The sequence below is a fragment of the Phodopus roborovskii genome, unplaced genomic scaffold (genome assembly GCF_943737965.1).
Source record: "Phodopus roborovskii unplaced genomic scaffold, PHOROB, whole genome shotgun sequence".
NCBI classification, from domain to species: domain Eukaryota; kingdom Metazoa; phylum Chordata; class Mammalia; order Rodentia; family Cricetidae; genus Phodopus; species Phodopus roborovskii.
In genome coordinates this window covers 21760024-21832112 of record NW_026126470.1, presented here as the reverse complement: position 1 = coordinate 21832112, position 72089 = coordinate 21760024, and positions in this window count along the sequence as shown.

Sequence of the window (72089 nt, the reverse complement as noted above, 5' to 3'; positions counted from 1 at the left end):
TTTTGTGAAGAAATAAGCAAACTCATTGTATAAATGGGAACACTCATCCCTCAATCCAACAAATGCATATTGTTCAGACTTCTCTGGCATTGTATTAGACATTATGAGTGCACAAAGTAATTTTTCTGGATGGATACATATAATAGTGGTATGATATTCAGAGACACTCACAGGTATAACTTTTGAATACACCGAGGAAAGTAGATTTAAGAAAAGAGTAGTTTCCATGGACTGCAAGTAGTGGTTTAATAAACTGAGAGTGGTGAATTATTGAATCTGAAGTTTCATTCACCAACCACACTTGAATACAATGCTTTCCCAGAAACTGAGCTTTTCCATGTGCCACTCCAATGGCAAACCCATATGATAGCATGGTCAGAAGAACTTCTAAAAAGCTGTAGTACAGTGACTATTACTATTGAATTACATGTGATTATAAATTTCTTGTAGATTGGGGTCATCAAACATCAATATTCAAACATATATATGTTCAGCAGAAATGAAAACAGATAATAAGTAAAACTATGCCCAAATGATTATTTCATTTCCACTAAAATTATCAATTGGTAACTTCAATAGGTGTTTTCAGACTGTAAATTTATTTGAAAATTATAAACAAACATAAAAATTTAAACCTATATAATATGTTGATCTGTATTTTAACCCCATGAGATTATCCCATGTCATGGCAGTGAATGATTCAAGAAAGATTTGGGTGGATAGTGATAAATTATGCTGAAAACTTTAAACTAATATGTGTTTACAATAAATAGTGCATTTTAAGTGCAATGAAAAATGAAATTATAGTTCAAAAACATAAATTTATTTACCCTATCATATAAAATTTAATAGAATATTTCCAAATATTCTAAATATGTTGCAGGCAATCTGTAATTGAGATAATAAAATTTTATGATAAAAATTTATTTCCATTAAACCTATATCACTACTCTCAGTAAAAATGGAAATCTGGACTTTACCGTTATTTGGGGTAATATAAATTATATGTAAAATAAACTATTTTAGAGTACAGGCTATTAGCAATGTGAACAAATTACAAAAATATGAAAATATTTTGTACTAAAACCATTACACTAAGGGAAATTGGACCCTTTAAATTTTACACAATGCTTTAAATTATTCTTTTTGATATACTGACTCTGCCTTAATAGTAAATGTTATGTAAATAATTGGTAGTCAGAATAATTAGCATTTTAAATAGTTGTTCTGTATAATATGAAATAATTTAATATAAGAATTTTCAAAGATGATATGTATAGCAGTTTCTAATTAAGCTCTAGCCTTTATAGACTTTATATTAGAAATTATATTTTAACTTATTAAGCTCATGGTTGCCATAGTAACCATATTTCAACATTTCACCTATTTTCTCACACTGAATGTTTAATTATAGTAGAATTATTTTGATGTATTTTGCATGTTATTTCATCACAAGATGAAGCTATTGTCTGAGGAAGACTACCATTGAATCTTTGAACTGTTATCCTTTTCTCCTTAAGACACAGAATATTTTGAAATTATAAATTTGTTAGAGTATTTAAAAATGAATGTGTCATATAACAAGAATGTTAAAATGTTTTTTTGTGTATTTTATAAACTTACTGAATTGAATAAAATAGCTCACTATATAGTGTTACAGTTTTAGATGTAGATACTTTGTTTTTTGTTTTTGTTTTTGTTTTTGTTTTTGTTTTTTTGTAATGAAAAATAAGGACTGTGCAACCTGTCTTACCTCACTCATAGAGAACACCAAATTTAAGGATGAAAACATATATTAGATTTCTGCTTTCAGAGATTTTATTCATTGATACTTTAGCTCCATTCATTCTAGGAAATGTGATTGAAATCTTCACTGTGAAGAGAACAAGGATTAAAAACTGGTAAAGCCACATTGGGCATTGCCCTCCAAATCAGAAGTTCTAAGTATCATGCTTTGCCAAAAGTTGGAAACGTGGTTGGCAGACTCACACAACAGAAGTCAGTTTTGGTTCCTGAGATGGGCCAAGAGGGTCGTATAAAGACATGACCAAACTGACAATCACATGACATTTCATGGGTGGTCATACTTTACTAACCTCCTCATTCTCCCATGTCAAATATTAGTTTCTCCCATATGTCCTCTCAAAAAGCCACCAGAGAGGTTGGATGAGAGCTGATTCCCTGGGAACAGATTTGCCACATAAAAATTCTGAAGCTTTCTGTCTTTTAAGTTCTCACATGTAGACTGTGTCCTTTGCCTTACAGAAGCTTCTCAGTTTCAGGAGGTCCCATTTAATAATTGTCAATCTCAGTATCTATGCTACTGGTGTTATGTTTAGGAAGTGGTCTCCTGTACCAATTCATTCAAAGGTCCCTTCAACCTTTTCTTCTATGAGGTTCAGTGCAGTTGGATTTATGTTGAAGTCTTTGATCCAATTGGATTTAAGCTTTGTGCATAGCGATAGACAATGATCTATCTGCAGTCTTCTACACCATCATCCTGTTGTGCCAGCACCATTTGTTGAGGATGCTTTCCTCCTACCATTGTATAATTTTAGCTGTTTTTTCAAAATTCAGGTGTTTATAGGTGTATAGGTTAATATCAGAATTTTTGAGACCATTCCCTTGGTTTACCTGACTATTTTTTGTGCCAATACCAAGATGTTTTCAAACTATAGCTCTATAAGAGAGCTCACAGTCAGGGGTGGTGATGCCTCCTGAAATTCCTTTATTTTACAGGGTTGTTTTGGCAATCCTAAATCTTTTGTTTTTCCATATAAAGTTGAGTATTATCCTTTCAAGTCAGTGAAGAATTTTTCTGGGATTTTGGTGGGGATTGCATTGAATCTGTAGATTGATTTAGACAAGATTGCCATTTTTACTATCTTTGTCCTACATATTCAAGAGCATGGGAGATATTTCCTTTTTCTGGTATCTTCTTTAATTTCTGTCTTTAAGGACAAAATGTTCATGGAACACTCCTCCACTGCTGATGGGAGTGCAAACTTGTACTGCCATTTTGGAAATTAATATGGCTGTTCCTCAGGAAAATTGGAATCAGTCTACCATAGAACCCAGCAATTCCACTCTTAGGCATATACCAAAATGATTCACATCCATTTAACAAAGACATCTGTTCAACTATGTTCATAGCAGTGTTATCTAGAACCTGGAAACAACCTAGATGCCTCTCAACTGAAGAACTGATAAAGAAAATGTGGTACATTTACATAATACAGCACTAGTTAGAGGATAAAAAAAAACAATGGGAGCTTGAAATTCATAGGCAATTGGATCGAACTTGAAGAAAACATCCTACATGAGGTAACCCTGTCACAAAAAGATGAACATGGTAGGTACTCACTCATCTATGGATTTTAGACATGGAGCAAAGGATCATTAACCTACAATTCACACCACCAGAGAAGCTAGGAAGCAAGGAGGACAATAAGAGAGATATACATGGCCACCCACAGAAGGAAAAGGAGCAAGATCTCTGGAGTATATGGGGTTGAGAGGCAGTGAGTGGAGAGGGAATTAGGAAAAAGAGAAGGAGAGAAGAGGAGGGGAGAGGAGAACATGATGGAGCAGGGAGATTGAGTCTGGGGAGGAAAAAGTAGATCCAGAATAGAGATGCTATAATAGAAGGAACTATTATAGCTTTGAAGAAAAATTTGACACTAGAGAAATGTCCCGAGACCTACAAGGATGACCCCAACTAATAATGTGAGCGATAGTGGAGAGGATATCTTAAATGCCCTTCCCTGATAATGAGTTTAATTACTTTATATGGCAAAGGGAACAGTCGACTATAAGATATGATTAAGGAATAGCCAACACCATACTGACATGGATTATGAGAATGGACTAAAAATATGATGACATCAGAAAACCAGAGAATGTGGAAAGAGCTGGGAAGTAATCTAATATAAAACCCTACAGGCCATTTTTATGTGAGGTTTGCAAAAATCTGTCTTTGAGTTCAGAGGCAAGTAGGTGTCTTGTCTGGAGTGTGTCTTTGTCATTTCTGCCTTCTATCTACTTGTGCTTATCTACCTGAGTAAAGTCTGTGTCCTTATCTGTGTGGCCCTTGAGTGGCAATGTTTCTCTGCAAGAGACTTCCTGGCCATTGGCCAGTCAATAAAATATGTTACATATGTTGGCAGCCCCAAATACTTGAAATTGAAAAATTTCTCATAAAATTGTAAGACCACTGATGACCATAGATTGGCAAGATTAAATAGAAAATAATGTCCTTTCAATAAATATTAACCTATGTATTCAATTCAACCTTCATCAGATTTCCAATGAAATCCCTCACAAAAATTGAAATAAATAATCTCATAATTCATTTTGGAGCAGAAAAGATTCAGGGTCTGGTTTCAGTCTAGACATGATGAAATTCTAACTCTCTTTAGCTATGAGAGAACAGATTTTAGTTCATCCATCTCTCATACTTTCTCTCTCTCTCTCTCTCTCACGTGTGCGCATGTGTGTGTGTGTGTGCAGGTTTACTTGTGAAGGTCAGATTATAACATTTGGAATATTATTCATTCTTTGTTCATAGTTAGAGAGAACAAAACTCTTCTTATCATAGCACAATGCACAGGTAGCAAGAGGTGTCAAGGGGCAAAGGTGTCTTGTACCAAGGTAGATAATTGAGTTTCATACCTATTCCTGAGAATGACATGATGAATTATCAGAATTAACTCCTAAAAGTTGTTTTCCCCCATACACATACACACAAATGCACAGGTACAAAACATACATGCAAACACACTCACACATAGACACACAGATGAGAGATGAATAATTGTAACAAAAGTCAAAGTACAAAATAGATGATAGATAAAAGAGAAGATATAACATGTTCAGATTATCACTCAACAACATCAAAATTCTATGTAAGAGAATGATGACTGATGATTATGTGCATACAGGATATTAATATCAAGTCAGATTTCCCCAGAAATGAGGCCACATGCTAATGGATCATCATAGAACCTTGAAAGGATCATTTAAAGTGAAAAGTTCTAATTTGTCATGAAAAACAGTTTCCAAGGATACTTTTCTGAACATGTAATGTGAGCTGGTATTAAATAATTAAATGGCTATCACAGTCACTGCTTATTCTGAAATCTAGACTCCAGAATTGATTCTGTAACTTTGTTTGTTGAGTAGCTCACTTCCAAATGGGACATTGGTATGAGTAATTCTCAATACTAAAGCCATTGCTCATTTAACGTTTGTTGGGTGAAAGCTGAGTTAATGATGTGTTAGGGCCACAGAAGTCCTTGCACTCAAATGGAAGCATTAAGAAAAAACCGGGATGTTAAACATACTGAGGCCTCTTCTCAATAAAGAAAAACATTAACTGATTTCCTACCCAGAAGACCCGAAGTGGATTTTATTAACAACCTGATGACCATTTAGCTTTCTGTTAAGGCAGAAATTACCCTCCTTTTACCATGCAGGCAGTCCTCACCCAAATGGAGATGTCACATGTTCTTTATTGCCTGCAGACCTCTATGCTATTGATCAGAGAGCACAGTAGGTTCTGTGCCTTTTAGCTATAGAATCCATTCTCATTGTAACACATACTTAGTGAAGAATCACTATGTAGTCACCCCTTGTACTGTATTATGTACCTAGATTTGGACTGATTGTTAGCTGGGCTGTGTTATAAATACCTGACAATGCATTACCTTGCATTAGGCTCCCTGAATCTGATCTAGGCTGATGAAGCATATCTACACCTGGGCTTTACCCTTATCTCTTCATATGGTTTGCTTCCTGTACAACATCATCAGGGACATCCAATATACTATATGTTGTATATCTGAAGGCATAAGATCCTGGGAAAGTTATGCTGCTATGCAGATCTAAATGTGATTATATCATATTAATTCAGTAAAAACATTAAGAGCACACATAATCCAAAAAGGTGATCATAGAAACTATACAAAACACAATGTACATATCTTAAATTTAAGTATGTGTGAATCTATAAATTATTATGTAAATCGAGTTACAGAGTAGTGAACCAAAATTTTCACATTGTGAATAGATTTATACAAGACCATCTGTACACCTGAAAGTTTAGATTGCCAAACTAGACTATTCAATGTGCATCTATATATTTAAGACACAAAACACATAGAATAAACATGTAGCCTTTTTCATTACAAAATGATTATTTATCCTAAACTTATTGATTACTTTACCCAATTTTCAAGGGCTTTCTAGAGCAACTGTAGAACCAGTATGTATTTATACTTTATTTCTGATAAATAGATTTTATATAAATACGGTCATTAAAATTTATGTTTGAGGTAGTTATCAAAGAGAAATCCATGGGAAGAATTAGTACTTTTCTTCTAGTACATAACCAAGATGGATGCCAGGTAGCAAAGCAGGAGACAAAATATCCTTTTTTGGTAAATACATTCATAAAAGAGAAACAAAATTAAATGTCAAAACTATAAAATTTGTCAGCTCTGTGGTCTAAACCTTTCTGAGTAATTAAAGTGGAGACTATAGTCACAAGAGATCTTATGTGGGTAGAGCCTTGACATTTCCTTTGTGTAAGCTAAAATGTGGCAATCTATGTTAGTTTTCTTTTGCATATTTTATACAATTTACTTTTCAGTGTTATTTTGTCAGAGGCTATTGTGTAATACGTATATTCAAAATAATATCAAATTATATAATCTTAAAATGTTTGTAAATGTTTATAATAAAGAGGAAGCTCATACAAAAAGAAAATTCACCTTATTTTCAAACCATTATTTTTACTCAGCACATTAAAACATGTACATTTATCTTTGCATTTGAAAATTCTATTTTGGGAAAGCACACATAACAATTAGGTCTTCCTGGTATAAAATTAACAGATGCTGCTTTTATAAAGTATGTAGTTGTGTTTGTTGTTGGTTGTGTAATATGGTCCTAGTCTTCTCAGGTTATTATCTATTTCATTAATCTCTGTAGCATATTAATTCATGCCTATTGAATCTGAAGAGCAATAGTAGAGAAATATCTAGAAAAAACTACTACATTTTGTTTTCTGATGGGCATCTTTTTAATGGTCATTGTTCATTGACCATTGTTCAGTCCTTGACCTGAGGCATACCTTTTTAGGGACAACACTATAAGGCAATGAATAAATAAATTTGAAGTTGTTGGAAAGGTGTGTTCAATCATGTATTGAATTATATGTTATAAATTTTATTGACTGTGTTATAGGTCAATTGATTCTGAACATATAACTATACTGTTTAAGCTGTCCTTGAACTTTCAGTATTTTACAGACATAGATTATCACTTCATAATGTAGAAAATTTTCAATTTATGAATTTAAATATTTTTTAAAATGAGTATGTGTCTTGTTGTTATTGATTATCATTTTGTGTACAGATAAAATGTGTATAGTATGTTTTTCTGAAAACATTTTTATGTTTGCTTTGGATTTGTGATAGAGGGTCATAATTTTAAAAAGATAATTAAAACAAGAATATTTTAAACTTGTGTAATTTCATCCAAGTTGAAATAATGTACTTTGGAGATAGAGTCAGTAAGGCTCAACATACAGGTAAAACTTAAAAAACTGAATCTGAAAAGCGTTCACAAGATTCATGGATTTGCTAAATAGACTCACAAGTTCTCATTCTCCAATTGCATGTACACAGTGACAAGTGAGGTCAAGTGAATCATGTGGAGAGATCTAAAGATGGAGTTTTCCAGAATCATGATCAAGTATGTGGTGAACTTCATGACCAAGAACGTGGTGGACTTTGAACCATATATACTGGTAAGTAACCCTACATTCATACTTCTGCAGTTATTGCCCAATAAACTCACTGGTTCATTATCATACACTTGGATTAAATGGTGTCTTTTGTCTGACTTTAGTGTACTCTCTGGTTATATCAATTTGGTTCATATAGAGTCATTCAGCAGGAAGGAAATCTTACCTTGTATTGGAAACATAGCCAATTATCCAGGCATAGTTATGAATCTTGAAGAGGCTCCAAATGTCACTTCACTGAACCAATGTAATCCTAAGCAATAATCTAATTTGCCCTTATAACCATAGATAAATGACTCTCCATTTTTTAACAAGGGATATTCCCTTTACAACGGAGGAAGACTATTACAGGAAATGACACCCAATCACAGCTCAGACCTTTGGAGCCCAGTCTCAAGAGATACTTCTGCAATATTCACCCACACCTAAAGCTTAAGGAACTGTGCAGAATAGAGTGAAGAAATATAGTAAAACAGTGTGTTGTGAGAATATATCTTCTAGTAATGTCAAAAGTTGCACCCATAGAGTCTCACCCAACTTAACTACCTAAAACTGATCTGAACAAGGACAATGAAAGACTTCCCAGAGTGTATGGGGATGGCAGCCTGTCAAACCCATGTTTTTTCAGCTCTATCCAAAGAACTACAAGGACCTAAGGAGTGCTATGATGATGAGAAATGGTTTTACCAGAAAAAAGCACACCAACTGGTTACTCAATACCAAATGGCCATACCTAAAGCAGATATACAAGTAACATTATAGCAACTGAGTTGGTTGCACTTGTGTATTTAGGAATATGTGTATATGTGTTAACAAGTAGTATGTTACAATTAAAGACAAAAGAGGACACAGATTCTAAAAATAGCAAGGAAGGATTTATGTGAGTGTTTGTAGGGAGGGAAGGGAAGTGGGAAGTGACATAATTCAATTACATCCCAAAATATATGTTAAATAATTAAAAAACAAATTCATTGTTCTTCCATTTTAAGCAAAAGAATGAATAAACATTCTGGTGTAACTATACACATTCACAAAGGCATGAAAAATTGGAGGTCACTTACAGGAAGGGGGATTTCACTAAGGGAAAGAATGAAAAGGGGATAGAAAATAAAAATTTGTTAAGTAAATTTATGAAACTATCAACGAGTAATAAAAACGAGTTTAAAAACTAAAGAAGATGTGTTTGTTGATATAAAAATGTGCTTTTTTGCCAATGAATTTAGATATGCTTGTTTTGACTTGATGAGGGATGTCCTTCTGCATGCTGTGAATATGTTTCTCTCATTGGTTGATTAAAAAAACTTTTAATGGATAGGCATGATGAAGCCAGGCCGGAGGTATAGGCAGGGGTATCAGACTAGAAGAATGCTGAAAAAGAGAATGTACAAAGTGAGTTGTGAGAGAGATGCCATGTAGCTGCTGAGGAAGGAAGAGACCATGGCTATCTCTGGTAAGCCAAGACCACATGGAGATACACAAATTAATAGAAATAAATTAATAATTAAGAGAAAGCTAGCAAATAAGTAGCCCGAGACACCAACCAAACAATTTAAAGTTAATATAAGCCTCTGCATGTTCATTTGGGACTGAAAAGTTGTAGGATCCGATGGAATAAAAACTTCTGTCTACATTGAATTTTACATTGTTAGTTTAAAAATCAATAATTAGCTTTTGTATATACACTTTAGAATGTCTGTTATTAATACATTATATCTTAAACCTTTCTTCATGTGAAATTTTTAGTAGGAAAATCAAGTTTCTACTAGTTAGCAATGAAAACATCGTCACGGTTTTATACCAGACTAGGATTAGTGGAGATAAAATAAATAATATTCTAGGTAGAATACAAGACTTATCATTCCTTTTGAAAATTATTTGGTCACATAAGTTATTTTACAGTTGTGACTAGTACTTAAATATACATGAGATGCCGGAAGCTCTTTAGCACAGTGGTTTCACTTCCTTTGGATATATTAAAAGAGTTTTTCTGATTGTCTTATAGTGAACTCTTTGCTGCAATGGTTATTTTTCTTTTCCAAAGACAAGTAAGGAATTAGGTGCTACAAGACGAAGAGACATTTTACTGTCTTTATATTTACTGTGAGAACTTTATGTTAATTGATTTTCTTTGCTAAGTACTATTATTCTAGGTGTACCGATCTTAGGCACACATGATCACTGGCTGTCACAGTCCATAACCATCTGCCAAGATGGCAAAATGCCTGCTCTTAAAATATGACAGTGTGCCACCTGAATACACTGGCATCATTAAATGCTGAAGACATTATTATTTTTCGTTTTTCAGTAGGAAATGATGCCACAAAAACCCTCCTATGCCTACTTGGTTGCTTTCCATCACTCCACCTGTTCTTTGCTTTCAGGCAAAAGATATTCAGGAGTGACTACTCAAGATTAATCAGCAAGGAACTTGGCTGAACAGATTATATCATTTTCCAGATTGATCTATTTTAAAAATAAATCTTATATTTTAGGAGTGCAAACTACTACATTCATGAAGAAGCTCATTACTATTTTGGGGAATTGAAATTGATATTTTCATATTAGTTTTGGCTTTTGTCACTATAGATGCTTATGTGTGTACAAAATCAATAATTCATGTAGGTGGAACATCAGAGGATAGTCTCATGCTGACGTACTCTTATTTCAGCATTCTTAGTCACAGCCAGCAGAGAACTGGGGAGTTAAAGCATTTGTTTAAATTTCGAAAATTCTACTGTCTACTGAATTTTGATGGAATCAAATTCTGACTGTATCTCGATATTCATTTGCATTTCATATTTCATTCCCTTTGTTCATATAAACATGGCTGGGAAATGCTATAATGTGATATATATATATATATATATATATATATATATTATCTAGTTTATCTATCAGTATAACAAAGGTGAAGAAAGTCTAAAATATTCTTTGTGATTGCCACATTAGTCAAATTCCAGTTTTCCAGGAAACAATTATAAAAGTTTAACGCTTGCAAATAGATGTGATCCATTGATAAAGAGAATACGAGGGCTATCTGGCACCATGGCCAGTGAAAACAGAGGTAAACTGAAGTAGTTATAAGATCCATCCTCACTGATCCCAGACATGCTATTACCTGACCTGGAACTATACAGCCTCATGATTTAGAAAAATAATTTGTGGAGTTATCAGCCACCCTGTTCATGGTATTTTTTTTAACTGAAGCCAGAAGAGACTAAGATAGGTACAAAGTTAGTTGTGGTAATTGCTAGAGCATTCTAAAGACATTTTGACAACTAATTTTTAAATTTTAAAATCATGCAGCATGTGCATTTATCTCAGTAAGACTATTGAAGAGCATTTTCTTTTATCCATATATGTTTGCAAACATATGTGTGTATATGGATCAAGTGCCTCTAAAGACCAGACAAAGGATTCAAATACCTTGGAGCTAGAAGTTCACAAGCTGGTAAACTGAGCAATCATGTATTTGGTTCTTGAAATCAAACTTGAAAAGTACTTCAAAAGAAGTACTTTTCAATTCTGAGCTCTTAGTCTCTTCATCCTTCCTTGATACAATTACTTTAAAATTTTTCTGTCTTGAACCAGGAAGGGGTCTCAGTATGTTAAACTGCTTGCTGCTAGTCTGACAGCCTGAAATGATTTCATTCAAAGACCCTATATGAGCAGGGAAGAAGGGATAAACTACCAAATAAAGGAGGACTTAACTGCACAAGGTTGTTCCTTAACCTTTACATGTATTCTAACAACACCATCCCCCAACTATAAAGTTTTAAAGGATTTATGCCTATGAGAGTTAATTCTTTCTCATATACATAGAATTTCCTTTACAATGTTTAAGAGGAATTCGTAGACCTCTTTCTTCTGGAAGTAGAAACTAAAGGTTTATTAAATGCATCTACATAGCTTATTCCAGAGGAAGTTTCCAAAGGAATACATATGCAGACATATCCCTGAATGAACAACACTAATTATCTCAAGGTAATACATAGGCAACACATGTTTAGATGGAAAAGTGTCAATGATCTTCTTATATTGAAGCATGTTATAGAAAATCTTCATGTGGATTGGGAAAGAATTCAAATTTAATAGTCAGTGGTATGTTTATTGGAAACTTCTGGCAACCTCATGCCAAATGACCTTCAATATGAAGGTGAGCATTTCGAAATATAATATCAATTTGTTACGGAATTTAACAATTACTCAAAGTGATGAAGTGAGGAAGGAAGTAAAAGAAAATAATGCAATCCATCACTTCATTACCTAAAAGACCTGTGATCCTCATGTCTCTTTTTACTGGTATATTCTGCCAGGGATTAACAAGAGATGTTAATGAAAATAAAATTTAGGCAGTAGTAAGCAGCAAATATGCCGGTACTAAATTCAGAATCAGTGATTTAAACGTGCAAACACCACTAATATCTTCACTGTTAAGTCATTACAATGCATGTGTTTTGAACACTGACAAACCATTAATAACACTATTTCTTTAAAAGTGTACAAACAAAAATATTTTGCTACTCCTCTGTTTGTAACAGAATCAAAGTGATAACCTCTTGCAGTCTTGGTGTTTTACTGAGAGAAGAAAAGACTGAAAAAATAGTGGGTATTACATTGTGAGGAGCCATATCATCACATTATTCTTTTGATCCATAATGCTATGGCATTTATTAAAATAAAAATTTAACTCTTCCCAGACTTTTCCTTTTAATTCCATTTAGCATACTCTTCCTCTTTCATTATACTGAAGACTACACAGGTGGCCCATACCAAAGTGCTGACTGTTTTGTACTATGGTGAGCTTATAAATTCTTAGCTGACCTAAAAACCAGAATGTTGTAATATTGTGAATTTTCTTTGGACATAAAGGATTCTCAACACATCTGTAGAGTGTAAGGAAAACTCTCTTAGATCTCAACTAATTTCATGCTGTAATGTCTCTTACATGAAAATATTCCATATACTGAATAGAAAAAGAATTTCATTGTTCTGATTGAGAATCATGAATTTTTTATGTTGTAGATTTACATCATTTACAAGTCAAACTGTGAAATCAAATATTATCAAGTATGACATACTTTTGTTGTTCTCATGTTTGTTTTCTATAAACAGTTGGATTCTCATGAAAAGGAAATGCTAGACCCAGTAGTCAACATGAATAGTTAATCCCCTGTCAGAATTTTGGTGGATTTTCCATCCCTGTGACAAAGACAGATAAAAGGAAAAATTAAAAAACAATGAATGTACATTAGTCAGGGTTTTCTACCGCAACAGACCTAAGATAATCTAGTCATCTGAAATGTAATCTCAGTTGAGTAATTGAATCATATTGGAAAATGGGCATATGTCTTGATTCTTAATTACTACAGAAGAGTTCATAACACTATATGTAGAATCATCCACATCCAGGCATTCCTGGATTTTATAAAATAGGTAGCTGTGTGTGCATTTTCAAGCAAGCTGGAGTCAGCCAGAAAGCAACCATTTTCTTTGAGTTTTGCTTTAAATACCTGCTTGAGTCTCTTCTTCCTCTGACAGACTATAAGCTGGACTATAAGCCAAATAAACTCCTCACTAAAGCTGTGCTTGCCCAGAGAGTTGTATCACATTGTATCACAGCCACAGGGAGAAAACTAAAGCAATTGGTTTTCATAATACTAATACATGCTGGGTGGTTCAACAATGACTATCTGTACACTGGACAGAAGAAAACTAGTGAGGATAGACGCTTCTGCAATTCCAATGTGGCACTAAAGACCTATATGACTGTGAAGGGCCACTGGCCATCAGTCCACCTTGGATGACTGCAGACAATGAGTTCTAATATTAGCAAAGGATAAGAAAAGTGGCAACAAAACAGATGCATTCAGTATCAGGGATTAATGGTAGACAAGTAAAAATAGCATCAGTGTTCCTTAGATCTCTTTAAATCTGGACTGTACTGGAAGGTGTTGTGCACTCAAGGTGGGTCTTCCCCACTCAGATAAGTTCTCTTAGAAATATCATCTCAGGCTTACCCATATTCTCCATAGCCATGCTTTTTAGCTAACACAAATTCAATCAAGTTACAAATAATCTTAACCATCACAGAAAAGCTTAAAGTGAGCTTTGTAAAATATGCAAAGAACCAATGAGAGATACTTTTTATAATAATTATTATTTTGTATTTGGTATGGAATACATTTCATAAAGCAAGAACATAATGACACCTTTACTTTTATATTAAGAATACTGGAAGATGACTCCATTAGCATTATTCTCCAGTAGATATTATGCCATGACCCACAGCCAAGAAAAAACTAGACCATACAATTTTAATATGATGATCCACTAAAACTTGAATAAGGATATGAGAACTTCAATAATCACAGAAAAGTTTCACTAGTAATTAAGATTTACTCATTTTTATTTCCTTGGATAGTCCCCTAGATAAATGTGATGAAGTTTAATCCTAATTCCAATGCAAAAAGAAGGCTATTGTAATAATTTATTGCTGCTTTATCTTAGGGAGACTTAATGGTTTATTTTACTAAAATTAACATAATAATGACTTGCTGTGATTGTTGCGCAAATTAAAATGATGGAAAAAAGAAATGCAGCTGAATTTCATGTGTCAAATTCCTAAAAGGATATGTGGCAGAATAGAAAGCCCATCTCAAGAACCAATAGGAAGCTGATGTAATGTATTCACTCACTTCTTTTAAAAAGAAATATATTTTCCATATTAACATTTTCTTAAAATGTCTTGGCTTACTTTTCAATTCATTCCAGCATTTCAATTTCCTGAGTGCCTTCCATTTGTCAGTACTTAGTAAAGAAAGAGTGGTAGTTAAAATGGTTTAAACATAACAGTAATTTTCATGACAGCATAGGATGATTTCAGAGGAAAAAAAGATAATCCAGTTAAACTTTACATGTACATTGGAATTTATAGCTTTGATTTCACAGAAATGGAAGAATTCTCTTGGATATAAGCTCTTATACACAACACATTTCAAATGAAAAATTTCATGATAGGCCCAGGTGTCATGCAATAAAGGGCAGAATGGATTATGTTCTCAAAACTTTTCTTAAGATCTTTGTTCCCACTCAGATCCTATAAAAAGAAGTGTGAAAGGCACATATTAATTTTATTTCATTATAGTTAACATATAGTCAGTGAACCCTTAGGCAATATACATTTTTTTAAAGTCATTGATCTCAAAAGGGAAATGGGATTCTTGAATATTCTTGGCTCCAACTAAATTACAATTTATTTTTTCTACACAAATTCTTCATTGGTTAATATTACTAAATGTATTCATAATAAAGTTATTATAAAATAAGAAGGAACATTTGGTCATAATATTCTCAGTTTTAGAAAGAATTTGTCCATAATAGCTTTGGTTTAGACTGACATCAGTTTTACATGTGTTATAGAAAAGAACATTGACCTTGTTACATTGTTTGTGTTCATATCATATTAAATTATTGCTTATCTGAATGAAAATAATAATGGTATGATAGCAGTAATGTTTAATAGATATTTTGAATGTGCCTTGCTTTAAAGAGTAAAATGGGGTAGACCAAACAATATTTTATAATAAGATTTTGTACATTTAAAGTCTTGCTTATTTGAATCACAGAAGATATTTATGCATAATGGAATAATTTTAAATACAAAGTAGGAAGTAATTACTTTTATCTTAATAGGCTCAGATGATTTTTCTGCTTTAACAGATAGAATAATGATATTTTAGTTCAGTAAATTGCCTTGTATTAACAATGATAACTTTTGCAAATTTAACTTCCAATTGCCGTGTTTTCCAAGGAAATCATTTTATTAATATAAAGCAAGAAATTATTAACAAACGGGCAACATTCAAACAGGTTTTAGAATTGATAATTGATTTTCTATTTATTCCTAGCCTTCTCAGGTCAAATTATAATTTTTATACTACTGAAAATTACATACATTTAAACACCAATAATTTGTTAAACAAAATACATGAGCACAGTTACAAAGAGATAATATACAATGTCAAGTTGGAATGATGTTAATTTGACATTAATTAGCACAACAAACTTAGGGTTGGTTATCATATTAATTTTTTCTGTTCATTTTAAGATATAAGTATGGTATCATGTCATTTCTTAAATTGAAGCATCACAATTTAGATCTTAAGGTTTCTTTAAAAATAGTAGATATTTCATGGTTATTTATTTATTGTTTATAGACCTAAATGACTATATATATATATATATATATATATATATATATATATATATGCATATATTCTTTTTGGGAAAGAAATTACTTAATAGATCCAACACTATTATCCACACATGTAACATTATGAATGTATGTGTGAATTCAAAAGAATTCAAAAGTCTGAATAAAGTGGCTGATGATCATAAATCTATTAGTATTCACATTTATAAATGTTATGTGGATTTGTTTGCTTCAAATAAAATATCTGAAGAATTATAAACAGATAATGTTATAGTATGGATTTGTATTCATGCATATGTGTAATATGGAGTACAAGTCTGAATTTTATGGGAATGAGCTCAAATCACTTTGTCTTATAGTTTGTAGTCACTGCCTATAACTTGGTATGGGTCTCTTCTCTGGTCTTCTTGGGTCAATATAACCAGTTTTGTCCAAAATTAAAAGTCAATATTATGTAGTTAACATTTTATAATCTGCGGTATTTTTTTAGGGCCATCTTAGAAAAATACACTGGTTGGTAGCGGAAAGAAGCAATATCACTATGATCCCCCTCTCGCCCCATTTGAGTTTGAAGCTCAAAATTGAGATAGTGGTGGGATTGATTGACACTGAAGTTACCTCTCAGTTGTGTGAGTTGTTTCCTTTCTGGGGGTTCACACGATCTTCCTTCAGTACCTGGTGCTACCCAGGAAATCAAGTTTCTCTTTCAGGTTCTTATTTTCCTTAATAAAACAAACAAAAAGAACAACCCCCCCCCACACACACAGACATCTGAGAGAGAGAGAGAGAGAGAGAGAGAGAGAGAGAGAGAGAGGAGAGAAATACAGCAAAATCAAAATTAAAAACAAACAAAACAAACTAAAAGCATACTCAAAAGGAAGCTTGATGACATGGGGTTTTGTTTGTTATATATTTGCTGTGTGTGTGTGTGTGTGTGTGTGTGTGTGTGTGTGTGTGTGTGTGTGTGTGTGTGTGTGTGATAACAAAGCAGCAAGGCAGACAGGATATAAATCCTAGAAGCTGCCAGGAGTTGGAAGATGGCAAAGAGGGAGAAAGATAAACTTGTCTTTTTGATTTAGGTTCTGAGATGTCGAGCAGGTACAGCATTGGAGTTTAGCAAACAGCTACATGGAGGGAGCAGTGGGAAACTTCATAGATGAAGAAAGTTAGGGGAAGCATGCATAGGATTTGGCTAGTGTCTGACAGGAAAAAAAAGAGAGAAGAAAGGAAAAAGACAGCTTATTTCTTTGGAATTAGAATTCTAAGAACAGGCAGGGATAGTAGTGTGGCAAGAAGGAAGCCTCCAAGGGGATGTATTGGGGGGGAGGCTCCTAAAAAGTCCTTCTTATCGGTTAATGAATGAAACCTTGTTGGCCAATAGGAAAGCAAGATAGGCTGGACTAGGAGACAAGGAGGATTCTGGGAGATGTTGTGGAGAGTCAAGATGTAGGAACTTGAGAGAAGGTATGGATGTTGAGAGACGGTAAGGATGCTTTCTACGGTAAGATAAGACGACCTGAAAACACTTAAATGAATAGAAATGTGTTAATATTTAAGACAGAGCTAACCAATAAGAAACTCTAGAGACAAGAGAGAAGTCCTAGTTCCTACTTCAAATGACTTGACAGATTTACATGACCCCACCTGGATGGCATTGCCCTACATGTGGAATTGGGGTGGGGGGATGTGAGAGGAGAGTGGTCAGGGTTCATGTGAGGGGGAAGAGGGTAAGAGGGAGGGAGGGACAGAGGAAGGGAGGAAGAAGGAACTGGCATCAAGATGTAAAATAATAATAATAATAATAATAATAATAATAATAATAATAATAATAATAATAATAATAACTGAAGGAAAGGGAGTAAAGGAAGGTATGGGTGCCTAAATTCACCTCAAATAGGTTGTGAACAAGGAATGAGGGAGCTGGCAGAATACTGGGAAATCAAAACTACAGCGTCAAGGATTTTTGAGTGGTTCTTCCCCCAGAGTAACCAAGAAGATGCTTTTGTATTTGAGTAGCATGCCAGTCAAGCTCACTGGTCAAGTGGGGAGCAGACCTGTGCCATGTGCCCGCATATACTGGTCATGAAAATGTCACTGCAATGCCATTGGTCTCTGGATCATCCTACAAGCTAGACGGCATTTAATTCACAGACTTTCAGAGTTTCTGTGCAAACAAAGAAACAAGCTCAGAGAGATGAAGCTATCTGTCAAACATTTCATAAGTAACAGTTGCAATGCCAATGTCACTGTTATAATTCTGAAGCCATGTTCTACCAGTCACCACACCTGTGGCTACCAAGAGAAATGCAGCAACTGATGCCAAGGGAATGACTCAAGGTTCCAGATCCCTGTGAATAAGGGCAAGTAAAGAGGATAGGTAGCAAGGAAGAAGCCACCTGGGGCTCAAAAACAAAATCGACAGGAGCTGGGGAGATGACTCAGCTGGTAAAGCGCATGCAGTGCAAATCGAGGATCTGAGCATCATCCTCAGAACCCCATAGCGAGCAGGCAACACTTGTTTGCCATTCAGTACTGAGGATGCTCAGGATGGAGGGGTCGCTTGGACTTGCCGTCCATCCAATCTAACCACACGAGAAGGGTTGGTGCACAGAGGCTGTGAAAGAGGCTCAATGTTAATGTCTGGTATGGGCACATGTGTGCACACGTACATACATACACATGCACATATATGTACACACATGATCACACACACACACCCCAGATAAGAAATAAAATGGCAGTAGAGTCCTCCAAATGTGAGCGAAGTTTACATGGTGGCTACTGCCTAGAACCAGAAAAAATTAAAAAAAAAAAAGGAAGAAAGAAAAGAAAGAAAGAAAGAAAGAAAGAAAGGAAAGAAGAAAGAAAGAAAGAAAGAGGCCAGGCTGGAGGGAAACAAGATGCCAGTTCAAAGCCAATCTGAGGGGTTTCTAAATCTGATAATAGTAACATTTCCTGTCAAGAACTGAGACCTGAAAATAATTTAGGACTTGGACTTTGAGTCAATTTGTCTACCTCTTGCTTTTGGCCAAAGAAACTGCTTATTTTTTAGATCTTTCACTTAAAACGACCTGGCCAGTTTCTATGCCATGTTCTTTTAACACTGTTCATGTTTTAATTACTACTTTTGTCTAATAATACCATCCATATTGGATTAGGTGTACTGTAGATGATTTCACTTCAATACATCTTCTTTAAAATATGATAATTTTCTAAGGTTTTTGGATTTGAAAACTTTAATATCTTAATTTGGAAATCAGACATCATTCAGTCAAGACAGTTCACATAATAGGGGTATGATGATGTTTTTCTTTTTTTACTGGGAATGAATTGAGATTTCATGCTGGAGAATTATGAGTATTCTTATCCTAATTATTCTTTTTGGCTGCTTGCTGATGTCACAACTGTGTGTTTTTGTGTCTTCCCTTATACTTGGTACAAGGTCACAGAGGAGGTTTAGAGATAAAGCAATGATGCAGAACAAATTAGCCCTCTGCGAAGTAACTCTGTTCTGGTGAATTTTAACTCTTAGGGTGATTTGAATGGGAACTATTCCTTATGGTGCCAGGGTCTAAACACTTGATTCCCAGTTGATGGCACTATTTGGGGGAGGTTTAGGTGACATGGTTTTCTCGAGTAAATACCTCACTGGAGATGGGCTTTGAGAGTGAGAAGCCATGCCTATCATTTGCTTTCTCAACTTTATGATTACAGTAGAGGGTGTGAGCTCTGAGCATCCTGTTACGGCTGCTCTTCCTGCCTCATGCCGTCATGCTTTCCTCACATGGTGGATGCATCCCTCCAGAACTATAAGCCCAAATGTACTCTTTAAAATATAGGACAGGTCCTCATCATCACGCTTTATCACAGCAACATAGATATCAATACCAACTAGACAGAACCTAGAGTTGGAAGAGCCTCAATGAGGGAATATCATGTTGAACTTTGGGACATATCTGAGAGGGAAAATCTTCATTGTTAATCATCTAAGAAGATCGAGTCTTCTTTGGGCAATACCGTTCTTTATGGATGAATAGTGAACAGTACAAGGATGAAGAAAGCAAGAAAGAAGCATATATCTGTGTTTTTCTCTCTGCTCTTATCTTGGATATGATAGACTAGATGAATCACATTCCTACACCTTTCACTCCCCCACCTGGAATTAAATGATAAGTCAATTCTTTACTTTTTGTGTTGCTTCTCATCACTGAGTGAATTTACCACAGAAATGGATTTGACACTGAAAGGATTTTTTTATTTGTAAACGTATTCTTTATTTAAAGAATTTTAAAACTTTGCTTTCATATACAGCATTGGTAATATACATTTTCATACCTGCTTTCCAATGTCCCCTTTTTGTAAGCCAACACTGAAACTGAAGAATACAATGAATATATCAATCTCTAAAATTAAATTTGTGTCTATGTAAACAATTTTAGATAATTATTGAGACGTTCTTCCATAATTATTATGAAGCCACTTCCATAAGTATAATGAAAAGAGAACAAAGGGGTTGATGTGTTTTAGATTCCATTCCCTTTACTTATGCTTCAAATCTGTTTATAAATCTAAAATATTTGAAAAAGAAGCACATAACTCTATATTTATATTAAACATTATCAGTTAAGTTTCACAATGAATAGAATAATTGTTTTCCTTGAATTTTCTTTCATTTAATTAAGTTTAAATTACTTTCAACTTCTTATAAATGTCATCTTAATATTTACAATTTAATGTTTGGCTTTTGTACTGATATATTTCTGTAAATTAGGTAAATAAGGCATAATTTCCCCCTTGATAGTGAAACAAGATGATATTTAGAAATCTGTTTTATATAGGCAATGTCTGGAGCCATCGAATTAATGATTAACATTTCATTTTACTATTGTACTTATTTTTCACATTGCACTTATTTTTCTTGAGGCAATACCTAACCCTAGAGTGTATGTGACTCACAAGAAAAAAAATAATAAAATATTCTAATAAAAGAAATTTCTTTCCCTGGAAACTTGCAGGGCAAGGTATTACTGCTTACTGGTATGAAATAAACTAGATTAAATAACACTGGCTACATACAAACATTGATTGTAGAAATGATACTCACTTTTAATGGTTTTAAATTGCCTTTTCTTTTCAAAGGTACAATAATTGAAAGAAACATGGGAGTTTCTGCAGCATTTCATTGAATGATTCAAAGTTTTGCTTTTGACTAAATTATTGAAGTAGAATAAAAATCCCTAAAGTAAACATATAAAAAGAGGCTAATTCATTCAAACAAAAATTTGATGAGTACAGATTTATTGTCAACAAAAATTAGTTCTTAGAGAATTTTTTCATAGTTACTCTCTAATTATTCAAGCATTTTCATTGAATTATTCTTTCATTGTCAGTTTTCTCACTCAAAATATAGGCATTTTGCTACAGTTAGATTGTTATTGGAGATTTAATCTTTAATATTTTATTTCAAAGTAGAAATCGAAAATACAAATGGTAAGTTTTATTATGGTGAAAATATACAAATATTCTAAATGGAATTTCTTACCATCAATATAAAATAATACTATTGTGAGTTAAATTGGATTTAGGAAAATAGTGGAGACATATGAATTAATGTTGTTAAAAAGGAACTGGAAATGTGTGGATGCCTAATGTTTTATTCAATAATATAAGGAAGCCTGGTGCTTGTCATAAATATTAAATGATTAGACATGGGGTGATGTAAGAATTTTGAACTGTAAGATCCTGATGTACATAAATGGATAGGAAATATGAATTCATGTATAGTTGGTCTATACACTGAGGTCATATCTAGGGAAAAAACTTTTTGCTATGGGCAACTTTGAAAAAGATAGTTTCTCCTCAAGTCCATGAAATTTAGAACTTCATAACAATTTACATATATATTATATAAATATAAACAATAACTGAAAGTAATCAACTCCATTTCAAGGCATAGACATAGAAGATGGTATGTTAAAAATTATCTATTTTCGTCCTCTTTTTCAATTTTTAATTCAATATCTTCTTTTCTTACTTCTTACATATTTTTAAATTATAATTACATTATTTCTCCTTCACTCCCACTCTAAGGCAGGAAATATACCCATCCTTTAGTTCAAATTTATGATTTCTTTTTACAATTAATTGTTATTGAAAACACACACACAAACAAACACACACACACACACACACACACACACACACACAGATTGTGAGGACTTAATTCTACAGAAAGAACTACAGGCAATTAAGGAATGCTGACTGAAGAACTAGTCCTTCCCAGGAAATAACACCCCAACTGATTATGCAGTACTAAGTGGCCAGCTCTGAAAACATATCCACTTAAACAAAGAACATATTACTGAACAGTTGCATATGCATTTGGTAGAAAGCCTTTCCATGTGACCTCATCTATGCTCATCTGAAAGTCAATAGGTCACATAAATAAATGCTGTGATTATTGTGAGGATACATAAAGACTTGGTCATTTTATCTTATGGACAACTCTACGGGATGTTTTATTCCCTAACAGAACAGCTTTCTAGTGGCTTTTTCTTTTCTTTTTTCTTAATAGCAGTTATTTTTAAGATTTATTTATTTTACATGTCGATCCCAGTTCCCCCTCCCTCCCTCCCTCCCTTCCTCCTTATCTCTCTCCCTCTTACGCTGTCTCCCCCTCACATTCAGTGTCTTTTCTACAATCAAAAGTTGGTTTCCACTCAGCCCTCACTCATGCCCTACTTTATTTCTTGAACTTTATGTGTCTTGGCAGCATACATAGCCCTAACAACCAGTGTAAACACTGATTTCAAGTATACACTGTTTTTTAGAAAATAGTCAGTGTAAACACTGAACTCAAGTATACACTGTTTTTGGAAGGTTTCATCTGTTGATGACTTGGTCATTTCTATCAAATTTTACTGTGTCTCTGTGTGTGGAGGGGTGGTTTTTCACCTCTGCAGATATATGAGGAGACCCAAGATAACCTCAGGATATCTATTCTCTTGTCATGTCTATCAGTGCAATAAAGGACTGATAAAAAGCAACTTGGGAGAGGACAGGATATATTTATTTCAGCTGACTGGTTACATTCCTTAATTGCGGTAAGTCTGGAGAGAAACTGAAGTAGTAGCTTGAAAAATACACCACCCACAGGTGGTGTTGCTTTGTGCTGGCGCTCTTGCTGATTGATGCCTAACTAAACTTCTGATACAGCACAGCACCACTTGCTCAGGCAACAGGATTGCCTATCATGCTCTAGGACCTCTCACATCAATCAACAACTGAGTCAATCATCTAAAAAAATGGTCTCAGACCAATCTGATATATGGAACACCTTAGTTGAAACGTCTTTCTCCGGTGAGTTGAGGCTGTATCAATTTAGCAGGTAAAATTAATTAGCCCATTGCTTTATTTTCTCAATCATTTTCTGACTAAAGACTGGCTTCTAGCTGCCATCACAATCTGGGTCAGTGCAGATTCGTAATCAGCCAACTCACTTTCCTTTCCTGTGTTCATATAATTAACCTTAAATGTGTGTATCATACCTAGCTTAAAAGTGGGTGCTAATGATCCAGAGTCACCCCCATCTCCCTATGCTTGCACAGTAAGCACTCTTCCTTAGATGAAAACTGTACTGATGGAAATACTTGACAAATCTCTTGATTTCAAAAGATGAAAAAAAAAAAAAAAAAAAAAAAAGATTCCACTTCTTTGAAGGGGTAATTGCAACAGCAATTTGTGATTAGATTTCCAGTTTTTTTTTTCCCCAAATGCTCAGATTACTGAGCAAAATTAACCTACTGACTAACAACCTCAATTTACACTTACGTAATGCAGTTTAGTAGATTCAAGGAAACTAACACTTGGGTATCAAGCATCTTAGACATGGGACTTGATCACCATGACTCTGGGCATCCCCAGATCTACAAATTAGCTAGGTTGGTGTAAATACAAGTAATATGAATGAAACTGAGTGCTCACAAGCTCAGTGAATTCATTAAGCTACTGTAAGAGTAGCTTGACTCAAGCTCAGAATTCATTTACCATTTCAATCCTTTTTCGTTCTTATATGAAATCATAAGCAACCATAATGAATTGAGTTGGAGTTTTTAGGAGGTTATGAAAATCAATTTTCTGTGTACCAATTAGAAGAGTAACAAATTGATCTTCATGTCCTGCTTTGAGTAATGATCTTAACGAACATCCATTAAATAGCTTCATAATAAACCATATTATAGTCAGTATATTATATATTGGTATGTATGAGGAGTAGTGAGGGTAGATCAATTGCTCTGGTATGGCTCAGTTGGTATGCAAATTTAGGCCAAGCAATCTTGAATGCAAGAACACCAATGGACATTGAGTATGTGTTAAAGTACACTGGCAATGGGATTGGGAAATGGTTAAGCTGAAAAGGTGCTTGCTGATAAAAGATTTGAAAACCTATACCCATGTAAAAATGGTGGCAAATAGTTGTGTTTGTAATCCTTGTGCTGAGGATGCAGAGACTTATGGATCCTTGGGGGTTTACCAAGCTAGCTAGATAGGTGAGTTCATGTTCAGTGAGATACTTTGCCTCTAAAGTAGGTGGAAGATTATTGAGAACAATGCCTGATGTCAGTATCTTGTTTCCATACACATGCAGATGTAAGTATATACACACACACATACACAGTCACACACACACTCACACAAATAAGAAGATGCAATAATCATTAAATTATACAATAATTTTATTTGAAATATGAACATTGTTTGAGATGAATTATTTCACAGCTATGACTAATGAATGTAAGATACCTTTACTTCTTAGCCATGTAGGATTTGTAAAATGCATACATGAGCAATGTTTTCAAGTGTCAAATCATAGATTATGAACTCACTTTTATTAAGATTATACATCTGTTGAATCTGTTGAATTTCAAGTCTTTAATCCATAAATCCTAGATGCTTTCCATGAAGAAAAAACAATTCCTTAATGATTTTGCTAGACATTTGTTTTCAATTCATTTGCTACAGAATAATTTTCTCTGGAGAAACTAGATACTTGCTGCACTGAACCTTCTAGCATATGCCAATGACATTTTTTTTCTGTTGGTATCAATGTATAAATTTCTGGTTACTTATAGAGCATCTTTGGCTGCGTTTCATCAAACTGAAGGATTATTTAGCACAAAAGGAGGATGAACTTTAATGAGTGATAATGAGATCAAATTGTCTTGTGACTACATGCCACATAAATCTCTGGCCCCATGGTTTACATCTAAAACCTCACTTTTCACACAACATTCAGCTATTTGAATTTCCTGATTTTCTAAGTACTATTTCTAAGTCTCAGAAACAATGACATTGAGGAAGTAGATGATCTATGCCCATTAAGTAAAGGATGGAATTAGAACTGAACCTTCTACTGCAAACTCCTAGATATTTACTTATGTTTTTTTTTTTTCTGCCTTCAATCACAACGAATGTACAATGTAATGCATTTGTGCTCTTTTTTCTAGGTAAGGACAGTTTTATCACATGAGAGTAGGTTTTGACAGAATGAGAATCTGTGACTCTCTGAAGGAATTTTATAATTTTCCTGTGAACAAAGAACAAGCAAAAGAATAAAAGTAGTAAGGATTTGGCTTCCTGGTACTGAATTATCACTGCTTCATCTCCTTCAGAGAGCCCACAGCCAAGAAACAAAGCAGCTATGTCTAGTTGAAAAGCTGGTGAGTATCAAAGGAAGTAAAAGATATCTGGCTATTATTGCCTCTGGTAAAATGTTGATTTTAAAACCTTTCTGTATTTAAATAATTTAATTTTTAAAAATTTATTTAACCAACAAAAATAGTAACAGAGAGGACTTCAAAAATCATATATTTTGCTTAGAAAAATTTATTTATTCATTATTTTCAGTGAAGCGATAATTTCACAGATGCAAGTAAATATAGAAATTTAAATATATTTATTTTACTCTATATAACTAAATTTCTCTGTCATAATAATAATATCAACATATACAGTTACTACAAAGAGTAGTGGGTATCTAAGCCTGATTTGAATTTTGTTTACTGTTAGGGAGCATAGGTAAGATATCATGCATTATATGGTTACTAAGCATTGCATTTTACTGCTTTAGCAATCTATCCCCCTCAATTATGATGTTGCTTAAATTTGCCAAAGCCCAAGAACACAGAATTAGGGACAGCTAATGGATCATTTGTGACAGTGCTTTATTTCCAAGCACAAGAGCCTAAATTTGATTCCTAGAATCCATATGAAAAAAAATGCAGGCACCACAGTTAACAATTATAACACATATGCTAAGAAAGTAAAAGGCAGGCAGAATCATGGTGGTTACTAGCTAGATAGCCAGTCTACGTGGTAAATGTCAATCTAATGAGAGAGCCTATATCTATATACAGGTTCCTCTGGTCTCCATTTCTACACACACATGCACAATAATCACACACACACACACACACACACACACACACACACACACACACACACACACAGAGAGAGAGAGAGAGAGAGAGAGAGAGAGAGAGAGTCCTAGTTTGCTTTCTGATATTGTACTCAAAGCTGTAAAAGCTGGCAAAAACAAGATTTTTTATTAAATGGCTCATTTTATCACTACAGTTTAGAGACCATCATGAAGAGAAGCCAGGATAGGTGCTCATTAAGAAGTTGGAGGCAGGAACAGAAACAAAGACTATGGAGGTACACTATTTATTGCCTCTCTCTCCATGATCAGATCAGCTTTCTATTTTTCTACATCCCAGAATCACCTTTCCTAGAGTGGTGCCTCCCACACGTTTCCTATAGTGGTGCCCCCTAGTCTTTTAATCATCAATTAGGGTAATTCTCACACAGACTTCTTACAGGTCAATTAGAGTCATTTTGAGAGTTGAGATTCCCTTCTTGCAGAGGACCTTAACTATGTCAAGCTGAAGGAAAAGAAAAAGATTTAACTTAGCCAGCATACACACAGGGACACATACACAAATGTGCATATGAATACACAAAGTAAACAAACATGCATATATATTAAATATAAGCCACACATGGAGATATAAAAAACACACATACAAATAAACATATATATGCATATAAACATATATACACATTTACACGTATATACACACAAATATGCCTGACACATACATACATAGAACTAAAAATATCAGTGGCAATGTCTGGGAAAAGTTTAGTAATGATGCTATTCATGGTGTTGTCACAAATCATTAGTAGTATATTATTTTTAAGATTTATCATATATAAAGCTTTACATGATAAGTCATAATGATGAATTTAATCAATAAGATCAAAATAGTTATCAAATCACTTTCTTACGATTCAAGAAAAAGGCATGCCACAAGAAATTGAATTGTATTTCTATAACTATGCATTTCATTTTCTCCAGAGTATAAACATAAGTTTTGCAAATTCTAGAAGTAAGAAAGTAATATTATTTGTATGGCTTTCAGTATTAAAATTATTTGAAACAGAGTAGTTGTTCATAGTATTGAGTAGCGAGAACAAGAACATTGATGGGTGCTTTGAAAACATTGAGCTTGAGACTGAAGGGTATATTTGAATAATTATGCCTCTGATGTCTTCTTCCAAGCTTGGCTCTATTTCTCTCTGATCTACATTAATATGATGCTATGTCACAAATGGTAGCAAAGATTTTGTAGGGATACATTCAATCCTCTTGCATAATTATACAAGATTTAGCAATACATTTTAAATGAGCTTCTACAGATGGGCTGCTTCCAATTGCTCTTAGTGGGAGAAGAATGGTGAGATAGTATGCTTTGGTTAGGGGCTATGGAGCAAGGAGATTATAACTGCACTTGCAGCACCCTGAGAGAGTGGCCAGGATCAGTGGCTGGACAAGGCACAGTGAAGCATGGAAGTGAGCGCCAGCATTAAATGGCATCACACAAAACAACCATGCCATTCCCTGTGGAATAGCCACATACTTGTTAATTAGGCTACTCATGCATCTGTTATGCTGTGGATTAATAGTTTCTACTTTCAGTCTATTGTTTAAAACCATCTATAATGCATTCTCAGGTGGAGTGTGTAATATATCCATTGACAAATGGATGTGTTATTAGCTTACAACCATATCTACTCATCAGTCCTTGTATTTCATGGAAATGCATAAATGAATCCATTGTTAATATTTTAAAAGTTTTATTACATTTTAAAAGTTTGTGTTCATACTTCTGATATATCTCTGTCTTTCTTTCCCTGCATTTATGTCTCTTTTGTCTCTCTGTGTATGCATGTACAAGTTTGTGGTGTGTGTGTGTGTGTGTGTGTGTGTGTGTGTGTGTGTGTGTGACTATGTATGAAACAAAGACAACTTGAAGAAGCAAGGTTTCTACATCTAACACTTGAGACATGGAGATTAAACCCAGGTTCTCAGTTTTGTTAGCAAGAGCCTGTGTACACTGAGCCATCTTCAACTCTTTGTCATTAGTTTATTAATATCATACTTTGTATTAAAATATTTTCATTTAATCTTCAATGCCTCTTCTGAAGAAGGTCAGACATAGTCTAATTGTATTGCTTAGTCTCTCTCTCTCTCTCTCTCTCTCTCTCTCTCTCTCTCTTTCTCTCTATCTCACACACACACACACACATATATATGTATATATTTACATGTAGCACCTCTTTGCACCCTTAATGTTGAAAGCTTTTACAATACTGGATATCTACTTGCAGGAAAAGAAATATTAAATAATAGAAATATCTTTGTGTGCACCAGGAATACATCCTGGTTCCACTGTATGAGGTCCCTTAGACTGTCAGGCCTTCTAGATGAGACCCATGTTCAGGGAGTCTGTGTCAGTCCTATGCTGGATTCCCAGCTATCAGTCTGGGGGCCCATTAGCTACTTCTTGTTCATGTCTGTTGTCTCTATGTGTTTCTGCAGCCTGGTCTTTTCCTCCCTCTCTGTATCTGATTTCCAGTTTGGCTCAGTGTTTAGCTGTGGGTGTTTGCTTCTGTTTCTATCAGGTACTAGCTGAGGGCTCCAAGATGATGGATAAGTTAGGCATCAATCTCATTATAGGGAAGGTTATTTAAGTTAGCATTTCACTGTTGCTAAAATTGTTAGTTGGGGTCAGTCTTGTAGGTCCCTGGACAATTCTTTAGGTTCAGTTTTCTCTTCAAACCTATAATGCCTCCCTCTTTTATGGCCTCTCTCTTACCCTCTTTCTCTCTCTCTTCTGTTTACTATTCTCCGTCCTGACCCCCTGACTCAATTTTCCTAGTCTCACATGCTTTCCTCTCCTCCCCTTCTCTTTCCCCTAGTTCCCTCTCCATTCACTGCCTCCCCCACTTCCCATGTGCTCTGGGGGGGATTTGTCCCTTACCTCTTCTGTGAGAGATCTTATATTAATCTCTTAGAATCCTCCTTGTATCCTAGTTCCTCTGGCAGTGTGAATTATAGGCTGGTGATCCTTTGCTCTATGTCTAAAATCCATATATGAGCGAGTACGTGTTCCTCTTTTTGTGACTGAGTTACCTCATTCAGGAAGGTTTCTTCAAGTTCCATTCACTTTCCTGCGAATTTCAAGATTCCAGTGCTTTTTTTCCACAGAGTAGTATTCCATTGTGTCAATATGCCATATCTTCTTTATCCATTCTTCAGTTGAGGGCCATCTAGGTTGCTTCCAGGTTCTTGCTATTACAAATAATGCTGCAAGAACATAGTTGACCACATACCTTTGTTTCATGGATGTGGATCGTTTGGCTTTATGTCTAAAATGGGGATTGCCGGGTCCTGTGTTAGACTGATTCCCATTTTCCCGGGGAACCGCCATATGGATCTACAAAATGGCTGTACGAGTTTGCACTCCCACCAGCAGTGGATGAGTGTTCCCCTTTCTCCAAATCCTCTCCAGCATGAGTCTTCATTGGTGTTTCTAATTTTAGCCATTCTGGCAGGAGTAAGATGGATCTCAAAGTTGTTTTGATTTGCATTTCCCTGATAGCTAAGGATGTTGAGCACTTTCTTAAGTGTCTTTCAGCCTTTTTTATTTTCTTTGCAGGCACATCCCCCATGGTGAGATACTCCCTTAACCTAGAGACAGGAGAGAAGTCCTAGTCCCTACTCCAAATGACTTGACAGATTTAGATGACCCCTCCTGGAGTGCATCACTCTTCATTTGGAGTGGAGGGAAGTGGGAGAGGAGGGTGGTCATAGTGCATGTTAGAGTTGGACAGAGGGAAAGAGGGAGGGAGAGGGAACTGGTATTGATATGTAAAATACAAATAAAAAAATTAATATAAAAAAGGATATGTTCGACATCCTCAGCCAACAGGAAAATGCAAATAAATGACTCTGAGATTCTGTCAAATTATTAAAATTCTAAAAGAAAATAGAAATATCACATATGATTTAGACAATAAAATATGAGTTTAGTTGATAGATGTGCTCTACACTAAGGAAAATTTGCATACATTTTCTGCTTATATTATAACACTTTGATAGTATGGGAGTTTCATTACATTACAAATATATCCACTCATTAGTTCTTGTACTTCATGAAAACATATTAGTTAACCTGTCATTAGTATTTTAATTATGTCTTAGTACAGACTGACGTACAGATGTGTGAGGTTGTCTAGATCAGGAGCATTTAAAGTTGTTATCCAACGGTCATTATCAGAACAAAACTGACTTGTGAAAACCTTTTGATGCTGTTGATGGGGATTACCATCAAGATAATTCAATGAGAAATTGCATGTTGTCATAGGCCCTGCAATATAAAACAGAAAACTGTTATTATGGATAAAATTGTGACTACTTAATGGTCACACTAAATAATTACAAATTCATATTATTATAAAAACAGATTCATTCTAATTGCTTAGGCATGCAATAACATTTTTGATTTCTCATTTTTAAACTGTGTAAAACATTCATTGAGAAGTTTGCTTCCTGAGAGGAGTGAAGATGTTATATCATTAATCTTACATAGAGTCAGTAGATTATTATAAGAAAACAAAGTTTTGTGGACACAATAGGGCAATTGCACATATGAAATCATGGTGCTTGTGATATAATGCAAAACATCTGCTCAGGCTCAAGAGAGATAACACTCCCAACAGGAAGGTGGCATGAAGCCTCACGCATAGTGAGGAATTGACAATTAATTGCTGCCAAATATAGTAGATTCAGTTTAGTTAGATATGTGGCCACTGTTAAGTGTAACACAATTCAGATGAAATCCAAATACTTAAACATGTAAAGGTGGCATCAGTTGGACGTGATAGGTTTACTAGCATGAGGACACAAAGATAGATTTGTAAGGTCTGGATACTGGAGGTGGGTGGGGACAGGGAGGAGCTCAAAAATTTACAAAGCATAACCTATGAAATTTTCAAGGAATTAACAAAAATGTTCTTTATCAGGTAGTATTCTCAGATTATAAGTTAGAATGTTATGAACTATTACAGTTATAAAACCGTTCATATTAGAAGGTTGTATTATATACCATAGATGATGCATCATGTGGATAATTAATATGTTTCTGAAAATAATACATTCTTCCATTCCAAACATTTTTATTGAATTGGAATTGTCTTTTTTCATGATGGCTTACGTATCACAAGTTCATAGTATAAATTAGAGTTTGCTAACCCAATGTTTTATAAATACAAGTCCTTTTGTTCATATTCCTCAATACATTTGATTATTATATGATAATTATTTCATAATGTAGATATTTAAATTATATTTCTGTTTAAATTTTACAATATTAAGTTGATTATAGATAGATTGAAGATAAACCTTTTTAATTTGTAATATATGCAATTAAATACATTTCATTTGATTTTCCATATCATTAATCAATTTCAATAGATTTAGGCAAGTAAAACTGCAAAAGTGTTACATTACACATCTCTGAAAATTACCCATATGAATAGGAATATTAATTCCCTGAAAATACACTGAGAAATTTTCCAACTGATTTTTCTTCCTAACCTTGATAATGCAAATAATTTTTCAAATATAGATGTGAACTTTTTAAACTAAGCAATAGTAGGTGGGATTATAGTAATGATTTTGTTTTTTGCAATTTGAATGTGTCTATGATATTAAATTAAGCATTTTATGAAAGTTTGTTTTCCATCTTCTTATTCAGTGTTCTGGCAGAAACACTTGGTTTTCAGTATTTATCAGTGCATAAAAATGCTGAAGTAATGTGTTTTCTACCTTATGGTTAGCAAGGAGCTGTCCTTTTTAAGTTCACAGAATATGATCTCAGGGCTAAAGGAATAATGGAAATAACATTACAACATAACAGCGAGTACTGTATGTTGTAATCTAAATAAATAAATAGCATCCACATTTTTTTACTCCCCAATTGTAACTCAAGCATGATTCATAATATCATCAAGTGATTAAGAATTTTCTTTCTGAAGAAAATTTAAATAATATACCAAAGTGTCCCAAGTGCTTTAGTTATTCTGATTATGTAAAAGTAATTGAGATGGTTTTATTGGTGAATATGACTTCATTTGCCCTAGCCTGTGTTCCTTGACAAGGAAATTGCCACCAACATAAATCATTTCTTGAAAACTGGTCCTCTGCATATGGACCTATTGAGAGGTAATGGGATCATGAAGACAATAGATTAATTAAAAGAATCAATATGTTGCTGAGTTCATCAGCTATTGGGAGGTAGGAACTCAGAATAAGAATTGGATAACTGGGCATTCTCAGGAATAATGTATCCAAAGTGCTAATCTTCTGGATCTGTCTTTTCTCCAGGTGCAATCAGATAAAAGATTTTTACTTTTTAGTCCTGTCCTGGAACTTGTGTTGTTCCATATATGTGGAAAAGTAATCATGGATTGAAATCTCTGAAACAATTATGGGAAATAAGCCTTCTTTCCCCTAAGTTATCTTAAGTGTTTTTTTTTTTTTTTTATTTCATGATGATTGAAAACTGGCCAACATCTAGTTGTGTTTTCTTATTAAACAATTATAAATAAAACCAAATATGATTATTCAATAAATAATTAAACTTAAAATTAGTGAAGAAGGGTATCACTTTGCATTTCTCATATTAAGTGACTTCTAATGTGGACAACTAAAGTGAGAAAAACCACGTCACATCTAGTTATATTTTAGAACACCAAGATGGATTGTTACTTCTTTCTGGTAGTGTACTAATAACCTTGCTATCTATGCAACACAATTTGGATTAAAGGCAACAAGAACTCATTGCTGCCAAAATAATGACGAGGAAACCACTAGTATTTGCTTCCTCACACCATGCTTCTTCACATTCCCATTCCCTTTCTTGTCTAATTTCACTTCTGCCAACATCTACTGCTGAACACTCTACATCTTGAATCAGGAAAAAAAGTTTTAAATAACTTATCCGTGTTTAACAGGATACCAGAAATGTTTGTCCCATTTAGAGTGTGTCTTCCCGACTTTTAAAATATAATCAACATAATCCCTCAGAGGAATGTCCCAGGACATTTGGTCCCAAGTTCGTAGTGTAGTTTGTAAAGGGGTTATGGAAAGAACATTTATGAGTAGAGCCTTGCTAGAGGAAATAAGTCACTGGGGTGGGTTTTGAGTATGTATAACATCACCTATTTCCTGTTTTTTTTTTTTTCTTTCAAGTGTCTGGATGAAAATGTGATCATCTGTCTTCCTGACACTAATGCCACATTCAGCTTGATTGTTGCTATACCTTAGCTGCCATGATGGAATCCATCATTCTGGAAGTGTAAGCCAAACTTATTTCTTAAATTATTTTTGTCAGATTATTTTTTATCACAGTAGCAGAAAGGTATATACTATGGTTTAGTAGTTTTGAATAGTCTTGTCACTGTTCTTTGCCCAAAATATCTAGACCTAGGAGGAAAACATTAACACCCATTATCTGTTTATATGAAAGCAGATATAATTGACATTATTCCCGGTAGAGGGATAAGGCATGTGATATACTATAATACATGAGAATCAAACTATATCAAGGATATGGAAGTTATTTTGTCCTAACAATGAAACTATAAACTTTGAAATTGCTTTTCACAAAACATGTGAAATATAATTAAAAAATAACTGATGTCCAAAGTTATTAAGTGTCCAATTAATTAAGTTTCAAGCTAGAGCAGAATTTTTAAATTAAGTCTGAACTTTAGGATTGGTAAGCCTCACTTTTCTCCATTATATTATGGAATAAGAATATTGATTGGGATTGTCCTCGAAAAATTAGAAAATATCCAGATTGTAATTGGTTTAGCATAATTTGCTTAACACTTTTTCATCTTATGATGTTAAACAAATGATATAGTAGACAATGTTTAAAAATAGATATATGTCTATGTTCATTTGTGGCTAAATGAGCACTATTGCCTGTGAATGCCAGAAGACGAATTCAGATGCACAGTTGCAGGTAGTTATTTTCCACCAAAAAGGAATGCTGGAGATGGATTTTTGGTCTTCTGGAAGAGCTACGTCCAATCTCAACTGCTCAGCCACTTTTCTTGACCTTTGAGCCTACTTTGATTTTTGAATGTTGACTTACTCCCTGGTAGCAATATTACCATTATTTATGATATGTGTATGTGTATGTACACACACACACACACACACACACACACACACACACACACATATATATATATATATATACATATATATATGTATATATATACATACTAAAATAGTATATTTTCTATTGTTTGCTATTGTGTACTATAAAACATGTTTTACAAGTGTCCATTTATATGGAACAAATATTAACTTTCAGGTGTTTGAGGAATTCAGCACACTGCTGTTTATTTTTCAAAACACAGTTAAAACCATCTCTTACTAGGTAATTGCCATTTTCTTTGAAATTTTTCACATGATTTCTTTTTTTGCTCATTTTACAATGTATGTATTTGTAATACATTTCTTACCCAAGGGATTTTAGTGCTTATCTCCTCCTCTGCATGTTAATTTTTTTATTCCAGTTTGATATTTGATTTTAGGCACCTAAAATCTATAGCAGTTGATGCGTGAAAAGGTCTATAAATATTTATTCAATGCATAGAAAAATATGTAAATCAAGATGACTTTAACATAGTCTGTTCATAATCTATGGTCATCATATTTCTCTCTTCACATACTTAGCTGTATTTATTCATAACTAAAATGATTTTATGTCAGTGTATCCCCTGAATCTATCTCTTCCCTTTGGGGAAACTTGACTGAGTGACTTCTTTTGTGTATTTTTCATATGGCCCATTGCTCTTTGTACCTGGTCCCCATAATCACATGTTATATGTATTCATTCATTTTCATGTGTTTTGTTATAAATTTCCACATGTGTCATTATAAATATTTCTCAGTTCTTTGACAAATTTAGTTTATTCATCATTTACACTGTTCTTGACTGTCCTTGTTCTTGGCCTGTGTTTGTTCTCCGTCTGTGTTGGTATCACAATTTTAAACTATTTAACAACACACAAATCCATAATAATCATTTTCTATTTGTTAAATCTTTTTCTCCCATTTTAGTATTTCATTTTAATAATGCATCTAAATGATAATGAATCACTTGTGTAAGTTGTTCCTTAAATAGTTAAGTTGCTAGAGAAAGTGAAGCTCAGCTTCTCAGAACAGTCATGTGAACTAATCCTTTCTTATCTAATTAATACTTAAAGCCTGCCTAATGCTAGCACATTGAGAGTTGGGATTTCAGCATGCCAATCTGAGGAACATAATAGTCAATCCATATCTGGTTTGAATTCTTCAATACTGAGAAAAAAAAGACTATACATCAAAATTCATTTGCGTTGTCTTTTGACATTTTTTTTTAACATGACAACTGTAATTCACCTCCATGAGAATCAGTGTGCACAGTTTCCAAATGTTGATTTGCAGTGGATTTTGCAAGGTTTTAGATTCAGCTTCTCTTTCTGAAGTAGCCTTTTCAATAGGCAGTTGTTTGTCTTCTGAAAGGCTTCTCTGAAGACTTTTATTTTTTATTTTATTGTTTTTATTGGGCAGTGACAAGAGCCTCAGCATCCTTTCTCTTACTTCTTGATGAGTGAGAATGAAGACCATATCAGTGGTTTTGGGGCAGCACAACACTAGCACTCTAAGGACCTGGAGGAGAAGGCAGTAGCACAAAATCGAATGTTGCACCATCTAACATTTCTCCAACTAAAAATGAAAGGAAATTGGAACTCAATGTGTTTGGTTTATGGAAATCTTTTACACTTTAAATTGTGTTGATTTCGTGATGTGTTTGCTTGCTTTTTAAAGCTAATTTTTATAATGTAAATTGGGTATTATATTTTTAAATCATATGTGTATTGCTATAAAATGTTTAAGCCATAGAAATTCTATTTCCTTTCCATCTTGTTCTTGAAATTAGATTTAAAGACCATAATAATCTTCCTGTGTTTATGAAAACATTCTATGAGAATATCACTATTTATATGCTACCTAAAGGAGTAAATCAATGCATATTTAGAGTTATATAGGATATTTAGAGATGAATTAGATTCATTAATTTCTTTAACTCTATGTAAAAAGTATTCAAATAGAAAAAATCACTATAGGAACAGGTACATCATGAAAATAATCTAAAATTAACAAGACAGAAACATAAAAATTCCTCTTAGCTTATACTATGATTAATCTTAAAGGTTAAACTGATAGGATTTGGAATCACCATAGAAACATATCGCTGATTGTTTCTAAGAGGGATTTCTTAGACTAGGTTGATTATGTTGGGAAGGCCCATGCTAAATGTGAGTTACACTAACTACTCCATGGATTCATGTCTGGGGCTAAATTAAAAGATGAGAGTTTGATGAGTAGCAGCATTCATGTCGTTCTCTAACCCCTAACTGTGATTTCAATGTAACCAACTCTTTCAAGATCCTGTGGCCATGACGTCATCACCAAGATAAACTGTGTCCTCTAACTATAAGCCAACCAAATCTCTTCCTCCTTTCAGCTGCTATGCCTCAGGCATTTGACCACATTGACAAGAAAACAAGTAAGAAAACTCAACATTCCTATCCCTAAATAATTTTATGATAATTCAGTTTCATTTAAAATATATTTTGAAAAAGAATCTTAGATATTTAAATATGTACTGGCAGCAAATTTTTCTCTAGAAGCTCTAGATATTTTTTGTTTTATATGTCATGTTAGTAATGACAAAATTAAGTGAATAAAAAGAAAACAGTACTATTCAGAACTGAACAAGCACTTAGGTGCTCGAAATTCTATCTTTTGCTCAAATAAAAATGTAAACATCATATCTTTTAACATGATTGCTTGAAATCAGCACTTTTCCCCCTAGAACTAGTTCTGCAGACCAGGCTGGCCTTGACGTCACAGGGATCTAACTGCCTCTGCTTCTTGTGTGCTGGGATTGAAGGCAAGTTCCACGACTGCCAGGTGAAAGTTAAGCTTTTAATCGAATGGTTAAACAAATGATAGACTGTTACACTTATTACTATTATTAATTACATTTATCCATTTTTTTTTTTTTTTTTTACATCATAGCTGCAGTCCCGTCCCCTCTTCCAAAACCAATCCAACTCTTTTTCTGTTCAGAAATGGACAGGCCTCCCATGGGTGTCAACAAAGCATGGCATGTCAAGTTGAGGTAGGTCTGTGTTCCATCCCTGGTATTAAGATTGGGCCATGCAATCCAGTATTTGAAGCCAGCCAAAGCATTAGGGACAGGCCCTGTTTCTACCCTTAGGAGCCCTAAGCTATACAACTGTCACACACATGTAGAGGGCCTAGGTTGGTCCCATGCAGGTTCAATAGCTCTTGGTCTCTGAGATCTTATGAGCCCCGGTTAATTGTTTCTCTGGGTGCCCTTGTGATGACCCTGACACTCTCCCCCCCCACCCCCAGTTTATAAAATCCTTTGTCCTTCTCTTCAACAGTAATTCCCAAACCAGGCCAAGCAATTGGCTATGGATCTCTGAATCTGTTTCTGACAGTCACTGGATGAAGGCTCTCTGATTACAATTATGGTAGTTAGCAATCTGATTACAGTAGATAGGTAGTTCAGGCTACCTATCCGCTATTGCTAGGAATCTTAGCTGGAGTCATCATTGTGGATTTGGGGGATTTACCTTGTGCCAGGTTCTACCAGACCCCAAAATGCCCCACCTCAAGATGTCTCTTTCCTTTCCCCTTCCACCCAGCCTCCACAACCCAAGTCCCCCATGTGTCCATTCCTGCTAATGCACCCAGTCTACCCAGGGTATTTCTTCTGTTTCCCCTTATCAGGAAATCCATGTGTTTCTGGCACCTGTTTGGGCCCCTCTTGTTACCTAGACTCTCTGTATGGTGGCATGGTCATCTACTCTACAGCTCATATCTACTTATGAGTGAGTATATACCATGTTAACTTTCTGGGTCTGGGTTACTTCACTCAGGATGATTTTTTTCTAGTCATCCATTGTTTTTTTTTTTTTTTTTTTCAATTTTATTGGTATCTTTATTTTTAACAGCAGAATAATATTCCATTGTGTAAATGTACCATATTTTTTTTTTCATCCATTCTTTCGTTGAGGGACATCTAGGTTGTTTCCAGATTCTGGCTATTATAAGTAACCCTGCTATGAAAATAGTTGATCAATGTCCTTCGGGTATATGACCAAGAGCAGTACAGCTGGGGCTTGAGCTAAATCAATTCCCAATTTTATGAGAAACCTCCAATTGATTTCCAACTTAAGTTAGCTCTGAACTCATATAGCTTTTGAAATGTTTAGAATGCCTAATATATATTTCTTGCTAATAGACTGCGGAGCATTTTGAAATGGGAATAAACGAATGTGGCACTATGATATTTCTTCAAGCTTATGAAGGCCAGGGAGAGATAGTTTGAAAGTCATTGACCTCCATAATCTCATAGTAAATATGGAACTATTAGGGTATTTGACCTTGTTGGAGAAAGTATGTAACTACGGGGTCCAGCTTTTAGGTATCCGATGCTCAGGGTACCACCCAGTGTTGACTTCCTGTTGCTTGCAAGATGTTAGGACTCTCAGCTACTACTTCAGCACCACATCTGCCTGCATGAGGCCATGATCTCAGAGATGATGATAGTTGACTAAAACTCTGAAACTGTAAGCTTTCACCTCAATTATATGTTTTCCTTTCTGTTTTCTGTGGTCACAGCAATAGAAACCCTAACTGAAACAGGTCCTGTGGACCAATCTGTTGCCCACCGGCAGAAGAGAGTTTCAATGTCACAATAACATGATTATGTTCTATTGGGCATGATTTCCCTTACCTTGTAACCTAAGGTGGTTATACCAGAAGCAAATCTGAAACAAAGATCCCTAGTTGTGAAAGGTTGCAGCTTTTTGTTAAGAAAAATCCCCCAGATTTCCTGAATATTTTGCCAGTAATATATTTTGCTTGTTTGTTTTTTTCTTGTCTTTAATTTTTCTTTTAGATTTAGAATTTTCTTTGACTAATGTATTCATTCATTTTAACTTAATCAACACCTGAGATTTTCTTTTCCATCTATTGTATTCTGTTGTTGAATCTTGCATTTGTAGTTCCCATTCTAATGTGTACAATTTTCATTTACTAATTTTTCTCAGTTTGTGTTTTCTTTTTTTTTAATTTCCATTTTCAGATTTTGAAAAGTTTTCTTTGTTTCTTTTAACTATTTGTTTGTGTTTCCCAGGATTTCTATATGTGATTTATCTTTCTGTCTACCTGAGGCCACACCCAAGGGGGTGTGGCCACTGTTACAAGTTTGCTGCAAGGCCACTACAGATTTATTCATTTCTTCCTTAAGGACCTCTATGATCTTCATATAGTTGGTTTTAATGAATTTATCTCATGGAATATTCACAGCTTTCTATGGTAGGGAAGTTGGGATCTAATACAGGCATATTGGCCTGGCGGTTATTTATTATGTTTTTAATGCTGGCATCTAGACATGAACATTTAGTTAGAATAATAAGAGAACTGGAGGAAATCATGGAGTTACAAATAGGAAAGGAAAGAATCAAAGTACCTTTATTTTCAGATTATATGGTAATATAAATGACCCTAAAATTCCCAAATGAAACTCCTACTGCTACTGATAAAGAAATCATGGAAATAACATATTTAATAAATAGCCTCTCTATATAAAATATCTTGTGGCACCAATTAAAGGCCTGTTTTGTTCTTTTGTTTTTTTTTTTTTGTTTGTTTGTTTTGTTTTGTTTTTCTAATAAGAGACAGAAAGGGAATGGATACAGGATAGGGGGTAGGGAGGGACTGGGAATACTAGTGAAGAAACTATAATCAGGTTATATTGTGTGAGAAAATAATCTATTTTCAATAAAAGTGAAAAATGAAAATTGCAATCAGGATATATTATATGAAAAAACTACTTTCAATTAAAAATTTGTTTCCTGTGTGTGTGTGTAAGAGAGAAACAGAGAGAAAGACAGAGAGAGAGAGAGAGAGAGAGAGAGAGAGAGAGAATTTTACTGGATAGTATCCACACAGTGTAGTTTTTACCATGAAATGGAACAAACCCAAGACACATATAGCTATTATTGAGGTACAGCTTTAAAAAAAGAAGAAAAAAATCTTATCTGCCAATATTAGGTTTGAAATGAAAATACTAAAATTCTAATGCATTTGTAAACTAGCCAACAAGTGAATTAAAACTCTTCATGCAAACAGGAAGGAAGGAAGGAAGGAAGGGAGAAAGATCTCCCATGAAACAAAGAATAGAATGACCAAATCATGAGGTGGAAATAGAGGAAGTCTCAATGAATGAAATCTCTTTCATGTTCCTGTAAAAAAAAAAACAAAATGTATGTTTATTGTAAACTTCTTGGAGATATTTGGTTAAGTTACACTTACATGTTTGTCTTGATGTGAGTGGAGACAGATAGATATATATCATGTATCACTGTTTCAGTTATGTGTAGAAGGCGTCTGGCCCGGGGTGGGTGATATTTACTCTCTCTCACCTCTGCCTTCTAGTAAGAGACAAAGAGACACAAAATCTGCTCACATAGGCATAGGTCAGTCTCTAAAAATATTTCAAGCTTGCTTGTTATATGAATCAAATCTACACAATTCTGTTTTAAAATTGTGAAACATAGGGAGGAGAAAAAATATATGGAAGGAAATTATCAAAGATAGGAAAATTAAAGAATTCGTATAGTTAAACTAAATATATTTGATTTAAAGTTATGAAACGATTATTGGATTTAGCTCTGACTTTCATTAGAAGCAATGCAACCCTGACAGAGAAGGAGAATATGCAAAGGTCCACAGAGGGAGTTTCGGGTTTCAGGAAAGAAGAGCCACAAGGAAGCATTGAGACTGAAACCATGAAAAGGAGGAGGAGAGAAAGATAAAATATCTGAAGTGTGAAGTAAGGAGCTACTGTAGCCAGAAGCTATAATGCCAAGCAGCTTCCAAGTTAGACTACTTCTGGACCTGTATTCACTGAGGAGTCAGGGGCACAAATTCATTGGAATCAGAGAAACAAAGGAAAGTTTTGATCTGGGCTGCATCTGGCCTTCATGGAGTCTTGCGCGTAGGCACCCCATACTCTGGATATAGCAGAAATTAATCTTACTCAAGATAACAATTTAACTGAAAGAGGAGAGCACACAGAATATGTATATTTAATCATGAGAAAATTAAATATAAGACACATAAGCCATCATAAATTTTATTTTAATCTTTCAAGTATTCATATGATAGTATTTATTTATTTTATTATATAATATTTTTATTTGCATTAGAAACAAGCTTGTTTTATTATATAAATCCCAGTTATTGCACCCTGCCTTGTTCCCCTCACCAACCCTCATCCCATCCCCTTTTTGCTCCCCAGGGAGGGTGAGGGTTTCCATGGGGAGTTTTCAAAGTCTGCCATATCATTTAGAGCATGTGTCTAGGCTGAGGGAGTATACATCTATGTGTAATGGCTCCCAAAGTACATTCATATACTAGGGAAAAATACTGACCAGAGGCCCCATAGATTGCCCAGTCCTCCCAACTAACACTACATTTAGGTAATCTGGGTCAGTCCCAGCTATCCAACTGGAGTCCTTGAGCTCCCCCTGTTCAGATCAGGTATTTCTGTGGGTTTCTCCAGCCTCGTCTTGAGCCTTTTTCTCATCATTCCTCCCTGTCTGCAAGTGGATTCCAAGAGTTTGGCTCAGTGTTTAGCTGTGGGTGTCTGCTTCTGCTTCCATAAGCTACTTGATGAAGGCTCTAGGATGGCATATAAGGTAGTCATCAATTTCATTATTGAGGCATTTAAAGTAGCCTCTTCACTATTACTGAGATTGTTAATTGTGGTCATCCTTGTACATTTCTGAACATTTCCCTAGTGCCAGATTTCTCTTAAAATCCATATTGGCTCCCTCTATTATGGCATCTCTTTTCTTGTTCTCTTCTATTTTTTCCCTGACTCAGTCTTCCTGCTCTGTCATGTCCACCTCTCCCCTCCTCTTCCCCCTGACTCCCTTGCCCTCCCCCCATGCTCCCAATTTGCTTGTGAGACCGTGTCCCTTTCCCCTTCTCCAGAGGACCATGTACGTCTTTCCTAAGGTCCTCCTTGTTTCGTAGTTTTTCTGCAGTTATGGATTGTAGGCCGGTGAGCCGTTGATCCTTTGCTGTATGTCTGACTATCTTAAACTTTAAGACTAAAATGAATTAGGATTTCAAAGGTGTGTGTGTGTGTGTGTGTGTGTGTGTGTGTGTGTGTGTGTGTGTGTGTGTGTGGTGTGTGTGTGTGTGTGTGTTTGTGTGTGTGGCTATAGTTGAACTAGTAGCCTAAAACAGAAGTTAGGAAACAAGCAGTGTTGATATGGGAAGTTGGTGATGTGGACAACTGGCAAGGGACACAGTTCTGTAGTGAAAAGTGATAGTGTGCATGATATAAATGGTAGAGCTAATTTTTCCCCTGAGATTCCCATAGCAATGTATTAAAACAAGAAATAATAGCTGATAGCAAACACATCTACCTGAAGAAATGAGAATTACACCATGTTGTTATGTTGCATGGAGTGACAGTAGATAAAAATTAGAAGTTTGAGGGACTGAACCCTAAGACATTGTGACATTTTAAATCCAGAGAGGGAAAGTAATCAGCCAAGGAGGCTGATAAGGGGGTAATCAGATAAATAATTGGAAAATTGGAACAGGCACATTTTTAACATGTGTGAGAAATAATTGGCAGCCTTATCAGAAAGAGATAGGAAGATGAAATGCAATGTAAATCAAGTGTCCTGCTGAATTCTATAGAGAATTCTAGAACTGAGAGATCTGTTTTAAAAGTTAAGGCAATAGGCATCAGCTTGTGTTAGAAATCTTCCCACCGCAATGGACATTTTCTGCTGACGACGTTTCTTTTTAACATTCAATATGCTCAGCAACTAGAATGTTGCTTTGTTCCTTGTAGAAAATCAACATGAGATTTCACAGCATCAGATAGGATGAAGGTGATAAATGGTCACTCTCCTGCCTTTCTGGTCTATCATAGCAGGCTGACTGGAAGTGTTAAAAACTGTTGATGTGTTAAAAGCCCTTATCCCCTTGTCAGTGAGAGTAAACACCAAAATCTGAGAGATGTGAAATTCCAGGATAGCAGAGTTCTTTCCAGTTTCCACTTTCCACCCAATATCGATGCAAAGATACGTAGGACAAGGCTATAAAATGGCTTATATACTGTATTTGGGGAGAAGTCACTTACAAGAGAAACCAATTACCATCAAGTTCGCGCTCCATAATATGGCTTATATTATCCTCAAGTTCCCGCTCCAAGGATCCATGCCCAGGCTGCTCTCTGTGACCTGGCCGGAACCAAGGGAGAGCAAGGTGGGGTCCAGTGCCCCAGACCTAGACTTGCCTGTCATGTCCGCACCTGTGACCAGAACCAAACGGGCGTGGTCAGTGCAACCGGTGCGGGTGGGGAGGATATCTCACTATAACCCCAATATCACTTCTTTCCCTCATGTAAGGTTGGATTTTCTGTAACAGAAAGTAAAGACCCCAGTTGTGTTCTCTTCTGTAAATGAATACACCATTCTGCAATAAAGGTAAATTCTAAAGTCCTCCTAGCTTTAGAGCTGGGACGTGAGACACCCATTGTCTGAATGTTGCAGCTCATTGCCTTTTCTGTCCCCATATTCACTGATGACTGAAGAATCTTCTTAGATGTTCTCTTAGCACTTTGTTACATATTAATAAACTTTTCACTTTCTGAAAGCCCTTGAGACCTCTTAATTCTTTAGCATCTATGAGCTATATTTTTACCTGACTGTAGTTTTTAATGAAATAGATGCAAGACCAATAAAAACACTAACTCAGGGACAGTGTCCAGTCAATATGTGTGAAAATTAGGAAAGAGCGATGAGTGAATGAATAATGAAAATTAGTTTCTGCTTTGTGAATTTAGATACAATTAACAACAAAAATTAAATTTGGCTTGTTTGATATTCAAATAAGGTTTAATATGTAATGCTTGGCTGGTACCATCATGCTGGACTTCCCTAAGTAGGTAATTTTTTATAATAACTTCCTCAATGAATAGGAAACATCTGAATTTTCATCAGCGAATTCATTACATGAAGACAGTCATTACTGAACAATCCCACACTTCTAACACAAAGAGCAAAATTCTGTAACAACTCTTGCTGGACATCACAGAACTCAAATTTTGCCGTTGATTATATATTTAACTTATTCGTTTTAAGTTTCTATTAGTCAATACACAAATACTAGTTCCTAGGAAATGTTAACTTATTATCAATAGTAGTGTTTTAAAAATAATTCAATTTGCAGATTAGGATTATATATATATATATATATATATATATATATATAATTTGTGTATGTTTACAAACATAAAAAATTCTTATAATATTAGCAATGTGTCAGTAAATTATATATTTTTAATTCAGGCAAAGAAAATTAGCAACTAGATTATTTTAAGAGCTTGTGTGCCATTTTTGATACAGCATTGCCTAAGTGTTTGTCTTTGAACTTTGTTCTTTTTCTTGTTTTCAATCATTTTTCATTTGTAAACAGTATTTTCTCATTTTACATACAAATCTGAGTTCCCACTCCTGCCCCTCCTCCTGCTCTCCCTACCTTCCCACAACCCATCCTCCCATCTACTCCTCAGAGAGCATAATCTATACATTTAAATGAAAGTCTACTGATCGCATCTCAGTATTGATTCTACACCTGTCTCTTCTTTCTTTGTATTTAACTTAGTTTTATTTGATGAGGTCTTGTTATATCTTCTATGCTGATCCAGATTTGCATGTAAGTGGGCCAAACTTGCCCCAATCTCATTGTTCCTGCCTCTACCCCACACTACTCTAACTGTTGACCAGCATCCGCATGCTAGCTATATGGTGTTTATTTTAAAACTTGCCCTTCTTTTTTGTTTTGATTTTCAAGACAGCTTTTCTCCATATACCGTTGGCTGTTGTGGAGTTCACTCTGATGACCAGGCTGGCCTGAAAAATTGGCCTTTCCTGAGTTCAAAAGGAAAATGGGTGATTTGAAGCTGGAAAGTAGGTCAAGATTTGAAGCTGGAAATTTTCTCAGGCTAACATATCTGGAGCGCTTGTTCCTTTTCAGAGCCTGCCCCAATGAGTCAGCTGGGTTACCTGAGTTGGGGCATGAAGATTGAGAAAAGGCAGATAAAGAAACAGAGACAGAAGCACAAGATAGATCCGGGAGGACTACTAGGTCCATGCCTTTCAGCACAGCAGACATTCCGGAGTTTAATTTAGACACTGCTTTTATATAGACTAGAACCATAGCAGAACAAAGAGTAACATAGTCCGTTCACCAGCTTCCTGAACGGTCCTTGAATCAAAGAGCAGCCAGGTTCACTATTCATCATGTAGGTCCTACTAGCAGCAAGCAGCTGCATTATTTATCTGTGTACCTATAGCTGGCATCAGTAGGTCATTAGTGAGATAATATACTCTTTTTCATGGCTCTTAAGAACACTAGAGCAAGCAAGCTTGAACTATAATTCAGAGTAGACTGCATGGGGCAACAGTACTCTTCCAAAGTATTGACAGTCTATTCTTAGCTTCCACATCAAGTGGCTATGTAACTTCTGTTTATAGGATTCAATGTTGTTTTCTGTCATCCTCAGGCATTCAAAATATATGCACACACAACCACACTCATAGACACATATACCTCCCACAAACACACACATACACATGTGTGTGTGTGCAGGCATGTCTGCATAAATGATTTATAAATGAATTGAAAAGTATACATTATAATACATTATAAATGTATTGCTATACAATACATGGATTCAAATGATATCTAATGTATATTAATTGAATTATTTTTTTTTCAAGGGTAGTCTTCCTATTTAAACTAATACAGAAGCTTATGACTTGAACAGCATGATAACAAAGCCTATGTGAAAAAAAATGCTTCTTATGCACATGGTAGAGGCAATCTCACTGTGATTTAAAAATACTGGCAAATGCATCCTTAGAAAGAAGCTAACGATGTGCTTCTCAAATGTTTTGTACATCATCATTGACACTAAAGGGTGTTAGTATGTCCTTTATCATCCATATTTTTTTCTCTTTGGCTTTGCCTGAGACATGCAGCCAAATCATATTAAACATCCAATGGAACAAACATAAATTGACTCTGAACCAGAAATTCCTTCCAGTCTTAAAATTTTAATGCTATCCAAATTCAGTAATTAATGAAAAGTCTCTCATCTGCCAAATGTAGTCTTTTGTCTCTTTTGTGTGTCCTCTTGTTCAGAAGGCTTATATTATGTAAAATGATATACAATACTGCATTGTATGTGAAAATTATGTTAAATGCAAATTTCAGTAACAATAATTAAAATATTATGATAAAAATATAGTAATTTCTAATTCTTATTCAAGAATACATAGTATCTATACCCTTTCTGCCCCTTTGTCCCAGGACTTCTAGGAGTTCTGCTATAGAATATGTTGTCTTGAGACATGCTAGTGCTTGATGATTCTGAGGGAAGTGTAGGTATCTCAGAAACTGGGAGATGGTATAGAGAAGTATGACCCTATGAAAATTGGAAGCAGGCCTTATGTAATGCAAACACTGAGAAAATTCAGGGAAATAAAAGACTCATAACATAAAGAAAGAGGTCATTAGAAATCACAAGAGAACTATGATTCAATCTGTGTAAATGAGAACCCAGTTTACATAGTTACCTTGCACAGAAGGAGGGGCCAGGATCTTAAACTAGGTAAAGGAAGTGGCAAAAGAATAAAGAGAGGCTGTCAGACAGACTTATTTTCTAGAGTACCAAACTGACCAATTATCCAATTTGGAGTTTTTTTTAAAGACCCTTTAATGGGAAAACTAATGTTTGTACAAATAGTTGGAGATCTTGGACAACTTTTTCTTCAGCTTTTCATTCTGTTCCTTTTGCTTGTGTTTTCACATATGTTGGTTTAGAGACAAGATCTGACTCTGTATTGTAGACTTTTCTGAAATGTAAGCCAATCCTTCTACATCAATCTCTGAAGATTTGGGATTACAAGTTTAAGTGGCCCAAGCCCAGATCTATTTTTTTTTTCCTGAAAATTTAGTAGAACACATCCCCAGTCTCTTAGGACTATCCCTTCTTTTTCTACACAATTCATACTTTATCAAGATCACCAATTCTCTCTTCTATCTTTGCATATCTGGTCTTGATTTTTTAAGCTATTATATTTTATTATAATAATATATTTGGCTTCTTATATAAATACTCTCTTTATGAAAACATCTTTCTTTTATTTCTCATGATAAATATATCTTGGATATGTTTTGTTAGAATATTTAATATAATTTTTGAGCATTTGTTTAGTAAGTCAAGTTGAGCCTCATTGTGGTTAGTTTGTGGCAACTTACTTTGAAGCAGTGATTACAGAATCATTTTTACTTCTTAAGACATCTGATCATCTATTGAAAAGTATACATTTGAGTTTTGTGGTAATGATATATTTTGCTATTGTTTTAGTTGTTGAAGGCTACAATGGTGCATTTGCATTGTGGCATTGTATAATAGCATTTGCATAGAATGTATATTATTGTGTGTGGCCACCAAAATCACATTTTCTTACTACTCATCTAGTATTTTCACAGGAATTTTTCAGAGCACCAAGAATTAAATATCAAATAAGAAAACAAATAAGCAATAGTAACAGCAACAAAACAAAAATGATATATAACATTTGTTTGAGATATGTTTTTATTGTACTGGTCAACCCAAGATAAAGCTTAAGCTATTTTCAGGCCAATTATGACAATAAATCTCATCTTAAATGTGTCTAGTTTTTCTGTTTCCCTATGTGCCTTAGTTCTTTGGAGTGGCCTCTATCTTCTAGTCCCTGGCTTCAAGAATTCTAAGTTCATTTAAACTTTTGTGCAGTCATGAAGATTCCCAAAGACCACCAGGGAGACAAAACCACTGAACTGCAAAAGCAAGATTTATTGTACCATCCAACAATGACAGGGACTTCGTCTAGCTAACTGACATAGCAGCCACCAGAGGAAGTGAATAATAAATAAATATATTTTTTTTTAAAAAATTAGAAACAATCTTATTTTACATATCAATCCCTTTTTCCTCTCCCTCTCACCCCTGATTCCATCCCCATCCACTCCCCAGGGAGGGTGAGGCCTTCCATGAGGTATCATCAAAATCTATCAAGGTAATTGGGGTAGGGCCTAGGCCCTCCCTGGTGTCAATAGGCTGAGTATCCCTCTATGGGAAATAGGCTCCTAAAGTTCGTTAGTGTACTATGGATACACCTGGTTAGTGTACCTGGTTCCACTGCCAGAGACCCCATAGACTGCTCAGTCCTCCTAGCTGACACCCACATTCAGGGGGCCTGGTTTTGTCTTATGTTGGTTCCCTAGCTGTCAGACTAGGGTCCATGAGTTCCAACTTGCTCACATTAGCTGTTTCTGTGAGTTTTCCCAGACTGGTCTTGACCCCATTGTTTGTCACTCCTCCCTCTCGGAAACTGGATTCCAGGAGTTAGGCTCAGTGCTTAGCTGTGAATCTCTGCTTCTGATTCCATCAGGTACTGAATGAAGGTTCTGTGACAGCATTTAACATAGTCATTGATCTCATTATGAGGGAAGGACATTTAAGGTAGCCTCTCCACTACTTTTTAGATTCCTAGTTGGGGTCATCCTTGTCGATCTCTGGGACATTTAAAGGGAAAAACTCCAGCGTCACATCAGCAGAAGGGGAAAGGTATGGGCTGGTTCTTGATTGGTTAACATTTGGGGAACAATTACGGGAGTTTCCCAGAGTCATGGCAACTGGTATGTTAAAATTTTTGATTGGATGGCTACAGATGGGAACGTTTAGTGGTTTCTATAACTTTGTTTGTTACTTGCAGGTAGCCTGCTCTCATTGGTTGGTGCTGGGAGGGAGTATTATGTGGTTTCTATGGCTTTGTCTGCCTCTTTGTGGCAGACACAGTTTCCAGGCACTAACTAGGTCTAGGAGGAAGGTTCTCTTGGAGTTTTTATGTTTAGTTTTGGCCCCTCATATCTGTTTCTTGCTGGTGGCCTGTTGCTCACAACACAGTCTCTAAGAACTAAGATTCTTGGAGACGAATGGGGAGGGTGGACTGGCCTTGTTCTGAAGGATGGAAACCCTTTTTACTTTACTTTAACTCTTTCATAAACATAATCTTTTGAAAGTCTTCTCTTTCATGAGCTTCATTTATTAGTATACAATCATCAATACCACTGTGAAAAGCAGCTTGATTGTTCATAATAGACATCAGCAGTAAGGAACACAGACCTCAACTTGTCTTCTGACTTCAGCACAGATCACCAATATCAATTTCTGTAGTGTCAGCACCAGCTTACAAATCATGAAAAGTTTCATAGAGAACAAAGATTATTTGTGGTTAGGAAGAAAACCAGTTTTAAAATGTTATAAAACCTTTTACATAGATAGATAGATAGATAGATGTGGTGACACATTTCCAAATCGCATTGCTGGTGAGTCCAATGTAAGAAGATTACAAAAGCTAAGCAGGTCAACAGTACACCCTAACTCAAAATATGTAGTAACTCATTGTTTATGCAAACATACTTAGCCATTTCATGTGATTTAATTGCAGTCTCCACTTATTATCAGAGTAGAAGATACTTGCTTTATATTTTTAACACATTCTGATTTAAGTTATTCTTTTAAGAAAAAATTTTTTTTATATTTTATTTGTTTAACTTTGAATCAATCTCTCATTTTGCATATCAATCCCAGGTCCCTTCTATGACATTTATTGATGTCCCTTTTTACTTCCCATCCAATCCTCAGGGAGAGTGAGGCCTTCCATAGAGGATCATCAAAGTCTGTAACATCATTTGGGGGAGGACCTAGGGTCTCCTCTATGTATCTGGGCTAAGAGAGTATCTCTCCATAGGGAACTGGCTCCCAAAGTCTTTGTACACTAGGGATAAATACTGGTTCCAATGTCAAAGGTCCTGTAGGCTGCCCAGACCTCCAGACTGGCACCCACATTCAGAGATCTTGGTTAGTTTCAATCCTGGTTCCCCAGCTTTACAAGTGGGGTCTATGTACTCTCACATGTTCGGGTCAGCTTTTTCTGTGGGTTTCTCCAGCACAGTCTTGACCCCTTTGCTCATCACACTTCCCACTCAACAACTGGATTTCAGGAATTCGGCTCAGTGTTTAGTTGTGGGTGTCTGCTTCTGCTTCCATTGCTACTGGCTCTAGGATGGCATTTAAGGTAGTCATCAATCTTATTATAGGAAAATTTAAAACTATTTTCCCTTAAATAAAATGTATTTCATGTACTAAAAAGTAACTAGTCTTTAGGAAATTCATATGCATTAAATTCTTATGCAGTAAACACATGTTTTTATTTAAGAACTATTTTTACAAATCAAATATTCTCTTGGTAATATATATTCTCAGGGTCTTGATTAACAAATTTGTCAATAGTTGTTTATTATTTAGTGTAACAGTTTTCCAAGTTGCAATTACATCCTAATAGTATTGTGAATTTCAAGGTGCATTGGAACTTATTTTTATCAACAATGTGGGTTCTGTTTTCCATTCTGCTTATGCAACTTTTTCCCTCCCCCAACCTTCCCAGTCTAATGCCTTGCTATGAATCAGTAGTTGTCAATGTTTATTCCTCTACCTTCTATAGAAGCCTTGTTATTATTTGGGAAGCCAATAAGAATGAAAGTGATTGGGCCCTAGTTGTAAATCAGATAATCAGAAGCCATGGGGATAAAACTGAGTAATTTGTGGTTTCAAGATCTCTTTGGGTGATTCTAAGGAACACTAATTTGAGAACTACAATTGCAAAGCATCAGAAATAAGAGGGCTTATTGTGGTTATTTAACGCAATAAGGGCTGCTTACCTAAGTACTGTAAGATAGTTAAGTGCAGGGTGTGACTCATTAGATGTCAGGGCAATCAACTGTGGATTTTAAGTATCTATTAAATCCATGCAGAATTAACAATTTCAGACTCATAAAATAAACAACGATAGAGAAATCCTCTTTGAGTTACTATCATTCTGCCTCTTCCCAGAGTCTACTATATGCATATATAATTAGGTACCTGAACTTCAACAATTTACTAAATGAAAGATCATTAGTAGAATTTCCATCAAAGATCTGTCTATAATAGATTAGAAACTCAGTTTGCCAAGATACCTATTCCAAAGTTAATTAGCAGATTTGTAAATAATGTTAAATTATGAGGTTGACTTTGGCAAATTAACATGGTAGCCACACTTCAGATATATTTGAATGCAGGATTATAATGTATTTACCAGGGAGTATTGTTGGGAATCAGCAGTCTGCTGATCCCGCCCCTGACGATGGGCGGGAAGCTCATGGCCATGTCATCTCTACATCAGGCTTTACCTGGCTGCTCAAGCTTCACCTGGCTGCCAGAGGACTCAGTTGTGCATGTGCAAGGCCCCCTTTTAAAGCCAAGCGCGCCCCCCTCTCTTGCCCCCTTTCTCTTGCCCTCTCTCTCTTGTTCTTTTCCTCTGGTCTTCTCTCCCTCTCTCTCTCTCTCTCTCTCTCTCTCTCTCTCTCTCTCTCTCTCTCTCTCTCTCTCCCCTGCTTTTGGTTGGCCACCAGCTACCGCCCTTTCTCTCCCTTCCCTCAATAAACTCCACGTGGGCGCTGAGTCTGGTGTTTGTGTTTTATAGGCATTAGTTTTTATCAAAAGAACACGTATTATCGGAAATGAATGTCACTTGTGCTGTTACTATTTCTCTCTTTCAAACATTATCCATTATTGTTACATAATAGACTTCTTCCAACTCTAGCAGTATTCTTATGATTTTTATTCTTTTATATTTTCCTTAAACTGTTAGGTAGGCATTTTCAAAGGCATTATAATGATAACATTATTATGCATTACATGTCTGCATGGCTGCACTTTACAAACTTTTAAGTCCTTTTACTAAGTAATTCATGGTAATTCAATTTTCTTAGTACTAAGTTCTGTCCTATGTTAAAAGGGAGGGAAATTAGCTGTTTTAAGTTTGACAATTAAAATTCACTGGATATAAGTATTAATATGTGTGAAAATGGCTTTCTTATTCATGTATTCCTACTTTGTTTTGAAAGCTCTCTCATATGACTGAATACATTTATACAATATCTCTCTTCCAATTTGACCATTTTTCTCTGCTTTTTATTTCTTCATTTCTTCTCATTTATTTTCCTTTTAATCTTCTGTTTACTAAGAAGTAGACAAATACCTTCCCAGCATGTGTCTTTTCAGGTGTGAAGTATTTTCAATTTACTTTACCTTTTTTTTTCCTTAATCTTTAATTACAGTAAATAAAGCTCTATTGTCTCAAGATAATATAAACATTCTATTTTTGTACTTCTAATTGTATTCTAATTTTCTCTTTTGTTCAAACAGAAACTTGCACTGAGAAAAATTTGCATTTTGTTTTCACAATGAAAGTCTCTGAATTTAATTTTAAAATTTCTTCATTCCTTAACCTAGAGACAGGTGGGAGGGCCTAGACCCTACTCCAAATGACTTGACAGATTTGATGATCCCTCATGGAAGGCCTCACCCTCTCTGTGGAGTGGGTGGGGAATGGAATGGGAGGGTGGTTTGGAGGGCATGGGAGGATGGAAAGGAGAGGGAACTTGGATTGATATGTAAAATAAGAAATAATAATAATAATAATAGATTAAAAAATTCTTCATTCTTATGTACCTTAAATAGAGATAAAATTTACATGTATATTTTTGTTCCTGTAAGTCTTTCCATGGAATACACAATCAAGTCTCTTGTTTGTCTATTTATTTAAACATTTCTGTTGATTATACATGAACATCTCCATAGCCTAAGATTATTTTCTCTTACAACTAGACTGGTATTTATGCTTGCCATGTACTTTATCTGGCTAATCAATGCTATTACTATATTATCATGTCCTGAGTGTGCTTGCTTAGTAAGTCCCTGTGCTGTATAGAAAATGGGGATCACCTGCACAATCTGACATCTGAACTCTTTGGCATTTAATCTTGGAGTTACCTTCAGTTATTCTGCCCTTGACTAGTGTGAACTCCTGACTTGTAAAAAAATAAAATAAAATAAAATATCTTCTACTTTTTTCTATATTAAATTTATTTATATGTGTTTTCAATATGAACAAATGGTAGAAACACTTTTGGTAAGTTAACTGATATTCATTACATAATACAGAGATCTCAGTTCAAGAACTGGGCAACATACAGTTGTAGAGGTTTCATTGTCAACAGGTCATTACACTCCCTGATTCTCTGTGATTAGTGAATGTGGAGTGATGCTAAATTTGCTCTTCCCTGATTCCCATCCATGTGGTATATCTGTCACAGGACAGAGTCTGAGCCTCAGATTATGAATAGGCAAGCCATCATCATCTTGCTGAGTCATCTGTGTTGCTATGTATTGTTTGATAGGACTCAGAATACCACATTTATTATTTGTTTGTTTGTTTACATGATTTCTTAAAAAATGCCAAGGTCTATCTCTGATGGGTCTCCTGTTTTTTTTTTTTTTTTTTTTTTTTTTGTTGGTTTGTTTGTTTTATAAGCTCGTTTCCAGCAGGAAATACTTTGTGCAATATGGCACTTAAAGCATCAATGATTTCTCCTTCATCTGTGGTTAAGCACTTGCCTTCTGTCCTCTCATTTGGTTCTGGTGGCATGAGTATTTCTGCATTTATTATACATCCTTATTAAATAAATCTTGTGTTACATAAAAATTTAAAAAAAAATTTGTTTTCAGTTGTGAGCACAGACTTCTTGAGGTTTTAGTTGTGAGCAGAGACTTATGAATGCAGCATAATTTTCTTTACCCTAAATTGGAGGAAACACAATGTAGTTCAAGAAATGATGAGAAAAACCAAAGCTCAGCATGTTTGTACACTTAAACATATGCACATGTACCATTTAAGTTTGGTTAATTTGCCCACATAATTCTTTTAAAATCCTGATACTCTTAGTGGCAGTCCACAAAATTAGAATTCTTTTTTAAATTAATTTTTATTTAAATTAAAAACAATCTTATTTTAAATAACAATCCAAGTTCCCTCCCCCTATAGTCTTCTTCATTCCATTCTCCATACTGTCCCCCTCCCAAGCCCCATACACTACTCCTCAAAGAGGGTGAAACCACCCAAGGAGAATTATCAAAGTCTGTCACATCATTAGGGGCAAGTACTAGGCCATTCTCCCATGTATCTAGGCTGAGAGAGTATCCCTTCATAGGGATACTCCCAAAGCCCCAATCTACAAGTCCAGAGAAGCTAGGAAACAAGGAGAACACTAAGAGAGACATACATGGACACTGGAGAAGGGGAAAGAGACAAGATCTCCTGAGTGAATTGGGAGCATGGGGGTGGAGAAGAAAGTAGGAGAAAGAGATTTGGAGAATAGGAGGGGAGGGTGGGCATGAGGGAGTAGGAAGATTAAGTCGGGGAAGAATAGTGGAGATCAAGAAAAGAGATATCCATCTCTAACACATTTTCAGTTCTGCCTTAACTACAAGTCAAGATAACTTATGAGAACCCTCTGACACTAATTCATCCACAGCAAAAACCTGGGTTTGACAGCTGGTTCTCACATGCCTAGAAAAGAGGAACATACAGGTCAGAATTCAGTTACATGTAGTTAAAAGAAGTTCTGTGTCCCTTGTGTATACATAACTTATTTATATAGCTTGATAATAAAGATGATCCAACAAGCTTGACCGGCAACGGTGTGCAATGTGTCATAAATGCATGATGATTGTACTTTTCATATCATTCTCCTTACTGTCCTGTGTATGTGGTGTGTGTTTAAAGAGCACGCATTAAAGTGGCTCCAGATTAATCCCTTAGAGCCCTTAAAAATAAAGTGATCTAAATTATAGGGCAGTTGTGTTGTCCTCATTACAAGTTAAAATTTGCTTCGAAGTAGACTGCTTATTTTCTTTCTCTAAGAAGTGTAGACTGCATAGGTCAGGCAGTCAAGCAAAATTTCCACAGCAGGATATACAAATTTGAAATCTTTCTAAAGGCAATGTTTTTGTTCCCTCTAATTAGGCAATTAATTCTACTGGCATTTATAGGCTGCATGTGGAGAGAGAAAAAGAATGAAGAAAAGTAGTAAAATCAAATATTTCAGTTTTACTTTAAAGGTCACTGAATTATATGACCTACCTTAGAAGTATTTAACTTGAAATAAAAAAGTCAGGAAACAAATGAGCTGAGTAACTCAAGTCCTGCTCTTGGCTGCTTTAGTTAAAACACAGAAGGCTCCCATTTTTAAAGACACCTTGGTTTGTTAGAATATATTCCCTGTTCATAAATGTCTGAATTAAAATGAAACTATTCTTTATTATTTTATTTACACATGCATATGTGTACATATCCACATACATATATTTACTTGTGTGTTTGTGTATTATTTTCAAGAGTTTCTTTTTGTCTTTATGGCCAGCATTAAAAATAATAAATAAATCTTTAGTTTTATGCCAAACTGGTGAATTTCTGAGGAGGATAAACGCTCATCTAGAGGTATGGATATTACAGCTTGAGATTGAAACTAATTTATCTACTAATAAGATATTAGAAGTCTTAAAATTGATTGGCTACCTGAAGGTTAAAAATTCAGATGATATTAACTCTGTATTATTGAGAGACATAATGGATTACTGTATAAACCTATTACATGAAACATAAAATAAATGCAACTCTCTATATGCTTTAAATATCATGTGGAATAGTTTTTAATTTTTAGACAAAATATTTAATTGCATTAAAGTTCCCTATTTAACACATATATTCATACTATATTATGCCAGACAAGGTAACAATACCATGATCAACACATATAATAAAACTAGAAACTAAAAACAGGGTTAGAGAAGACAAATGTAAACCTCATTCTTTACTTAGCAATGACAATTAACTGAGTTGTTTGGGTAATAATCATTACCATAACTGAAATTAGAAAAATACTATCGGTGTAGATTATTATGGAATTATTAGCAAACATCTTGCTAGTGTCTGAGTAAGATATTTATAAGTATTTCTGTTATATGTGTTTACACACAGGTTCTCTTCCAATTAAAGAGGGTAGGTGTGATATATAGAATTACCAGATACTATCATCCAGTGTACGTGTTTATACTTTCAGGATGTAGTTGGGATTGATGGACCCAAATGACCCCTAAGTGTTTACTGAATACAGTTTAATGACAACAAAGTATGGACCTGGGTCCATATCATAGCAGGCTATTTTTAATTACTTGAGATAAGTTATGTCACTCACATGAGAAAGTAAGGTAGCAGAAGGGCAGATTCTCATTCCCCCATGTCACTGAGACTTTATCTACTTGTAACCCTAGCTCATTCCAATGTTATAGAAGAAAGGGCAGTATAAGCAGGCTATTTTTAATTACTTGAGATAAGTTATGTCACTCACATGAGAAAGTAAGGTAGCAGAAGGGCAGATTCTCATTTCCCCATGTCACTGAGACTTTATCTACTTGTAACCCTAGCTCATCCCAATGTTATAGGAGAAAGGGCAGTATATATCTGTGATCCATAGAAAGATGAGTTTATAAGGAGACTGAATATGTGTGCATGCTTGTGTGTAATGAGAATACTTATCTATACAAAGAAATCATTTACCTATGTATACTAATGAAGCAGATGGAAAATGTGTTAAATAAAACAAACCAAATAAAGACAAATACCATATTTTATTGCATATTGAATCATACGTAGATTGTTTTCACAGACATACAGTATAAAGCAGTATCTCTGGCATCTGTAATGATGGAAAGTGAGGACAATATTTAGAGAGTTCTGCATTATTGTGCCGCAGACTTTTCCTGAGCTACAACACACACCCCAGATAAGGAGCTCACAAAAGATCAAATTATGGAAACCACTAAAGTCAAGTTGGTAAATCAATGGGTTTATTGGAATTGCTTACAGGAATATTGGTTAAGGGCACTTACAAGATCAGAAATGACTCAAAGACAACTACCCACCTAATCATAGATGACAGCTCACAAAAGCTGTGAACCTAGAACACATTGTACATCCTGCAGGAAGCAAAACATGTTTAAGAGTGTCCTTTCCTAATGACTCAGTTGATCTGAGGATCTTCTATGCACCCTGGCTGATTTGTTCTTCTTCTTCTTCTACATCTTCTTCTTTATCTTCTTCTTCTTCTTCATCTTCTTCTTCTTCTTCTTCTTCTTCTTCTTCTTCTTCTTCTTCTTCTTCTTCTTCTTCTTCTTCTTCTTCTTCTTCTTCTTCTTCTTCTTCTTCTTCTTCTTCTTCTTCTTCTTCTTCTTCTTCTTCTTCTTCTTCTTCTTCTTCTTCTTCTTCTTCTTCTTCTTCTTCTTCTTCTTCTTCTTCTTCTTCTTCTTCTTCTTCTTCTTCTTCCTTCTTCTTCTCCTCCTCCTCCTCACTCACCCTCCTCTTCCTCCTCCTCCTCCTCCTTCTTCTTCTTCCAAGCACATGGTACAGTCCCAGAGCCTTCTTTGCAGCTTGGTGTAATAAGATGTTCTTTTTCTTTTGGGGATCCTGCCACTAATCTCCCACAGGAATCTCACAGAGAGTCTTATTTTTACTCATGAATGTCTGGCCTTAGTTTGGCATGTATCTATCCAGATTTTCTTATATTATACTGTGTACCTTTTTGCCTGTAGGCATTTCTTATTCTCTTAGTTCTGTAAATCTTGCTCCCTGGATTGCTTGGTAGCTGGCTGGCTGGCTGGCCCCTGATGTCCTCCTCTCTCTGTACTCTTGCCCCTCCCTCCCCTTCGTTCTCCATTTTTTATACTTCTCTGTTGGCCAGCCCCACCTATCTTTACTCCTGCCTTACTTTTGGCCATACAGCTCTTTATTAGATCATCAGGTGTTTTAGACAAGCAAAAAATCACAGCTTCACTGAGTTAAACAAATGCTGCACTTACAAAAAATTAACACACAACTTAAAATAATATCCTACCACATTAATTTGTTATTAATTGTTTTGACCTTTTATGCTATGGCTATCTTATTCAACAACTGCATCTCTGCTGCTGCCAACAGGTGACTAGCCTCAATATCTGAAGCTTGAGGGAATTCATTTCCTTCTAGCACTGACTCTTTCAAAGCTACTAAGGAAAGTTATTTACATTTCTGTCCCACTAAAAAACTCAAGGTTTAAAAACTGAAGTAGAATCCTGCTTCCCAGAGAGGGTGAGTAGCAAGAAGCTCACCTCTTCATGTTTTCCAAGTTCTCCTGCTTTATCTTGCCTGCCCCCCCCCCCCCAGGCTTCTCCCTACAACTTCCCTCAGCTAGTTGCTGACCCAGCCTCCTGGCCTTGGGTGAATTTTATTTAATCAAGCACATCTTTGCACCATTAAACAAATGTTCTAGAACATAAACTAAAGCACCACATCTTACAATAATATTCTACCGCAGCTTGGCTTGTGTGAAAGTGACTGTCCACAATATTTGCTCTTTACTTTTAGGAGAGAGGAGAGGTTAGAGAATCTGGCCAGTTCTAAGGAATTCCCAAGGCTATGGGGAATTATTTTAGGTTCCATCTCATGAAGTTTCCTTTCAGTTCTCATCTCAGGAAATTGTAACTCAACACTACACTTCTTCCTTTCTCTCTGCCTCAGTTCCACAATGGTCCCTCAACGTGGGAAATGGTAAATGTAGATGTCTCTGAGTTCTTCTGTGTCTATACCTCCTCCTTCACACATGTACTGTCTCCTTGTCCTTATGTATTTCTGTTATATATATACAAATAAACATATATATATATATATATATATATATATATATATATATATATATATTAAACACATCCACTTGCTAAGACCATTCATTGTAGCCTGCATGCATATATTTTTGGGGCTGAGAAGTTAGTATTAAAAAACAAATATGGACGCTCATTCCTGGTGAAGACTAGTTCTCCTTCTCATAGCTGCTGTTAACTGCTCCTAGTTCTCCTGGTGTTTGGATTCATGAGATTTCTGATGTGTAGTTTGAGATCTACTTTGAGATGATGTTGGAGTTTTTAAGTCTTGTTTAAGTAGCTCTGTTGTTGAAATTTCAGGAGTGTAGCTTCCTACCAGGCAGTCTCACAGAAGACACCCTCTTCCCTTCCTGGTCCTTTAGTTTTTAAAATTTCTCTCTCCTCTCTTCTGAGATATATTCTATGTTTTAGTCACAGAGTTGTATTAGGGATGTACCCAAAGGGGCTACTCGTCCACAATTTGTTGTTTCTCAACTGTGACTTCTTTTAATAGTTTCTGTCTGCTGAAGAAAGAAATTTGGTAAGGGGTGAGACATACATTTATTATATAGGGATGGTATTTTCAATGCATTTAGGATTTATATTGGTGTAGGAAATTGCCAATACTGAGTTCTCCTCTAAGATCCATAGCCTCATTAGGTATGTGTAGGTGATTATCTTCAAATATCATTGTCAAATTCTGAGCCTTTGTCCATAATGTGCAGCACAGCTTCAAGAAAGGACATAACCTATGATTTATAAAGTTCTATAAATCCCTATAGACACTCTTTCCATCTCTGTTTACCTTTGTTTATATGTATCTGGATATGCAATAGTTTTTAGGCTTATGTATTAAACAGAAGGTCACTGTTAATAACTACCACTCTTTGTCAAACCTTTGGAACCTTTCGAGGTAGAACAATACTGAAGGAATTGGGTCAATAGGGGCAGGTCTTGACATTTTATAGACTGGCACCAATTCTGTTTACTTTCTGCTTCCTAAGTGCTGATACAATGCAGAGAGCCTTCTACTTCTAGTGGAATTTTCCTTCACCAAGATTTTATTCCTCAATCTGCACACCTAAGCAAGCCTCTGCTAAGTCATCCTACTTAAAAACACACCAAGAGGAACCTCATTTTTGTGTACCCATTATAAACAATAAAAAAAAGTATTGTAAACTAACATATTTCATTCAATGTTATTTAAAGGTAATGAAGTAAAAGCAACTGCCTTTCTAGCTATATAACTTTGATATTTGTAAAGATGAATTCTTTTATAAAAATTATCTTTTATAAGACCTATCCAGTCCATTATAATTAAGTGGTTTGTCTTTGTTTTTCTAGAATTTGCTTGCAGAGCAAGGTATTTCGGACCACAGCTTTGTGTTCTGAAAATGAATCTCAGTAAGTATCCTCAAGATTATCATTTCCTTTTTCTTTAAGCTCACAAACATTTATTTTCATTTTATACTTTTTACTTTGTAAATGTATTTCAAGTATATTTTGCAGGAAGCTTTTGGTAGGAAAGCAAAGGGCAGAAGTTTGGCAAGAAAGCTATATAACATAAAGCTCATAAATATTCAGCATTCCTAAATCTCTTTCCTGGCGTATTTGCTTGGCATGTCAGTACTTCCATGTGTGCCCTCCTTCTGTGTAGTAAGGAAACAGACCTTTGTTTTTAACAAACTACTGGATGTGCAATATTCTACCATATTTACTACCCTAGAATTGGTAGGGTGCAGTCAGCTTTGTTTACCTGTGTGTTTTGTGCATTTCCATATTTTGTTTAGAAAGAATCCCATGGAGTGTAGTGTAGACTCAGTTTATCTAAGTCTAGGTTAGAGCTCCAAATCCTTTTGCCTCTACTTTGCTGGCAAGAAAGACATGGCATCAGGAACCAGGAACATTGATCAGGATTCTGAAATATCACATCTTACCTGCAAACAGGAAGCAAAGTGAATTGGAGTGAATTGCAAGACTATAAGCTCTCAAAGCCCATGCCTATGACATGCCTCTACCAGCAAGATCATAACCCCTTCTGTAATGGTCCAAAAATAGCCACACCAAAGGGGAACTAAGAGTTAAAGTAGCTGAATCTATGTGGGGTATTTCTCATTTAAATCACTATACCTGGTTTTTCTTGGCTGACAATAACTCATAAAAAATAATTAAATACAAAAGGAAACTGAAGATTGAGGCATTACATATGAATGCCAGCATTACTCACATGGAGTTGATAACAATGAATTCAGCTTGGATTTCTTGGAAAACTAACATGTTTTAAAACAAAGAGACAGTACCTACTCCTGTTGTATTGTAATAGGTACTGATATTCCTTCTAATTTTTACCAGCACACCAATAATTGGTGTGACTATGTTGCTAAAATTAGAATTGTATGGTCAAAGCACACTCTTGACTGCATTCATTTCACAGGACATTCATCCTCCTTATACCACCTTCAGGAAAATGACAAATAATTTGATCCAAAATCTCAATTGATGATTTCAGCACCAGCCTCTCAGCACATGTCATTTTTAATATTTAAATTCTAGTAATATTATATATTTACATATACCACCTACATATTTGCATAGATATGCACATATTTATATGCATGCATATTATACATTTAGGGAAGTTAATAAAATACATAAGTGAAGTGACTTATAAATCATTCGTATTCTCATTCTATTATTTGTAGCAGTATGCTAATATAGGCAATCTTCCATTATGACTCATTTATGACTAAATTGATGATTAATTATCATTTGTTGAAGGACTATAATCAGTTCTGTTGTTTGTTCTAAGTAAAATAATAGTTGTAACGAGCATGAATTTTGCAAACAAGATTTAATATGAACTATTTTACCATAACAGGCATTTCTAATTATAAAATATGCTTTACATTTCAAATGTTAAATTTATGAGACTTGCAGAGAGAAGACTTGAGGATATAAAACTGGGAAAAATTACATCAATAATTTAGCATTTTCTACTTTAAAGAAGAAGATTGGTATAAAAATTAAATGATCCTATGCACCAAGTATAAAGTAGTAGAAATAAACTGCCATCTGTTCCATTTAGTGTAATTGTGAAAAATAAGCCCCATAATGAATCTCATTTTGTGATTTCATTCAGAATATCGAGCAGAAAATTTCCCTGATATTTTGCAGCTTGAGCAAGCTTCATAGAAAGCCTTTCACATTTGTTCCCTAAAATAAATAGAAAAGATTATGTAAGAAGAAAAATATATAGTGGAGATAATAGTTTATTAATACATATCATTGTCCATATCTGTAAGTTTGATATCTTTGTAAGCAGGAACATATTTGCATCATATTTATCTGGAAATGTTAAGTCAGTTAGTGTTTATTAATATTAGAAATACAAGTTTGAGAAGCAAAGATTCTCAGTTCATGCCAGAACTCTACTCTTGTAAGTATAAGTTCTCATAATGTATACATAGTTATGAGTTGGTGTACACTCATGTGTGTGTGTGTGTGTGTGTGTGTGTGTGTGTGTGTGAGATATATATATATATATATATATATATATATATATATATATGTATGTATTAATGACATAAGAGGCCAGGAATTTTAAAAAGAGTAAAACAGAAACACATAGACTGGTTTTAAGGAAAAGTTAGAAGAAATTGAAATAATTGATTTATAATTTTAAAAAAATAACAATTGATACATAAAATGCATATAAGCTATCCATAGCTTTTGTGTGTATATGTTAATGTGTGTTCACATGTGTATGTGTTTTTGTGGTGTATATGTGTGTGGGGATACATCTAGAGGACAGAGCTCAGCATCAGATATCTTTCTTATGATCTTTCCACCTTAAAATTTTATGTGGTATCTATCCTTCAATATGGATTTTATCTATTCAGCTAAATTGTTTGGACAATAAGGCACAACAATCCTTAAATTTCCTACCTTCTAGTACTTGGATAATCAGTGTTATATTAGTACACCTGGATTTTGCAAAGTTTCTGGGGATTAAACTGAGGTTCTCAGACTTTCAGTGAGCAGTTTACAGACTGAATCATTTCCTAGTTTCACTTTCTAATTATCCTTACAGGCTATTCTATGAGGTGGTACCACCTGGCATTGTTAATGAGAGCAAGTATCTGTGGCTAGATATGACCTAGGCTCTAGGGAAAACTAATACCATTACCCAGTTAAATGGACATAGCATTAAAATGAATCAGAATTTAATATTGCTATGACAGAGATCAGTGTGTCTCTCAACCATAATCAGAGGATCTTCTTTCCACTAGATGGCAGTTAGCATGGTGAACTTCATTTGACCATTATGCAGATAATTGAGAAATGGATTCTCCTGTTCTAATATTGAATGTAAATATCATACTCTGATGGGAGATGTCATTCTGTATATGTTTCTCATACTGGTTAATGAATAAAGCACTGTTGGCCAATAGGAAAGCAAGATAGGCAGGGCTAGGAGACAAGGATTCCAGGAAGGAGTAGGGAGGAATCAAGATGGAGAGTCTGGAGAGAGCAGGATGCCAGCCGGCTCTCTGGTGGTAAGATAAGACCACGTGGAAATACATAGATTAACAGATATGGGCTAATACTTAAGACAGAGCTAGCTGATAAGAAACAAGTAACTGGCCAACAGCCTTATAGAAAATACAGAATCTCAATGTGTTATTTGGGGCGGGCATAGCGGCACATGGCGGTGGGAGCAGCAGGAGGAAAAACCTTACTCCTTACAATACTCTTCCCCTAAAGATTCAGAGATCTTTGCCAAAGTTTTGGTGATTAGTAAGATTGAAGGAGCTGTAGGTACTGGACAATGTAAAGACAGCAATGTTCTTGAGATGCAACAGTTCATTTGTACACATAAACTCAATAATTGTGGCAGCATACACAAAGCTTGTACAACTCAATCAATAAAAATCATTACAGCATATATCAGGATAGGTGAGAAAGATTTTTAACATTCTTTGTTCAGAAACTGCATTTACATATGGAGAGTCATCTCTTAGTATTTACAGGTAATGAATTCGGCACAAGGATAAAAATCTCATTGTATCCCAATTACCCAAAAATACATTTCCAAATATCACATACATATCTTCCCATATATTTTATTTTATGAGTGGTGCTTCAGATAGAAACAAGGGCTTTACCCATAGTAAGTTAGGAACTACACCAACTCTGTCTTCATTCCCTCCATGCATATGAAATTATCTGTAGATTATTCACAGTAACAGATGAAGCATGAATGCTATTTGATTCCTAATCAAGGATGATGTTAGGACAATAAGGGCAGTGAAAGAAGTCTGTCAGTATTCATAGCTTTTACTTTCAACTGCTTTTCATGCAAACTTGCTTGAATCAACAGATGTAGAACTGGTAGACTAAGAAAGACAGTTATACTGACCGTCAATTGGTTATTGCTGTCTGTCTCTTTATTTGAGAAGTTTCATGAAATCTAAATTGCAATCTAATGCTTCATATGGTAGAAAGGATGTTTTTTGCTCATAAAATTAAAAAATAATTACATAACATGGAAGTTTTCTCTGCATGTTTATTTGTATACTACATGCAGGCAGTGCTCACAGAAGCCAGAAGAACATTAAGGGTTCCCAGATACTGGAGATACTGGAGTTATAGAACAATATGAACCAACATTTACATGCTGGAAATTGAACTGGGCCCTCTGGAAGAACAACACTCTTAGCTACTGAGTTACTACTTCTCAAGCCTACTCATAGGCATATGCTTAAGGTTCACATTTACATGTATGAGGTTGCCCATCAGGACCACTGATTTGACAAAAGAAGAATAGGTCAATAAAAAATTATAAAGGAATTTATATAAAAAAATAGGAGACCTATGGGTCATGAAAGCAGGTACAACAATTTTGTTTTATTTTTGTTTGTTTGTTTGTTTGGCTTCTATTGATTTATTTTTCCGTTTTTAATTTAAATTTGAAACAATGTTTTTTACATGTCAATCCAAGTTCCCTCATCCTCCTGACCTCCCCTATCACCTCCACCAAACTCCAGACAATCCCCTTTCAATCCCCTTTCTGCTCCCCAGGGAGGGTGAGGCCTTCCATAGGGAGTCTTCAAAGTCTGTCATATCATTTTAGGGGAAGGCCTAGGCCTTCCACTATGTGTTTAAACTGAGAAAGTATCCCTCCATGTGGGACAGGTCCCCAAGTCCATTTTTATACTAGGGATAAATACTGATCCATTACTAGAGGCACCATAGACTGACCAGTCCTCCTAACTAACACCCACATTCAGGGGTCTGGGTCAGCCCTTACTGGTTCCCCTGATGGGAGATGTCATTCTGTAAATATGTTTCTCATATTGGTTAACTAATAAAGCACTATTGGTCAAGCAAGATAGGCAGGACTAGGAGACAAGGAGAATTCCAGAGAAGTTAGGAAGATATTCAACATGTAGGATTGAGAAAGCAGAACTTTGGATCCTCTCTCCAGTAAGCCAAGACCACGTGGAAATACTTAGATTCATAGAAATGGGTTGATATTTAAGACAGAGATAGCCAATAAGAAATATTAATCACAGGCCAACAGCTTTACATCAAATTAAGTGTCTCTGTGTGTTATTTAGGGCTGACAGGGCTCTGGGACCAGTCTGGTGAGAAAGCATGCTCATAACATTCCCCAGTTATCATACTCGGGTGCATAATTTTGCCCTTAATCAGGTCAACTGATTCTGTGTGTTTCTCCAGCCTGATCTTGACCGCTTTGCAATCATCCCCCCCCCCTTTGTGTAACTGGATTCCAAGAGTTTGGCTAGGGTTTAGCTGTGGGTGTCTGCTTCTGATTCCAACATATAAGGTTGTTCTCAATCTCATTATTATGGAAGGGAATTAAAGGTAGCCTCTCCACTATTGCTTAGATTGTTAGTTTGGCTCATCATTGTAGATCTCTGGGAATTTCCCTATTGCAAGATTTCTCCTTAAATCTATAATGGACTCCTCTAAAAGTTTGTGCTGGAGAGGATGTGGAGAAAGGGGAACACTCTACTGCTGGTGGGAGTGCAAACTTGCACAGCCATTTTGGAAAACAGTATGGCAGTTCATCAGGAAAATGGGAATTAGTACAAGATACAGTAATTCTACTCTTTAGGCATATACTCCAAAGATGCACATACATACAACCAGGCCATCTGTTTAACTATGTTCATAGCAGCATTATTATAATGGCCAGAACCTGGAAGCAATCCAAATGCTCCTCAACTGAAGAATGGATGGAGAAAATGTGTACATTTACACAATGGAGTACTTCTCAGCAGAAAAACACAATGAATTCTTGAAATTCATAGGGAAATGTATGGCACTTGAAGAAACCATCCTGAGATAACCCAATGTCAAAAAGCCAAACATGGTATGTGCTCACTCATCTATGAATTTTAGACATAGAGCACATAATTACAAACCTATAATTCACACACAGAAAAGGTAGGACACAAGGAGGTCCCTAAGAGAGACATACATCGTCCTCCAGAGAAGGGGAAAGGGACAAGATCTCATGAGCAAATTGGAAGAATGGAGAGAGGGGAGAGGGAGTTAGGAGAAAGAGAAGGGGAGACGAGGAGGGGAGAGATGGGCATGAGGGAACAGAAAGATTGAGACAGGGAAAGAATAGAGGAGAACATAAAAAGGTGCAGCAAATTTGATCTGCCCCTTTCCCAAATAAACTTAGCATGTCTCTCATTCTGAACAGTAGGGATATCCATATTTATGTCCCTATGTGGAATTTTATCTATGACTTCCAAAACTGTTTGTTGTACAAAATGCTAGTGCTGATCACTCAACATCTCTTATTGACTATCTATTTTTAATGTCAACAGTGAAGTTTTATTTCTGAAATTACTTGGTGAGTATTCTGATTTAAGATTGATGTGTTTTGAATTATATTTGTGTTTTCACTTTCTATTTATTTATCTGTATATAAACAAGTACCATTCCCTACAGAGTCATGTAGAAACAGAAATCTTAAATATGTTGCTATAGACTGCTTTTGCTAGAAAAATTATCTGTCTACATCACTGATTCTTTGATTTCATATTACTAAAATCACTTTTTTGAGATTTTCTTTAAAAATATTCACGTGTGTGTGTGTGTGTGTGTGTGTGTGTGTGTGTGTGTGTGTAGGGGTGGGGGTGGGTTCCCTGTGTAGCTTTGGACTTTGGAGCCTGTCCTGGAACTAGCTCTTATAGACTAAGCTGGTCTGGAACTCACAGAGATCTGCCTGCCTCTGCTGCCCAAGTGCTGGGATTAAATGTGTGCACTACCACTGCCTGGTTGTTTTAATTTATTTATATTATTTTAGCCATAGAGTTTCTGTGTTTTCTACCTGTACAGGGTATTTGCGGAGATGCAATATTTTTAAAATATCTCTTACATTGTAAAGTAATGGAACTTTTGTTGAACCAAATTAATAATGCCCAAGTCAATAATGCACATTGGAGACACTGAAGATTTAAAATTGCTAGCCTTCTGTGTACTCCAGGAGTTTGTTTATGACATAAAGAGGGTAATAGGACAAACAACATTATTTACCTTCTGTTTCCCCCATAATCAACTTTTACGACCAAAGATAACACTACAACGTGTTATATGATGTATCCTTCCATGCCCCTGATCCAGGAAATGCATATACATAATTTACTGAAAGCAGCAGATACATGTGTTTAAAGCAGTTTCCTATAGTCAATACCAAAGTTTGAAAAATATTGATATTGATTAATAAACAATAATTTTTGTTGGGATTAATTGACCCCAACAAAAAAAAGTGACTTATTCTCCCTGTGAATCTGTTCACCATTTCTGTAGCATATTCTGATTCTTCCTCTTGTGATCCCTTCTATCCTGTTCAATAAATAAAGAGCATAGATTTTTCAGGGATAGGCTGCCACACCAACTGCATGCATATGGACACCACACACACACACAGACACACACATCATTGTGTTGGTGACACACAGACGCAGGAACAAATATATGAACAACACATACCTCAGCTAGGCAGATTTAGCTTCAGACAACAGATAGACAGGGAACAGAAGACACAGACAAAATGAAGGAGAGAATTCAAATGTGGCTTGGGACTTGATTCAACAATTCCAAAGAGGAGCGCTTTTATTTGTTTCCTTCATACTGCACTGATATATTATTGGTAGCTCAGGATAAACCACTAATGTGTTATAATTCAGGAAGGTATTAATTTCACGAAGATAGCTTTGATGATCAATGTTTTAGCAGAATTAGCAGCATTAGCCTTTCCCATCCCACCTCTGTAGTAGAGCCTTTATCCTTATGAAATTGAGAAATAAGAATGCTTTCTGGTAATTGCTTCTGATTTAACTAATTTATTGCCAACTCTCATTCTTTCATGATAAGAATGAAAGGATTTAGAAAAAAATAAAGCACCAAATAAGTTTACTGGTTATTTTCAGGGACATTTGAGTTTTCACACATATCAAATACTAAGCCAGTGTTTCTATATTTATTGAATTATTATCTTACTGCAACATCAAAAGCCAACTGCAATTTGTGCTGAGAGTATACACAATCTAATCATTCAGGAGGCAATAGTCCATGTCTTATTTTACCACCCATATATCTATTCTTGCTGTGAATGATTAGTAACATGGTGTCATGCTAAAGCTAATAAGAAATTAACTAAAAACAATAAAGATTTTCAGTTGACAGTGAGGCAGATGTTTCTATTTAGTTTGTTTTAATTATATAAATTTTTACACGATATTTTCATACCTCAAAATTTGACTATTTCTTCGGAAGTTATTTATACCATTATTTAAAATTGAACTATATCAAAAATTGTCACAAGTCATTGATACATTGATAATTCATGATTTATTTTGTGATGCATGCTATTATTATACTAGAGTTAATGAATATGTGTGTGTGTGTGTGTGTATTGAGTGCAATACAGACCAAACTAAGAACACTAGTAATGTATTCTAAAAAAAAATAGCCTGATTGCTTTGTTCAGTGATAAAGGTATAATATTCCTAAATCTGGATTAGTTTAGTTAGATTTTTAGCATGACATTATCATATGACAATTCTTTTTACAGTATTCAGTATGAGAAAACATTGTGGACTATGTTATTAGTGCAGGAATTATTTCCTAAACCAACCTGTATTTCTAAAGTAAATTTCCTTAAATGTGAATTATCTCTGATAATTATAAACAACTATGAGTGTTCAGGATTACTTCTATTTTACTTTTTAGTATTTCTGTTGAAATTAAATTCATTCTGACCTATCACTATGACAGTACTATCAGGCAAAGATTAGAATTTTTTATGCTATATATGGTAAATCTCAAAGAGATTTGAAACAGACATATTATTATTAATATAATCTAAAAATACTAATTATCTATGTTTAACATACTATTTGACAGTCTTTGGAATTTAATGTTCATTAATATTGAATATTTTAAAATATTTATACCCAGTTGTCACCAAAGAGGCTTCACCTAGCAACTGATAAAAGCAGATGCTGATACTCACAGCCATATATCAGGCAAACCTCAGGAGATCCTGCTAAAGAGGGAGAGGAAGGATTGTAGGATCCAGAGTGTCAAGGACACCACAAGAAATCCCACAGAATCAACTAAACTGGTCAGGTAGGGTCTCACAGAGACTGAACCAAAACCTGGGTAGCCTGCATGAGATTGATCTAGGCTCTTTGCATATACGTTATAGTTGGTCTTCTTGTATGGCTGCTAGGAGTAGGAGCATAGGCTGTCTCTCAATCTTTTGATAGCTTTTGGAACCCCAATAATCATCTGAGGCTGCTTTTCCCAGCCTAATACAAGAAGGGGGGATTAGTTTTTCTGTGACTTGATATGCCATGTTTTGTTGATATCCATGTGAGCTCTGTTCTCCTCTCAATAGAAACAGCAGAGGAGTTATGGGGGAAGAAAAGGGAGGTTGTGGAAGGGACAGGGAGGAGTAGAAGGTGGGAAAGAGTGGCTGGATTGTGAATTTAAATAACTAAATGATATGCTGCAACTTCTATTTTGTTGTGTGTGTATAATACATTCATAATACCGCCTGTGAAGTTCATTTAGTGTTGCTCAGATTTATAAATATATTTGGACTGATCACTTGGTTTTGGATAACTAATTAGTTGTCTCGTCCCTGGGAAGAATTGATTCTCTTTCTCTCATCAGTCATTTGTGTCCTTTAGAACTCTATCTAGGAATGGAAACTTGTGAGATTACCCTCATTTAAGTTTGCATGTCACATGATATTGTCATCGTTCAGGTCTTATTTAGGTGATAATAATGTATGTATGAGTATATCTTAGAGAAAAAGAAGATCCTCAGTCAATTGATTTCATACAAAAGTATTATTATGTATGTACTTTGGAGAAAAGACAGACCCTTCAGTCAACTGTGCTAGAGAAATGAGTATCCATGCACAGAGATAGAAGTTACCTCCACATTGTGATTCATAGTGCTTCATTTTATCCGAGCACTTAAGATGAAAGAAACTGAGCAATTAGTATCTTAGGTTATTCCAAGACACACACGCATTTAGATAGACAATGATACTTTAGACTTCACCCCAAAGCATAAAAAATGACATAGATGGTTGCAATTGTGTCAGCTAAATATGCTTCTGTACAGAAAAGTAAAAATATAACAAAGAGAGAAAACCCAGAAAAGGGAAATATTTACAAGTCACTCATCTGACTAAAAGTAGTACCCAGAACATTCCAGAAAAAAAAAAAAAAAAAAAAAACTTAAAACGAAAAAGTAATCACTAAAGAATGAGAAAATAGTTGATCCTGCTCATTGCCAAGTGTGATATCTTTTCATCACAGTAAAAATTGTTACAATTAAAAATGCGGTCACTAATGTTTCCAAAGCTATGGCTAAAAAAAATAATCAATATGCTACATATGAGTAGATGTATTAGCAAAATAATCATAAAGAAGTGTGTATCATTTCTTCGAAAAGTGAAATAGAAAACAGTTCTATACAATAATTTTTTCATCAAATATTTTGAATATATAAGTACATTGTATGCATTTCTCAAAGAATTAACAAACTATTATTTAATAATAAACAAAAATCAGTGGTTCTCTTTTTTTTTCCATCATGTGTGTCCTGGGGAATTAAACACAGATCATAAGGCTTAATGGCATGCTACTTTAAAAATTGAGCCATGTTTGAGGGTCCCTTAAATTTTCATTTGCTTTTTCATACATTGGTAAGCAATGCCTTTTTAAATGAAAAATATTTACTATCACTATGCTTATAATATAATGGTGATATCACTAGTATAACTATGTTGCTACTAGTAAGAATCTGATTCTGTTGGATAAAATACTGGACCTGGTGAAATTTCCGAAATTATTAGAAGCAGCTTTAGTCACATCATAAGAGATCTTATACTTTATACACAGACTAAACCAGAGACACATCCCCTCAAACATCCACATACTCACATACTATTCTCTATGCAAGCTTCAACTGTGGTAAAGTGTTATAAGTCTAAATTATTTTTATTTTGTTGAATAACTTAATAATTCATCAAGGAATAGCTTACCACATATTCAAATATCACTTTTTTTCTTGATTTGTTAAAGTTTTTTTTTGTTCTGGTCTAAACTTGAGTGGTGCTTGAGGCAACAATTAGCTCTTATGCTGTTCCAGAGAGTCATTATGCAATGAGTTCAAG